The following is a 72,089-nucleotide window of genomic DNA, read 5'->3' on the forward strand; positions in this document are numbered from 1 at the left end:
TTTCATTCTCTTTGAGTTTTACTTGAATGAAAGTGTGATTTGCATAATAAAATGTATTTATGTCAGATGGTACTAGAACTTTCAGAGAGTCAAAGATAAAAAACTTCACACCTACCTCGTACCGTATACACAATTTAAGTTAAATTGGATAATTTTGTCAAGAGCTGTACCAGACCTCCCCCACGTTTTATCTTAAACTGTACTTGAATTCTGTTATTTAGATCCTCATCAGGAGGAGAATGGATTCAGGACAGGGTAGTGAGACTGCAACTTAGCAGGATTCAAAGAATTGGTGGTTTGATCACCAGAGCGGAAAGATTCATAAGTCAGAAAGGTTTAGTGTGCAAATTGAAGCCGGGCATGCTGAAGTCAGGGACGGCTTCTTTAAAAGGGTTCTGCATAAGCTCAGGAGTTAGCCAGAGGGGAAATGGAAGGGCGAGAGTGCAGAAACAGGGTGGTGCCCAGTGGTTCCTTGGTTCTGAAGTTCAGTGTGTGATCCGTCAATCAGTTATTGCAAACTTAGTGTGCATAAGCACTGTGGTAAATATTCACAAATATCACTTCTTCTAAACATAGAAGGCGCAGATTTTCTGGGTTATCACTCCAGCATCTGACTGCCTCGCTGATCTCACTTGAGAAGTTTGGGGACTTATGGCAACTCCCCAAACTTCCTTATCACATTTTTCTTAAAAGATATTAAAAGACTTGATGTTATTATATAGCAAGATGCTGAAAATTCATAGATTTCTATTTGATGTCATCAGTATGGAGAATTATAATGGCTATTATATATTATGTATATAATTGTATGTGTGCATATATAACATACATTTCATATATACACATACACTAGGACTTTATATAAAACCTAAAAACTGATCGTCTTCCAGGCTTCCCTCTGTTAATCATTTTAACAACCTTCCCCATGACCTCCCCCTACGTTATTAACAGCTTTTATTTTTATTTTTTTAAAGCAAATGATGCTTCTCAGACCATTCTAATGTGATTAATGGCAAAAGAAATGCTGAAGCAGAGAGCATTGTGCCAAAGAAACAGAAGCCATCCTTTCCCCCAGCCAGGCCTCCCAGGCTCAGACAGCACACAACCCATTGGAAGAGTTCCATTCCATCCAGATCTGTCCCCAGGTCATACGTCAAGGTCACCATGCCAGGCTCAAAGCTGTCCTCCAGCCACAACCCCAAGTTCCTGTCATCAGAGTTCCTTTGGCAGAGATGTTCTCAGGGTGCATTGCAGGGAGCCCAGATGAAGGCCTGGCAAGTTGAGGGCTCACCTACGTGGAGGTTCTGGCCTCACACCGGAGCCATCGCAACAGACCATCTGTCTCTGGTTGTCAATCCCGGAGGTCTTCAGGGATCAGAGAAATGGGCTGGTTTAATTCTGAACCGTGTGCCATGTGCTGCCTGACACTGTCCATGTGACTCGCAGGAGTCCCAGGGTGTTTGTCACAAGCAGCAGCCCCCAGTGAACAGTTTCAGCGACTGTTTTCTACCCTGCTTTCTGTTTATTCTAGATTTTCACAAGGTCACCTACAACAGCAAAAAGGTATTTTGAACTAGGAATAAAATAGTAAAAAACCCTCTTTGTGATTTTTTTCAGCATTGCATATGTTCATTTATTATATTATTTATTATTCAATTAGGGCTCCTGACAACTTTTTTTCTACCTTATTTTCAAGGTTATAGAAGAAAATGTAATGAGATGGTTGGGAATTGAGTCATTTCATGGAAATTTTAAATCCATGATCTCTTTATCTGGAGGCATTTTTTAATGTGTTTTGTTTTTGTTGTGGTGGAAAATATTCTAGGCCACAGTTCTGTAAAGGACAAGCACGCTTGTCACTCAGTACCTCACAATTACTTTAGGGCTTCAGACGAAGCCGTGACACACTCGTGTGTACAGATGGGTAACATTTCCAGCTCGCGCCAACACCCGCCACGCCGGTCACAAAGGAGCATCAGCAAACCTCCCTTTCCATCATCTTCTTGGGCAGACATGAAGGCTGTCAGCCGAAGCCATGACGTCAGGAAAAGCCTGGGGCGGGGCACACGTCACAGTCCTCGTTATCACCACCTCTGCCTATGAGGACTGCTGGTGAGCAATCTCATCAAGTCCCCTGGTGACCTCTTCCAATCAGTGTCACTCTTAGAAACCAATTATTCTCTAAGTTAAGATTTTTCCTTATCTTATTATTCCTAAAAATAACGGCTGCATGATACTCTGGTATTGCCAAATAGAGACCATAACACCTTCTTAGGGTATAGGGGAAATGGGCCATAATTTGATGGGTTATCCCTCAAACTCCCTTCACTTGCCTATTTCTGCATAAGTGGGCACGTTTTTTAGAAGAGTGTGGCGCTTTTCCTAATACATCGGACCGTGCACTCTTTTATGTTGGTTTCACACCATTACATAGTGAATAATCTCAACGCATGCCCTGATGCCACCATATTTTTCGAATACGGGTCATATGCAGAAGCTAAACCCCACTACCATCTGTTACCTCTGTGTGTCGATTTGTTTTCCGGAGCTGTTTCATCTCGAGCCCATGGTTCCCTCCAAAGCGAAGGCTGCAATTATCTCGTTTGATTGCGATTCGCTCGCTGTTGATTGAGCGCCCACCAGGCAAGACTGACTGTGCTGTGTCGTGGAGAGAAGACTGAGAACAGAGTGGAACTCAGTCACTGCCTTTGAGGAAATTGGAGTTCATAGGGGAGATGGAATGTGCAAAAGAGCACAGTGTGGGCAGAGTTCAACTGGAGGTCATGGGAAGGACTGGGAAACCTAAGGTTGTTAGGAGCATGCGCGCGGAGTACTCCAGTACTGGTACGCTCTTCACAGATGCTAAACACACTAATGGCTCATCTCCTCATATACCTTGTTAGTCTACAAATGTTGAGAAACTCACTCCTGTCTGAAAGGGACTGAACTCAAGTTGGGTCTTCAGGCTTGGCAGTAGACATCCTTACGGGCTTGGCCGTCTCACCGGCCCCAGTTTCATCATAATGAAGGTTCCTTTTTCCTTTTATAAAAAGATATTTTGGTTGGTATATATTAATTACACATAATAGTGGATTTCATTATTACATTTCATATATGCATATAAATGTATTTTGATCATATTCCATGCCAGGATCCCCTTTTGTCCCCTTCTCACTCTCATTGATCCCATTCCTCTCCCTCAACTTTCCTATCTTCTGTCTGAACCAATGGGTTTAATTGGAGTTACTTAGAGGAACATGGGTCAGGGATTATTTACAGGAGCATGGGCACCTTACCAGTGGATATGCCACTGAAGGAGATGTCTCTCCTACCACCAACCAGTAGCTGCCTATAGATGCTCAGGGAGGGTGGGTATCTAATAATGTCTTCTCCACTAGCTACCACTAACTGTTGATAAATCCTCAAGGAGGGAGGGTTGCTTAGTCTCTGCTGTAGTTACTTCTTGATGAATCCAGCTCCCTTAGTGTGTAGAGAACTCAAGGCTGAAGAGTTTGAACTCAGATCAGAACACCCAAATACTACCAAGAGTGTTTTTACACCACTCCCTTTTAAATTTTCTGTTAAAATACTATGGAAGTATAAGTTACATGTTTACATACATATAACTTTTATATAATAAGCCGCTTTATTTTATGTATGTGTATAATATACATGTTGCATATACATATATAAAACTTTCATATAAAGTTATATAATAAAAATTTTTATATAGTCACATATACATATATATGTATGTATGAATGTATGCATATGAGTCAGTCCAGCTGTGTGAAAAGCCCATGATTCAACAGGATGCTAACATCCAGAATGAACTGCTTAAAACTGAATAAAGAAAACTGGAGAAGGAATTGGTCTCCTCGGTGTTAAGTGACTATGACATGTCAGACCTTGTGGTTTTGACCTATTTGAGGGCTAATGCTTTCCTCTTATAAGATGAGGCTTGTTCCATACTCTTTGTGCCCTATCAGAGTTTGAAAAGTTTAAATTTGAAATCTTTATTTGGCAACAGAAAGGAGATGAGCTGACCACTCAGATACATCCCGTCGACTCTGGCCTCAACATCTGTAGTAGATTTCATGGAGCATGTGCATATCCATGGGTAGACAGCAGGAAAGACAGGCTATGATAAAAGAAATGTGCTTGATTTGTAGATGTGTATCTACTCTCACCCTGTGTGTGTGTTGTGTTTGTGTTTACAATATTGTATTGTGTTTACAATATCTGTATATTATACATGGAATACTCTCTCAGGGGTTAAGATATTGAGAAAAAAATTAATTTTATTTCTCTTCACAAAGATTCTTTATAAAAATTAGGAAGCTCAACCTGGTGGCCAGTATGATATTTAATTATGAGCTGAAGATTCTAAAAGCTAAAAGTTATGCCATTTTCTCCCATTTCAGTATCTAGAAAATATTCTATTAGTCATTATTCTGTTGCTGTGACAAAGACCTTACCAAATGTCTTAAGGAAGGTAGGGTTAATTTTAGCTTCCTGTTTGATGATAGAGTAGTCCTCTTCACTGCCACTGGCACCCCATTTCTGATTGTCCCAAACCATGACTATTCTATTGTGAATCTAAAGTTTCATATCTAATTTATCTTTATCAAAACTGAGGAAAACTATAATTATAACTATCTAGTCTTCAACTCCATCAAAGACTCCAGAAGGATATAATTTAACCTAAGTAAACAGGAAGTGCCTTGTAAGCAACTTCCAAAACTCTAGAAATGACAGAGATATCTTGCTGCCTGGACAGTCACCCAAAGTTCTTCTGTAACATTGGGGCATCCATCTTCAACCTAGAATGTCTGGCAGACTTCTCATTAAATCAGGAAATTTGAAACTACCCCACATATATTGGCAGTTTTTCAATTATTTTCTTCTAGGTCCTGCAGAATATCTGTCAGACTCTTCAATGAAGCAGGAACCCTGAAAGACTGTCCCATCTTGTTTTGACAAGTTCAGCAGTTACTTTTCTGTGGGTCTTGCATGTCCCATTTATACAGCACACTGTCAAGCAGTCCAGGCAAGAGTAGTTTCTTGCCCAAATGGCGAGTCTTGCCACATTGAAAACAAACTCCATAAGGAGCTTCTTTGATGCCCATCATCCTCTTGAAGTAATTGGTACTGCCAGGAGCAGACATCTGTCACTGTTAAGAAAAGTCTAAGTTCCTAAAACATTTTAAATGCCATATTCTGTAGGTCTTTGAAATGTTAAAGATTACCTATCTATTTGACATATATCTCTGCATATCTAGAAAACCCAACTAATATGACTATAAGTTATAGATGACTATTAATTTATATTTCTTAACTATAAATGACATTTTTTAAATGAGCTGCATAAACATAATACCTTAAACAAGAGTAGAAATATATAGTATAACAAAATTATATCTGTATTGGTAAACCAAAATATATGCCAATATAAAGTATTTTGAGATTAACAGTTGTTTTTTTGGTTTGATTTATATTCAATAATCTACCTCTTTTCATTTCTACATCATATCCCCTTTTCTTCTTTTAGAAAGAAATTGACTATGACCATTAACTATTTATAACCAGCCCCCTTTAAATAAGAACAAATATTTATAAACAATATTTTTGGAATATGGATGTAGTTTTCAATACTACTTCCTGCTGATTGGGGGCACTAGTAATCTTATGAGGATCCTGAGAAAATTTAGAATTATGGTTAAATCTTAGCTGTAGTAATCTATGAGGCTGCGTTGTCTCAGTCAGTTGCTGTGGAGCTGTTTAGGATATTAGATCACCTGGGCCATTGTTCCATGAAGACCTGTCAGGGAGTCTTACTAGATCAAATCATATTAGCCTGGAAAGAATCCATGGCTTCTCATCTTTTGTGGAAACAAAAGTAGAACCTCTTTTCCAAAGCAACATAGCCTTAGACTCAAATTTTGAAGTTAAGATGCCTTTATGTTGCTTTAGCTTAGCAACCTTTACAACCAAATGTCTCTCTGCAATTAGATCATTAACATTCAAAAATTCAAAGAAAACACAATAGTATACATAACCCAGACTCTCTTATATATTTTCCATTTTTATGTGACTTATTATTTTTTTATATTTTTGCTATCTCTTTAAAGACTTGGTTATATTTTTTTAAAATGATTTCTTTCTTTCTATAACTTTCTATACCCATTTCCTTTCTTTGTAAAGTCTACGTACATTTATTAAACACAGTGCAACCTATTTAGAGGTTTTTTTTTTGTCTGAATCTGTCTTTATTGCATATCTGTGCAAACAAGTGTGGTTAGGACCAGAGTTGCTGCTTTAGCTGTTGGTTCTGTCCTGCTCAGCTGTTTAACATGGCAGAGGTAGCAATGAGCTTCATGCTTACCCCGCCTCCAATGCTGACATTATGCAGTCAGCCCATAAACCTTTTCTGTCTGTATGAGCAAAAGCTAAATCTGCCACACTGATTAGCCTCTCTGTACCAAGGTCTGTGTGAGACTGCAGAAACCCACCAGGCAACTTAGCTCATGGCAGCTGGTGGCTGGCTCCATCTTGCAGACAGCTGTTGAAAGATGCATCTCTCCACTATGGCTGGGAGGAGAGACAAGGAAGTCCAGAGCAGCTACGTTTTTCTGCACTTAGAACTCTTTTAAAGCTTTTTTAGGTCTTTTGTGGATCCATGCCCCACGTTGGGTGCCATTTGTAATTGGAGGTTTCTCATCCGATCTAGTACCACAGCCACATTTAAAATAACCACTCAAAGGCTTACTATTAATTACATACTGTTTGGCCTATATGCTCAGGCTTATTATTAACTACCTCTTACAGCTTAAATTAACCCATTTCTTATTAGTTTAAATTTTACCATGAGACTTGGACTTGTTACTTCACACTTTTTTCTGGCAGTTGCTTACGTCTCCCTTGACTCCTCCTCCTTTATTCCTGTATTCAGTTTGGCTTTTTCTGCCTGCGTATATTCTGCCCTACCTTAGGCCAAAACTGCTTTTTTAATTAACCAATGGTAATAAAACATATTCATAGCACACAGAGGGATATCCCACACCAGCCATTCTTTAAATTACCTCATTCATGTGATCACAAATGCCATGAGTAGTGCATGGATTGTATTTATTTATTTTACAAACTCATAACCAACTCCCATATCAAAGTCAGCATAATAAGATAGTTAATAGACTCTTAGCAAAGGGGATTAGACCCATTGCCTACTCTATGGTAATTAGATAGGAGGCATCTCTGACTCAGACTTAAGTGGCTTCTACAGTGCCTGGTAAATGTGGGTGAATGGTCTGTGTCCCATCACACACCAGCCATGGAGCAGAATCACACCCTACAACAATCCATTCCGGAGACCTGTTGATGTGGTAAGATGTTTACAAATGCTCCTATTAGTTGTTTCACCATTTTGTTCTGAGTGAGGGACCAACATTTGCCCAGATTATTGCTAGAACAGCCTGAGAATTTCATCCTTGTTAGATTCAAACACACCAGCAACATGAGCAGAGATACCAGAACCCCTGGTTCCTGTTCAACCGTCCAGGGCAGTAGCCATCTATGGCACTCATCTCCACACCAGCTTCATTCTGGGGTTGGATTTCATCATCCTCTATTTACCCTGAACCTAGGGTAGATCCTAGTACTTTGTAGCATAATCCTTGCTCTTCAATTTCCATTTCCTGTTCCACATGCAGACTTAAAGCTGGCTGTCCTCTCAGCCATGGGCCTTTGGGCATCATTCCTGTTCATAGAATACAATTTGCTCTGTACATTCTCTCTGCGACAGAAGAAAACAAAATGAGGAAATGTAAGGAAGAAAATGATACCAGCTATCAGTCTTGATTTGGTTCATTAACTCTTCCAGTTAAAGAATTAAAAGGCAGGGGGAAAAAACTGAAACAAAACAGGTAGCAACAGAGAAACCTCAATTACCCCAGACAAAATCAGTAGTTGAAGAAATGTATTTATTGAGGGTGAGGAAACACACCCATGAAGCAGACAGAGAGAGAGAAAAATCCTCTGTTAAGCAGAGAGGAGACTTGGGAAGCTAAAAGATCTGGTCTCTTCTTGAGGGCTTGGGTTTTAAAGCCTCTGAAGAAGTTTCCTCCTGTAATGTAGGATGATTGGGCAGCAACTCTTGTGTGGCATGTCCTGAGCAGGCCTTGAACTTTTCAAGCCAGTCTATCATCAGGGGGCCTGCTGGTGGGAAACAAAAGCCTACAAAGTCTTTGAAGTGGCCAGATTTTGATCTCAAGTTAGGAGGGTGAGGAAGGTGCCAGCCATCTTGGAATTTCACCGTCTTTATTACCTGGTCATGGCCTCTCTCCCTACATGCCTACCAGGGATTCTGTCTAACTCCTAGTCTCTCAATGGGATGGAGAGCTCTTTTAAGAAAGGCTTCCTGGTTGAAATCTTATTTTGGGCTCAAGTTCTGGAAGACACCAAGACCCAATACACAGCATCATTCCCATCTAGGTTGCCTCTTCAGTCCATCTGAGCTCCCCTGAGTTCTCATCACTCGGTCTTCTAGCAGGTTTGCCTACCTTTCATGGCTGGAAGCCTAGGGCTCTTGTAGTCAGGGATCTCCACTTTCCTCCTGGCCTGGTCAAATTTATGTCGTGCTAAAGAGAAGAGGCAGGAAAGGAACAGAGTATAGCAAATGTTGAGTGAGGAGAGAGGAAGCTGGGTGTACAGTGACCGTGGAGCACAGGCCAGTATTTCGACCAGAAGTGACAGGTTTTTTTCTCTGTACCCTTAAGGTCTGGCTATTTATTCCATATGGCCTCTAGCATTGTTTCTCAAGTTGAATTAGCTTAGACTCGATAGATTTCCTGCCGTAGGTTCTCAGTCCTCCCGCACGCAACTTCTGAGAGCTTGGTTTGGCATAGGGTGTGGAACTCTCTCTTGGCTTGTCTGATGGTGACCCCGGGCTAAGGACTGATCAATGAGATTTCCCTGCTGATTCCTGAAGAGCCTGACATAGAAGCTGCTGGATGAAGATTTGTGATTCCCAGTATTACCACAGAAATAAGTAGTTTTTCTAGAAATAATGAAGTAGGCCACACACTAATTAACCGGGAAGAAGTATGCGTCATTCCTCTGAATCTTCAAAATCAGATGTTTATTACCCAAAATTCTGAGCTTTGGCTGTAGAGATCTCAACTGCGTGAGGATGTGGAGACACTACCTAATTTTGAACTTGTCAAATATGTTCTTTCCTTATAGGGATCTCCCCACTCCATCCCAAATGACTTGTGAAAATCTTGCGTTGTACTGTCTGCTCATCTGCCTTCATGTATAGCCATAATTTTTATTTCCTTATTTTTAACTCTGCAGAGCCTCTACATGTCATATAGCCCCTGCCTTTACCTGTCTCAGTTTCATTGAACAGCAACTTCCCCACAATGCTTCCAGCTGATCTACTCTAGAAAGCCAGTTTTCCCAGGTCCACCTGCAGCCCGTCCTTTGTGGCTTAATCTTCTCTCCCTTCAGCCTCGATCAGATTGCCTTCCATAAATGTGGTTTTCCTATTGCGTACCATTTGCCAGACCTGCATCCCAGTTTCTCAGGGGAAGCCAGACCTACACCCTGGCTTCTAGGAGGAAGTCAGATTTGCATCCCAGATTCTCAGAGGAAGTCAGATCTGCAGCCCAGCTTCTAAGGGGAAGTCAGACCTGAGCCCCAGCTTCTCAGGGAAAGTTGGATTGCTTGTTTAAACAGTGGTCAGAAGGGCTGACAGTTCTCATGATGATAGCTACCCTCACAGTCTCGCATCTAAGCCACCATTGCACAGAGCCTGGCTTAGGCAGAATACCTGGGTTTGGATTGGTGTACTGGCTGTCATCATGATGAGAAAGCATAGCTTTATGGGTAGGGCCCGATGTGTGATAGACAGCTGAACCGTATTCTCCAAAAAGCTTAGAAACCATCATCTTCAAAAGAGAAGGTTCCAGGAGCATTCAGAAGATCTTCCTTGCTACTTAGTAAAATCGGAGGGACAGCGGCACGGGTTGGGGGTTGACTTAAACTCTGCAGTTACACAGCACAAGCACAGGATCCCAAACTCCTTAGGTGGATGAGCACAGGCCTGGCTCTGAGACAGCTTCACCAGGACAGTCAGCACTATAAACAGATCCGCATGAAGACGCGGGCCACGTCAGAGACGCCAGGATTTCTCTGCTCTTCTCTGTTGCAATTGCTCCTTCCCATTTGTTCCTCATTCCCCGCATCTGAGCCCAGGGTGGGTCTGCTGTGAAACTCTGCCTCGGATCCACCACAAACAAGTTTCGTCGCATCTGTTGAGCTCAGCTAGTAAGCACAATTTATAAAACACTGAATGACTAACCCCTGTAACCATTTTAATGACCCTAAAATAAAGTGCTTAGAGCAACATCTGTCCCAGCAGCTGGGTTCTCTGCATGAGTGGGCAGAGCGACACATTGGGACAGATTCTCTTCTCCCTTTTGACAGAAACAATCGCAGCAGATCATTTTTATCGTAATCAATTTAGGTACAGTTTCTTGGAAACCATCTGCGTGGTGTTCATAGATTGTGCTTAAGAATTTAAATGTGTATATTTTTGGTCGCTTGATGGAGCATCTGCTAATGGCCACATAAGTTCCACTGTTTATGTGGAAAGTTATTTCCTTGTAAAGGGATTAGCAGAATGGCTACTTGATTTCACCCTCGTAACTACCCAATAAACCGCTGCCGTTTGACTGGCATCTGTCACGGATTGTCAGCTGAAGAAGTAATCGCTAAAAAATATAAAAAAAAGTTACAAAGGAACAACCAAAGTTGAAGAGGGAAAGTAAAGGAAGTTGAAGTGAAAGATTTTATAGTCTTCCCACCTCTTGCTCATAACTGTCGATTAATCTGTTTGCAGTTGGGCCACCAAAGTGAAAGAACCGGGTTGGTTTTGGTAACAATGCTTTCTGTTTTTTGCTTCTGAACCAATTTTGTTGGTGGCTTTGCAGCCGTTAGCTATGTGGCTCTATAAAGAAATCAAATGGCAAAAGCAGCCGGCATTTACCTTAGCTTGGAGGATAATTTGGGGATCATATTAAAGGGTAATGACTCTTAAAATACTAGGTAATGAAAATGAAGTGGCTGGGGCGGCGGGAAGGGATTTGCCCGAAACATGCTGTCAGCTGTGTTTTAGGATGGGATGCATTTCTTAGCACCGCCGAGCCTTGACAACGCATTCCCAAATTCCTACTGCTCTTGAGAATCAATTCTGCATGTGTTCTCTTGTGTGTCTACCTGTGCATGTACACATGCATACATCTAGAGGCCAGAGGGTCATGTCCAGTGTCTTACTCTGTCACTCTCTACTGTATTTTTGAGACCTCTAGAGAGCACACTGATTTAGCTGCCTGGGCTCCCAGGAAGACTCAGGGATCTTCTTGCCTCCACCTCCCCAGCACTGGGATAATGGATATGTGCTTCCAGACCTGGCTTTCATGTGGTTCTGGGGAATCAAGCCATGGTTCTCAAGCTTGCAAGACAAAAACTTACAGACTGTTTTTACCTGTAAAACAGGTAAAACAAATATAGCAAATATAGCAAATTTAGCATCATCTATGTAGTCTAAGATTACAGTAGGATTGTCATGGTTTGGGGATTAATCTCATTTTCCTCTAATATGAGGCATATTTGACTCATTGTCTTCTCAAAGAATTCAAGAACCCAAAAAAACTAACTAAGTGTCAGCTAACTAATTAAGTAAACGATCAAGGTCAGAATTTCAATTTTTTTGAGCTTATACAACTGTAAGCATTACTTAATACAGCTGTTTGTAGAAACCCATCATAGGTGAAGAGTGGAATAGGTTTTGTATTCAATGCCATGAACATGTATTAAGCAACTTTATGTGTGTGCAAAGGGATAGGGTCACAAGGTATATGGGAAGAGATAATTCCTAGGAACTGACGTCATTCCTAGGAGGAATGAACATTCTAGAATGACTGTTCTCAGAGCACTACTACACTTCAACTGGTGGACATAAACTTGGTCCAAACATTGAGCAGTTAGTATATCAATCAACCTTGTCATGGCCATCTATTTCCCTTCCACCACTGGGCCTAATAGTCCCAATTTTACCACAGGAATTAAGTAGCAAATCACCTTTAATGGGACACAGGTGACCCCAGTTCATTCCTGTTTAATGGGTGGGCTATGACTTTACACTAGGTTATCCAAATGCACCACGGAATTAAAAGTGCTGATAGATGTGTTCTGATGTTTATATCTATCCCTGAAGGGTTCACAGAGTGCACCCCAAAAAGACAGGTGAATAAGATAGAGTTCACACTAAGCACAGTGGAGGTGATTGGCAGAGTCTTCCAACGAGATGCTTGCAGCTCAAGTTCCTCTCAGTAGACCTCTTGGAAAAACCACAGGAGGTCAGGGACCTGAAAGCCTGTGATGTGTTTGGTCCCCTGGTCTAGAGAAGTTCTTGCACCCCAGTATCGGATAACTAATCTTCTAACTTAATGAGATGCAAGACTTTAGTCTGTAATGTTGGTGCTCTGGAGATGATCAGGTACACGGGTTCACTAACGTCCTTTCCTGCCGTCTGTAAGAATCACACCAAATGGACTTACTACAGATAGAACACAAAACAGAAGTCAGAGCCGAGGAGAGAAGCACAACACTCTCCTCTCTCTCTCTCTCTCTCTCTCTCTCTCTCTCTCTCTTTCTCTCACCCCCTTCCCCCTCTCTCCCCTCTCTCTCCTCCCTGTCTCACTCTCCTCTTTCTCCTCCTTCTCTCCCCCTCTCCCCTCCTCTCTCCCCCTCTCTCTCTCCTCCCTCTTCTCCCCTCTCTCTCCTTCCTGTCTCACTCTCTCTCTCCTCTTTCTTCCCCTTCTCTCCCCTCTCTCCCCTCTCTTCCCCTCTCTCTCCTCTCTCCTCCCTTTCTCCTCCCTCTCTCCCCCTCTCTCTTCTCTCTCTCTCCTCTCTCTCTCTCACATACACGCGCGCTCACACACACACACACACACACACACACAGACACCATTTATGCATATCGCTCACATAGGCCTTGAGTCTTACACCTCACAACTCAAAGCAAAAGATAAACCTGGGGGTAGAAAGACTTCCTCCATTTTGAGTCAAAGTTCCTCCAGAATTTGGTTGTGTTTAGAGCCTCTGGTTAATCTGCTCTCAGATTATCTATTGGAGATTGGCTCTCTCTCTCTCTCTCTCTCTCTCTCTCTCTCTCTCTCTCTCTCTTAATGTAGACGGTATCTTAGTTAAGGTTTCTATTACTGTGAAGAGACAACATGACCATGACAACTTTTATAAAGGAAAAACATTTCATTGAGGTGGCTTGTAGTTTCAGAGGGTTAGTTCATTATTGTCCATGGGGGGACATGATAGAAAAAAGGCAGACATGGTGCTAGAGAAGTAGCTGAGAGTCCTACATCTTGATCCCAAGACAATAGGAGTGAACGGAGACACTGGGCAATGCTTGAACATGTATGAGACTCAAAGCCCGCCCCCACAGTGACACACTTCCTCCAAAAAAGGCCACACCTCCTAATAGTGACACTCCCTTTCAAAGCCATTTTCTTTCAAAGTACCACAGATGGATATGAGTCTCTCTCTCTCTCTCTCTCTTTCTCTCTGTGTGTGTTGGCAAGATCATAGTTTACTACAGTGTTCAATGGGGGCAGATACATAAGTGAAAGGAGGTTCTGAGAGGTTTTGTGTGTGTGTTGCTTTTTTGGTGGTGCTGAAGGTAGAACCCAGAGTCTCAAACATCCTAGGCAAAATTTCCCCAGCCCTGAGCTAAATCTCTAGCCCTAAGAGGAGATTCTAAGATGCTTTTGCAAATGACCTGCATTAGCCCAGATTTGCAGACTCCTCATCTTCCAGGGTGCGGCAGGCGAGTAATACAAATGTTATACCGCATGCCCAGAGATGCTGGTAAGCCAGGGTAGAACATCAGAGCCCAGAAGGAAAGCAGGTACCTGCCGTGGTGATTTACGGTGGGCAGGGTGTGTTCCAGTTTTAAGGTTTGGGAGAGCCCCAAGTCAGAGAGGAGATCTGGGGAAGCTGTCCCGCTAGGGGAGGCATTCTACCTGAGATTGACTGGGACTTGCAGGTGAGGAGAAACACAGATGCCAAAGCAGACTATAGCAGGAGCCTCTTGCCTGATGACCGCAGTTCCAGGTGCTGGCTATATTACCTGTTCTTCTTCGCCCATGGCTGGAAGCAACAGAGATCCGAGAGGGGACTGAATAAGAGGCCCCTCTGTGGTGTGAGCAACCAGGCACACTAAAGGGTTAGTTTTGTTTAGACTAAGTGCTATGGAACAGTGGTTCTCCAAGCGTGCATCTAGGACAAAGTACTCAGCACAGGCTGGAAACGGTTTGAACATATTGAGTGTTGAATCACCCCAAGTGGGGCAAAAATGCCAGGCATGGAACCCAGGGCTGTCTGTCTTCACACTAAGTCTCTGGGTGGTGAAACTTGCAGCATCTATCATGAAACCATGCCCAGGTTGGCAGAACCCCCCTGCCCTCCCTTACTGCTTCTTCTCACCAAGCCAAGGGGAGCTTAGCCAGTGTTCCTCAGGCTTTCAGAGACCCTGGTGGTGTCCTAATGAGAATTTCAGCATCCAAAGATAGCAACTTGGGGAGCCTGAGTTACGATACCAGCAATTACTACATCATTGTTCTGCTGAGCTCTGGGGAGCACCAGACTGCAAGTACTACATTGTCAAGAAAAGGCAGAAGTCAGCAGCCGGATGGACGGATGTCCGGGTCAGTGGAGCACACAGCATCGTTTAGAATCTGTGGGCTGCGAAAGTACCTTAAAGATTGATTCCAGGCTCCTCAGGCAAAGTTTACTTCCTAGTAGGGTGTAGTTGGCTGAGGTCAGCAGCTCTTTCTAGAGAAGACAGTTTTGTAGCTACATGTATGATGGTGTGTATGTGATATTTGTTTACTTATTTAACAGTGACAAAGTAGAATTTAATGACCTAGGTGTCTTTCCTTTCTAATGCTCTGTCGTCTCCTTAGGGCAGGTACCTATGGAGATAGAATACCTCCCTCTTCCATGCTTGCCAGACATGCAGCTTGCTGGCAGGATTAAACCATCTCCAGTTAGAGCCATCAAACCTCAGGGTTCACCTGGCCTTCATAGGAAACAAGACTAGTGTTCTTGGTGTCCACACTTCCACACTGTAGTTGGAAGGTCAGGGAAGCTATCCAAGGTCACCATCACAAGCCACTGCAATGACAGTCATGGGTCTGCGATCGCCTGCTCCTCTGTCCTGCGCACACTGCCTCCCTGAAACTGTCTGTGCCCAACAGGAGGAAGGGATCCAGTGGACTCAGAGGGCCTCTGTGTGTGTGTGTCCGGTACACTCCAGGTGAGAATGAGGAGTGCTCTGTCACCCAAAGGACTCAGCTCTCTGCCTGTCACAGCTTACAGTTGGCAGGTCTGACTTTTTATGTGAAATTCTTCGATAGAAGCGTTGCCTGGGATGCTAAATGACGGTGTGAGGCACACGAACGTGTTTAGGGGTCTGGTGGGGGCTGGGGACCACCAGTTTGAACACTCCAGCATTTCAAGTCAAGTTGGGCCCCACACTGTCTCTTCTCATTTTTTTCCCTCCGTTCACTTGGTTTGAAGTCATCCCTTTTCCAGCCCTCCTGCCTACAGCAACATCTGCTCCCCTCTCTCTCTCTCTCTGACCTACTTTGGCTAGCACCATTCCTTTCGCCTGTAATGTATAACGTCATCCTTGTGTTCAGCCCAACTTACATCTCCTCTGAGGTCCAAGTCAAGTCACACTGCCCCCATGAAGCCTTCCTTGGCAGCCTGTGCCACTGAGGGCCTGGCACTCCTGATGAATAAGGACTCCAGGGCAGATGGCAGGAGTACTCAGCTCAGGCTGCAGAAGAGTTGACTGGAAAACTTTAAAGAGAACGGAAGCCCACATATTTCACCTCTAGCAGTTCAGATTTAATTGGTCTCGGGTGGAACGTATGGTTTTTCGGTCTTGGTTTTTATTTTTATTTCATTCTCTCTAAGCGACTCTAACTTCCCAGAGTAGAAGGATATTTAGATGGCTAATTTACTCGTGGGTATATTTTCATTAATCAGATTGCAATTATCGACAAAGCAACAGAGGACAGTAAGGGGGCTTGATGTTTATATTTTACCCACCAAAGAGTCTTCCAAAGAACAGACATTCCACAACGCGTCTGCCAGTCAGAGGTCTGGTATTCTGAGAGTGGTCAGTGAACCCAATTTCTGTGTGAACTGCTTGTTGGTTGGTGCACTGTAACTTCCTGTCAAGAGTTGTTGTTTCCACAGTTGCTAGGTATTTCTTAGAAATGAAGCAGCCCCACGGCAGAGCAGGGAGTCACACTCCCCAAACTTCATGTCCTCTCTCAGTTTCCAGGTCGGATGATCCTGGTCACAGCATTCTTAAGTGAACATGTGTAGACAGAAGAAAGGTGCCAGGGCTCAGCCAGGGCCATAGAGAACCCTTGCTCTGCACACGTAGTCTTAAGAAATTTGTTCCCTCTTACAGTCAATAGTTTAGGTCACAGGAATCAATTCTAAAAACAGACAGGAAATACCTACTCCAATCCAGACACATATAGATTTTATTGTTGTGTTGCCTATAATAACGAAAACGTAATAACCAAAACATCCAACTCTGCAAGCTGAAATAGTACGGACAGTCATTTTCAAAGGGGTTTGCAAATGCTCACTGGAACAGAGAGAACAAGCAGAGCCAAGTCACTGCATAACGCCGAACTCATTCGTTAATTCCTTCACATATGTATCTCTCCAGTCCACTATGTAAAAGCCCCAAGGCTCTGCATCCATACTCGTCTACGTAGTACGCCAGACTGCTGCTTTCAAAACACCTTAAAATCTTTCAGTCATATATATATATATATATATATATATATATATATATATATATATATATATATATATATGTAGATTTAATTAAAAGTCAGTTAGATTTTTGCATATATTTTCCATTTACATTACAAATTCCACAGTGTTTTTTTTTCTTAACTTTCTTCCCTTATACTTATTTTCTGGGTATATGCTAAAAAATGATGATACTTCTTGGATTATGAAGTATTACATATTGCTCCTATTTAGTATGTTTTGTTGGAAAATTGGACAGCTCACGCATAGAAGAGGGTTAAAAGTCAATCTTAAACTCGGCTTCCTATCGTGAGCAACTAGCTCTATGATGAAGATATTTGCTGAATCAGGAAAACTACCTAAGAGGTCTTGGGCTCAACTTTAGGCACTTGAAATTTGAGATAACTAAAATACCTAAGCTAAAATACCAAGGAGGCAGTTGGCCTTGTGAGTATGAGGGTGGATTTACCCATTGCAGTTATGTCTGGAATGGTACCAACAACCTGGGAGCTTTGTGGACCTATAAGGCATATAGCAGGAACAATATGGTCAAGGGCCAGAGCTGAATTGTTCTGGCTTTTAATACCTGGGAGAATTGAGGAAAGAGATCATGCTTCGTTTAGATGTCGATTCATCAGTTAAAGTATAGAGCCTTTATTTTGTCAAACATTCTGTGCTGGGATCTTTATATTCCTATGTCTGCACTAGAACATAAGAGGTGAGCACCTTGCTTACCTTGGTGCCCACATTACTGGTCACCTGATAGATGAATATATGATAATAAATAAAAATTGTAGAAAGACACTATGTAAAATATTACTGACGGGGATGGAAAGATGACACAGGGGTTAGGGACTATTGCACAGGACTTGGGGTTGGTTCCCAGCATCCATGCTGAGTGGTTCTCAATCTCAAGTATTCCAACTCTATTGGGATTTGACACCTTTGGTCTCTGCAGGAGCCTGTACTCACATATGCGTGCATATACACACACTTAAAAGTAAAATAGATCTTAAAATACCAGAAAATATGAACCAGAAATATATACATTTTAAATTTTGACATATAAATTCTTTCCCATAGCAATACAGTTATCATTTGACACCAGAAAATTACCAATGCACTTCATAACATTTTTGACAGAGTGATAAGATAAATATGATCCAATTGGTAGAAGAAGGAAAAACATTTCAGAAAAAAAACTTATTTAAAGAAGTATTGATAGTAATCAAGGAAGTTACTTTACTCTGAAAAAAATTTAACTATTCAAAATATAAATCAAATGTTAAGCTACATGTAAAAATTTTAGAAGCATTTTTATTTGGAGCCAGATAACACTGTCTGATGCACCATTATCCCCCAATAGTCCTATCCAATGTGATTTTTAAAAAAGGAGAAACTAAAATCTATTAAGACAGAATTACAGTAATTTCCAAATAAAATTATTTCACATATAAAAAACAGAACATAATATCCAAGTTGTTACCATTTAAAAAGTGGTGTGTGAGTTTTAGATATTTGTCAATGTCTTAAATTTCTGCTTCAATTTTCAGTCAATAACTTGGTTGTATTTTGGACCCATTGAAAGTACAAAAGTCATTCATCTTTACCCATGAAGTCTCTTTCTAATTAAAATAGACTGACTCAATAGTTTCAATAGTTAACAGTTCTCATTTCAGTGCCGAGTATCCGGGGATTCATTACAGCATTTTCAGAATTTTTTTAAATAGAAATAGAAGCAGTTGGGGACTACAGCACCCAACTGGTCAGAAGTCCCAATCCAGACTTGCTGCTAGGTTTCATTGGGCAAACAAGCAGCCTAGGTAGCTAGCTAGCTGCAAAAAGCGGCAGACTGCAATGCACTGATGCATCCTATAGGGTGAAGGCCCTTCTAAGACCCTGCCAATATGTGTGATGCTGGCTGTGCAGCCAGCGTTAGTGTCACATGATGTGGTTGAGACTTGCTTGTCCCAAAGTTCAGGACAGGAACCTCTACACAAGGGGCATGAATGATCAAGTCTTATGGCATGAATGGATTCTCTATTTCTCAGTATGAAAGTCCAATGACAGCCTCATGCCACATGCTACAAAACACAAAATACCTATATCTGGTTTTCATGCCCATCAAAATATTACAGATGGCCTGTCATGAGGCTGTGTGCACACTTAAAGGTTTGAAGTGAGTTCAGTTATTCCTATTTATGGTACTTAGGTCTCTGCTGTACTTCTCAAGAAGCAAGTGTTGGTGATTTGGCTTCTGTTAAAGCAAATGGTAAATAGCTTGGAGATCTTCTGCTTCTCTAGTGCCCACTTTTAAGTGGGGAGTGGTAGATCCCACCCTCTGGCTTTGTCAGGTCATGCCCAAGCTTGGCTTGGCATGGAGCATGCATATCTGCATGGCAAAATCATGGGAACCATGTTCTTTCCCTCCCTCAGTCCCTCAGCCCTGACCTTTCAAAGCCTTTCAGCAATATGCTAATGAGTGAGATTCCTTCATCGTGTGCTGGAGTGCCTACACAGTGTATGTTTGTTCTCACAGACCCGCTATTCTAGCCCTCAAACTGTTGTGATGATGATGATGATGATGATGACGAAATACCCTGGTGTGTTCAGTCATGCCCAAATACGAGTTATAGGGCACACCCTGGGACTTTAGTAAGGGGCATCTCTACTGTACTGCCAGAGAAATGCTGTTCAGGGTGCTGCTCAGGGTAGAGAGATGTTTTCCCTCTTTGTTCACATAGTATGCATGACTTTTCCAAATTCATATGCTATAATTATGGATATACCATTGATTCTGGGAAAGTAGGGTTTGTGGACGTTTTCCTTAGAAAGTATAGCTCATCTCATCTCTGGAGTCTGAGGACACATGCTGAAATGCTGGCACTAGCCCAATGAGGAATAAGTCACTTGACTGCCTCAGTTTCCTCATTTCACATATGGTATAATTACCACACCCACCCAGTAAGGTATTCTTAAACATAAATGAATCAAAACATGCCAAGTGCATAGGCCAGGACCTAGCCTGTAGCATGGCATTCAATAGGTAGCCATGAAAAAGGGTTAATGTCATGCATGCACTTCCTCGTTGGGGTTGGCAAAGAGGAAATCCATAGCTAACAGATTTTAATAGGTTTCTGTGCTGGTGTCTTCTTTGACTTGGTATTTTCAAGTCTTTGCTCTACCCCACTGTCTCTTCAAACAAATTTCTTCAGGTCTCCCAATGCAGTGTGTATCTGTTTTTGTTCTAGAATGTCCTAGAATAGGTGGGAGAGGCACAGAGCCCTGTCTTCTCATTTCATCCATGGGAAGGGTCTGAAAGACAAGGTCCCCAGGAAACAATAAAGTTGATGCAGAGGCTTCAGCCAAGCATCTTCCCCCAGGCCCAGGGCATCACTGTTTGAGAACAGCAGGTGAAGATTTGAAACACTAAAGATGGGTCAGGCAGTTGAGTCACTGGAAAGAATCGAGGGAGATGAGGAGTGTCTTTGAATACTGCACAGAAACCAGCTACCCTGGGATGCCCCCAGGGAGCCACACGCCTGGACTGTGATGGCATACAGGCAAACGCATGCAGTCAGAATCTGGCAGTGCGGTCTTGTAGCATGTAGGGCCTGCTTGTTTGTGTTTTCTGTCCCTGTCTGGTACCCCATATCCAGCAGGCCCCAGAGAAAATCAACCACACAGATCTCTATAAGTTATAATGCTGATTGGCCCATTAGGTCAGGCTACTTATTAGCTAACGCTCACATCTTGATTAACCCATTTTTCTGATCTATTTTAGCCACGTGGCTCAGTACCTTCTTCAGTGGGGCAGATCACATCCTGCTGCTTCGGTGATCTGAGCAGGAGTGGCAGAGGAACCAACTTCCTCCTCCCCAGAATTCTCCTGCTCTCCTTGCATCATTTTCACTTCCTGTCTGGTTTTCCTGCCTACACCTCCTGCCTGGCCAATCAGCATTTATTGAAAACATGATTGACATATTACAGACAATTCTCCCGCACGGTCTAACCTGAGCCTTTCCAGGATTCAGACCATCAGCTGATCTCTCCGTCTCCAAGCCCCAGTTCTCTGGAATTGCTAACACCAGGGCTTGAGCCAATCAAGGACAAAGCCTCGAGCATCTAAACACACAGTTCCAGAACATCAGCTCCCTTGTTGCTACCCCAATCTCTGTTGTGGCTGTTCTCCAGGGGAAACCGACTCTCAGGTGACAAGTTGAGCCTAAAACTTATCCACAGATGCAGGTAGAGCTGCCCTCCCCATGCTTCTTAGTCAGAGGAACAAAAGGAGAGGAGAACAAATGAGCCCTCCACGGAGGCAATCTCAGTTCTGTGGAAAGCTAGCAATTGTCCCTGCCTGCTGCTTTTGCTTTCAGCCAGCCTGGCTAAGGGTCATTAGCTTAATGAGCTATTGTATTTTTTTTCCCTTTCTCTCTGAAGAGTCTGCTGAAACAACCTCCCAGGAGCCAAATGAGGAGGCGAAGAAATAAACAGCAGCTGATGGCTGAGGGAGCTTCGCCAGCGAGGCCGCTAGCTCGGGATGCCTGTGCTGCACACACACACCTGCATTGCATGCATGTGCGTGTTTGCGAATGCATATGTGTGTGAGAGAGTGCATCTGCGTGTGGAGACGAGGAGGGTGTGTGTTTGATGGGGAGGTCTAGGCAACAACCAACAGTCAGGCCTGAAGACGTTCGTGGGAATGCTAAGCTAGTGGGCAGCTCTAGTTGGAGTGAAGGAAGGGGAGAAGTTCCTTCCAGACCAAATAAAGGTCTATCCTAAGGTAGAGCTCACTCCATGATCTCATAATGGAGCTCCACATATCACACAGGGACAATGCTTTCGATGAATTAGTTTGAAAGTAATTCTTTTTCCTTTCTTTCTTTTTTTCTATCTATCTATCTATCTATCTATCTATCTATCTATCTACACACATATATATACATATATTTAAAAAAGAAAAACTATCCTTTTTCAATATATATGCGAATCCAAGTTCCCACTCCCTCCCCTCCCCTCCCACCACACCCTCATCAAATCCTCAGAGAGGGTAAGGCACACTGCCTTGTGGAAGGTCCAAGGCCCCCCACTATATCCAGGCCAAGCAAGGCATCCATCCAAAGAGAATAGGTTCCCAAAAGGCCAGTTCATGCAGTAGAGATAAACCCTGGTGCCACTGCCAGTGGCCCCTCAATCTGTCCCAGCCATGCAACTATCAATCAGACTTAGAAGGACCAGTTTGGTTCTTCCCAGTCCAACTGGTGTTGGTGAGCTCCCACTAGCTCAGGTAGACTGTTTCAGTGGGTGAACACATCATGGTCTTGACCTCTTTGCTCATATTCTCATTCCTCCAACACTTCAACTGGACCTCGAGACCTCAGTCCAGTGCTCCGATGGCATCTCTGTCTCTGTTTCCATCAGTTGCTAGATGAAGGTTCTATGATATTAAGACATTCATCAGTCTGACTACAGGGCAAGTTAAGTTCGGACCCCCTCTCCTCTTTTGCTTAGGGTTCTAGCTGGGGTCATCCTTGTGGATTTCCTTGAATTTCTCTAGAGCCAAGTTTCTCACTAACCCTACAATGACTTTCTCAATTAAGATCTCTCTTCCTCCATCTCAACTATCCCATTCCCTCAAGTTCTCACCACTCCCCTTCTCCTTTTCTTTTCCCTTCTCTCCCCCACCCCATGCTCCAAATTTTGTCAGGCAATCTTGTCTGCTTCCAATTCCCAGGTGGGTGTACATATGTTTTTCTTAGGGTTCACCTTATTACTTAGCTTCTCTAGGTCATAAACTATAGGCTCAATATCCTTTGTTTATAGCTAATATCTTCTTATGAGTGAGTACATACCATATTCATCTTTGAGTCTGGGTTATCTCACTCAGGATAGTGTTTTCTAATTCTGTCTATTTGCATGAAAAATTCAAGATGTCATTTTTTCCGCTGAGAAGTACTCTAATGTGTAAATGTGCCACATTTTCTTTATCCATTCTTTGATTAAGGGGCATCTAAGTTGTTTCCAGGTTCTGACTATTATAAACAATGCTGCTATGAACATAGTTGAACAAATGCCTTTGTAGTATAATTGAGCATCTTTTGGGTATATGCCCAAGAGTAGTATTGTTGGATTATGAGATAGGTTGACTTATTTCCAAAGTGGTTGTACAAGTTTGCATTCCCACCAGCAATGAATGAATGTTCCCCTTACTCCACATCCTTTCTAGCATAAGCTATCATTGGTGTTTTTGATCTTAGCCATTCTGACAGGTATAAGATGGTATCTCAGAGTTGTTTTGATTTGCATTTTCCTAATGGCTAAGGATGATTTCCTTAAGTATCTTTTGGCCATTTGAGATTTTTCTATTGAGAATTCTCTATACCCCATTTTTTAATTGGGTTATTTAGAATTTTGATGTCCAGTTTCTTGAGTACTTTATATATTTTGGAGATCAGTCCTTTGTCTGATGTTGGTGAAGATATTTTCCCACTCAGTAGGCTGCTTTTTTTGTTTTATTAACTGACTGTGTCCTTTGCTTTGTAGAAGCTTCTCAATTTCAGATGTCCCATTTATTTATTGTTGCTCTCAGTGTCAGAGCTACTGGGGTTATATTTAGGAAGTGGTCTTCTGTGCCCATGCATTGAAGACTACTTCCCACTTTCTCTTCTGTCAGGTTTAGTGTGGTTGGATGTAACATGAAGGGCCGGCTTGTTGGGGTATCTGTTACACCCAATACCTCACAGCTGACAAGCCTCCCAAAAATCACACAGAATCTACATGAGGTTATAAACTGATTGGCCCATTAACTCAGTCTTCTTATTAACTAATTCTTACATCTTCCGGTAACCCATAATTCTTGTCTGTGTTAGCCATGTGGCTCAGTACCTTTTCCAGCGGGGGCAGGTTACATCTTGCTTCTCTGTGGTCTGGGCAGGAAGAGAGGAATGGGCTTCCTCCTTCCTAGCCTTCTCCTGTTCTCATCGTCCCGCCTCTACTTCCTGTCTGGTTGACCTGCCTAGACTTCCTGCCTGGCCAATCAGCATTTTATTAAAATATATGATTGACAGAATAAATGATGGACGAGGGTCATCTGTCTATGTGTTACTTTCATTGGTTAATAAAGAAACTGCCTCGACCTTTGATAGGACAGCAGCTTAGATAGGCGGAGTAGACAGAACAGAATTCTGGAAAGAAGGCAATGAGGCAGACACTATGGCTCTCCTCTCTGAGATGGACGTGGGTTAGAATCTTCCTGGTAAGCCATGACCTTGTGGTGATATACAGATTATTAGAAATGGGTTAATTAACATGTGATAATTAGCCAATAAGGGGCTGGAGACAATGAGCCAGACAGTGTTTAAAAGAATACAGTTTCCGTGTAATTATTTTGGGTAAAACTAGCTGGGAGTTGGTTGGTGGGAAATAGCCCGCCACTCCTACTACAGTTGGATTTATATTGAAGTCTTTGAACTTGTTTTGTGCATGGGGATAGATATGGATCTATTTTCATTCTTCTACCTGTTGACATCCAGTTATGCTAGCACCATTTGTTGAAGATACTTTTTTCCCATTGTATAATCTTAGCTTTGTAAAAAATCAGGTGTTCACAGGTAGGTGTGTGGATATATATCTGGGTCTTCAATTTGATTCCATTGGTCAACCTCTCTGTTTTTATGCCAATACCAAGCTCTTTTCATTTGAAAGTACCTCTTTAGTTGGCACACAGTAGGTCCCTGATTCATGTCTGCTTGAAGAATAGTGAGCCTACTCAGTGCCAGAAAGGGCCCCAAGAGATAAGCTTGACTCTACACTTGGCCCCATCCTGATCCTTTCTCTCACAGTTTCTCCATCTTCATCTAAGAAGGCCTGGCTCATTGGTGGGGGTGGGGTGTCAACTGTGACTCTCTTCTGTTCTGTGGTTAAACTGACTCACTAAAAATGAAGGCTTATTGATTATTACTGATTACTAATACTGTAGGATCGATGTGAAAATTTGAGAAAGGGACAGAGAGAGTAAAAATGGCACACCACTTGACCCTTTCAGCCCGGCTACAAAAACCCACAGATATGGCTCCAGAGGTTTTGCATCTCACATAGTATTGTATTGTTATTGAAAATGAATACACTGTCTCAGTTCACCTTTCTGCCAATATCAGAGCCCTTGAGGCTCAGAACACCCTGAAAGAGGTCACCTCTGCCAGCTGCGCCTAGAGCTCGGTCTTCTCCGTGCCAGCTAGCTAACTAGAGTTCATGCTGCATCCCCTTCAAAGGGCTCTGAATGCCTTGAGGCTGAAATGTGCCTTCTGCTTCCTGTGTTTGGTGTGTGGGGTCCTGCATTGAGGACTAAGTTAATGGGGTGCCATTTGCAGAGTCGCAAGGTAGGGCCAGTCCTTGCCCGCTTCTCCTTGCTCCCCTTTTCCAGCCTGCCCACATGGCTCTCCAGAGCCCAGTGCTCTCCTGTGGGTGAGGCAGGGCAGCCTGGTTTCCGGGGCAACATGCTTTCGCTCTCAGAAAGCATCTCTCATTTGCAGTTCTGGGGCCTGCAACTTTCGCCATATGTCGGTTGTCTCTGGTTTCATGATCCCAGCCATATTAATGTTATAATTAGAGCCAGTATTTATACCGGCTCTGAGAGGCAGTTCCTTGTGCTTTACATCTTCCCAGCATGGCTGGCTAGGGATAGTCTTCCATTTTAGACATGGGGACAGATTGGGAGAGAGAAAGCAAGGGAAGAGAAACAGAGAAAACTGGGAGGGAAGGCCCAGGAGCAGACAGCCATCCTTAGAGAACAGGGCTCACACACCCGGCCTGCCCAACCTCCTGCCTGCTGGGCCTGGGGTCCTCTCCCACCAGGCTGAAGATTTACCTCAGTCACCATCAGAATTGGGATGTCTTCTTCAACCTCTGCATCGAGTTGGGTGGGCATCTGGGCAATAAAAGCAGAGGGGGCTGAAAGGGTTCCCCACGTGTTGTGATTTCGAGAGCCAGGAGCCCCATACTTCAGCAGCCAACACCCTGTGAGGCTCACTTCTTACCCCGTCTTCCAGGATATCCTTGTGGCGGGGGGGGGGGGGGGGGGCGTGGCTAGGGACTGACCCACTTGCTCTCCTCTTCTGGGAGAGGTGAGCCACTGGCTGAGCCATAGGCACAGTGCTTTATTGATGGGGTGTAGGCCTGTGTTCTTTTTCCTGGACAGTACCACAGGCCACACAGCCTTGGGCAGAGACTGTAGTCTTCTTTGTGAAGGGACAATAAAGTAGGAGGACTTTTCAGGTTCAGCTTTTATCCAACCCAGGAACTGTCCCACAGGCTTGATTTTGTTTTAGTCTTGATTTCCTATGCTCTCCGACCCTCCAGCCCCCACCCCTCTCTCTCCCTCACTACACACTCTCATGGTGAGCATAATCTCTCCAAATCCAGTGTTTCTTCTTTCTATCCAGGGCAAGTCTTCACCCAGTTTCCCTACATTGTTCCCGTGAGTATCAGCCACACCCTGTCTCTGCTCTTATTTCTCATATCCGTGTGCTAACAACCTACGTTTAAAAGTAACAGAAGTGGACCTTCCTTTTGCTGTGCTTCTGATTCACTAAGGAGGGGTGACCCTGACTGCCCGTGGTTTCATCTCAGTGACTCCCTGACTCTTCCTGACCCTCCCTTCTCACATTCCAACCAACCCCCCAAGATTTCCTCTTTCCTCTTTTCTCCCAGCAGAGACTGGGATCCTATGGGCCAGCAGCTGCTCTGGGAGCCCCGCTCAACAGCTGCTTTCTCTGACTTAATCTTGCAGCTGCCTTTCCTATGGGAGGGGGAGGGGTTCTGGAGTTAACCAACCCACTGAGATCATGTTCCTGTTTGCCCACTCAAATGTCTCCTCCTCCTTAGCCTCAGTTTTCTCGAATGTCAAGTCATGGAATCCTAAGTTTCCTCTAACACAAATGTTCCATCCCAGACTGCAAAAATAAAAACTAGAAACTGGTTGACAGAGTGCCAGATCCTATGGACCCAACCTACAGAGGGTCCAAGTCTAAAGGAGGGATGAGTCCCCAGAACATACACATCCCACTGTGTGGTACTCATGCCAGTGGACTGGCATTCCCAGTCCTCTTTGATTACTCCCTGACACGCTCTGCTTGTCATTCTGTGTTCATCAGGAAATATGATCTGCATGAAATAATGATGTTTGTTGTGACACTTTTGTAGATGCGTGCAACACACCACGTGCAACACACTCTAATCACAACCGCACCTCTTCGCTCGTTCTCGCTTTGCTCTTATCCTGAGTGACTTTTATCCTCAAAATCACAGAATGGATGCTCTAACTCTTGCTGTCAGAAGGTGGAAAATAATGAACAACTGGATGAATGTACAGTGAGTGACTGAATGATTTATTATTTATTTCACACAGCTGTGTGTCGTATTTTTTTTTTAAAAAAAAAATGGGATCTTTCCTCAGGTGTCCAGTTTTACAATGTGGGGCGTGATGGTTCCACTTGCCAGCTCAAACCTAGACTTGCAGCTTGGGTTTCTGGTTTTCATACCTTCCTCTGCACCAAAGGACCCAAAGGGAGATAAATGCTGAGGTTCCGCTCTGTGCTGCAGGCCCCTTGGTTTCCCTCTGTCGCTGTAGACAGACATCACAGTGGCATTCTAGTGGCACAGCCCGTGAAGGCAGTGCCTGCTACTTAAGTTTTCAGTGTAGAGCAATAGGCTTCAGATCTCTGTGCAGACACTGGCCCCCTCCCTGCTGTTGCCTCTACGTGGACGAAGGGTCTTCAAAGACAATGGCTGTTTTTTAGATTCCCTTGCAATTGCCCCAGCCATAAGAATTGTATCAGGGACACGGTGCAAAAATCTTAAAATCCCTACAGAAGTCAAACAGACATGAACAAGGAAGGAAAGTTAAGCAAGCTGGCTAGGGAATGGTTTCTAAGACCACATTAGTCTTGCTTCCCCAGTTTGTCCTAAAATGTTAAGTATTTGCCCTTACTAACATTCTTTGCATCTGTTGCCATGGTGGATTCCCTCAGTAGCCTTCCCCAGTCCCATCAGGCTGGCTCCTTGGATGTCTAATGCTCAGGGTATGGGATGGTACCCAGGTGTTGCTTAGGCATAGCTCCATTTGGGACTCTGCTGTGCCCCAGGAGAGGCCCTGAGCTCATCCCATCAGTGCCTTTGCAGTCCACTCTAGGAAGTCACTCCTATCTGGATCTCTTGGGTCTATCTCCTTTTCCCACCATCCTCCTGCCATTGTACACTGGAACAGCAGTATGAGGGTTGCCGTGGATTGAAAGAGGATAGGAAGAAGACTTCTGCCTGCAATATTTCCTCCCGCCATTGCTAATTGCCATGCCATAGAGCCAAGGAGAGAAAGGATATGGTCTTCCTAACTTGAAAGAATTCCAGTTCAGTCTGGGCAGCAACAACATCAGCTCTTGCATTGTAGCTCTGTGACCTTCTGTCTCCTGGGCTCTGTGTATCAATCCAAAGGAAGGGTACCTCCTTGTTCCTGTTCTATGCCACAAACAAAGGGGCTCCCTTCCAAGCCATGCCCTCTTTATGAGTCTAAAATGGTGAAAACAAAAAAGTATCTCTTCAGGAGCAGCAGTGAATTCAACATATTTAAACTTGAACCAAGGCAGCCATGTTTCTGTGCCATCTTTCTGTGTCTGGGAGCTGTGATCGCTGGCAGAATCAGAGGAACTAAGGTAAAGCCTGACTGGTGTCTCTCCCAAAGCTCATCTATTCCTACACAACTGCAGAAAGACAGAAGACTGCAGGTTCTCCCGCACAGAAGGGCTGCCACTGCTAACTGCTTGGCCCTTGTATATGTTTTGGAGTGCGGGCCACACTCCAAGGAGACTATGTCAGGACACTGTGTATTTAACAGAATTAATCTTCACTATGTCGAGGAAGTTGGTACCATCATTCCCGACTGAAAGAGGTACACGCTCATATCCAAACTCTTCCACTAATCCCAGCAACACATCTGGCCACTGCACAATTAGATGAGAGTTCCAAGGAGACCCAACATGGTGCCATATTCCCTTCCACCCAGCAAGGACACTAACCATTTCCACGGCATGAATTCAGACAGCACCTAAACACTTCATTGTAAAAGCATTCAAATGCATTAGTTTTTTTCTCTCAGCTATAGGTTTTGAATAAATAATACACAATAAGGCTCACTGCTATATTGGAAAGATACCTACCTTTTCACTAAAGTCTAGACTCCTAGCCCCATGAATCTCATTTAGCTCACAAAGAAAGTTGGTGTTCAAACAATTCGTGTTCTGTTTCGGCATGTCGGGCACTGTGGGGTTGCTTTGTCTTGCCTAAGAGCCCAGTATTATTTGGTGTATTTAACTCTAAAGTTTGTAGCGAATAACCCAAGTTAAAGAATGCATCAAAAATGGTGTACTTTTCCAAAGATGCTATATTCTTCATTAATTCAGCTAGCAAATACCACCCCATCTGAGAGCAGGTATCTCTAGCAGATGGAGGCGAGGTAGTAAACTAAGCGTATCAGTAGCTCAGGCAAGCTGGAGGACGCTAACTGCCTGAGTTATTTTTGGGTGGTTCAGCAGATTTCTTCTTTCCATAATAAGTGAATTTTTCTCCACAGAATTTTAAATTTAACTGATTTTTTCCCCTTAACAAAATAAAGTTATTCCAAAGAGGAATGTTCATTAACTCTGTACCATGAGTACAGAGTTACTTTTATGATCAAATGCCATAAAGAGAGAAGGGCCAAATGTCACTTTTTAAATTACATCTATCACTCTGTGATCATAGACCCATAGAATGATCTCAGCATAAAACATTCACCTGTTTGATACAGAACTGAAAAGGGGTCAGGCCCTTCTTCCTGTGTCAATATGAAACATGGTCCTTTCTGCAAACTAAGTAAGAGAAGGTATATTCTTGAGAGGAATACCAGTGGCCATAACCTAAGAATGAAATATTCTACCATGGAAGTAGTTGCATGCGATTTTTATATTCCCAGAACAAAAGAAAGTCATAAATCATGGTGTTTACCAAATACATTGATGTGAAATGGCAGGCAGGTACGTTAGATCAAAACAGGAAAGTCTCTGGTATAGATCTCAAATGTTTCCTGATGACCTTCTTAGCTGTGGACTCGGTAGAGCCTAATAGTCTGCTAAGGTAACATATTTCAAAGGTTTACTTGATAGTCAAAAGTAAGTTAGGTCAGGTTCAAAGGCTGTCCATAAACTGCATAAAGGGAGCTAAAGATAAGACTGACTCTTGATCTTCAGCCTCCCAGTGTTCTACAGAGAGGAAGCCCTGATAATCATTGTCCACATGATCTTCCCCATGGGTGTGGCTGAATCAGGGAACTTCACTGGACACTCCAAAGTAACAAGTGATGGCAGCAATGACAGGGTGAAATAGCAATACTATTTTGTCACCTCATCAATATGACAGTCATAGGAAGCTGTTCTTCCTATGGTTTATTAAGACTCTGAACTGGAATAGTGCTGTCTCAGTTACTTCCCTGTTGCTGTGATAAAATGTCATGACCAAGGTGACTTATAGAAGAAGGGGTTTGCTTTGGTTTGGGGTTCCAGAGGAAAGAGTCCATCATGGTGAGCAGGAGCCAGAGGCTGAGAGCTCACATCGTTGAATGCAAGCAAGAAGCAGAGAGTGTGAACTGGAAGGGGGGGATCAGGATTTAAACTCTCAAAGCCTTTCCCGGGGACATACTTTCTCCCACAAGGTCGTATCTTCTAACCCTCCCCAAACAGCTCAGTCCAACGGGGCCGCCCCAAACAGGGGCCAAGGGTTCCCATGCCTGAGACTATGAGGACACTTCTTTGGGATTTGTGCAGGTTAAGATGGTGGGGTTGGGAAAAAAAAACAGGGGAATGAGAATGGTTGATTTCACTGGTTTCAAATGCACCTCTACATTTATTTCTCACCAGCACTGTGGCCTTGGGCAAGGCCAGCCCTTTCTCTTCTATAAAATGAAGACCCAAATGTCTCCTCATATTTGTATGACTCCCAAACGAGAAGACAAACACTAATCCCCCCCCACACACACACACACGCAGCCATAGTAAACAAAGTTTTCTTTCTGGAAAGGACTGTCACCTCTCTTATATTTTGCATCAATCAAGACTGAGACACACCCTCCCGTGGGCAGACAGGAGAGCCACACAGGACTGCTGGGCTGAGAGTTCAACCAGTGCCTCACCTGTTCCACGCAGAGATGACTAACAACCACACTGAGAAGAGAATGTGTCAGGAATGGGACAAATTCACTTCCCCAGGGTCCCTCCCTGCTTTCACTGTTGACAGTGAACCAAGGGTATTGCCACATATGTCCTTAGTGAAGGAGTAAAGAGGAAGGCTGGGCCTGGTGGCATGGGCCTATGATGTCAGCTCCTGGGAGGACTGAGGGCACAAGTTCAAAACTGCATGAACCGCAGAGTTCAAGGTCAGCCAGGGGAACTTAGAGCTATCTCAGAATAAAAGGGGATGAGCATAGCTCAGGGTACAGTATTTGCCCTGCATGCAAAGGACCCTGGCTTCAATCATTTGCAAGGAGGAGGATAAGGAGAAGGGAAGAAGATGACAATGATGACCAAGAGGAGGAGGAGAAGGTGAACAAAGAAGAGGAGGAAAGAAATAAAAAGAAAGAGGGGAAGGAGGGAGGGAGGTAGGGAGGGAGGGAGGGAGAAAAGAAAGGAGGGAGAGAGGGATGGAGGGAGGGAAGATTCCAGGGCTGGCTTTGAATGCTAAGGGAGTGAAGAAACATGAATTCAGTGGCTGTTTGTAAAGCACCGCCCTGTCTAGCTACAAAGCTCTGTTGTTCTCTTGCATGGTGAACAATATAATCGATGATAGATAAGAATCTTAAATAATTAATTGCTCTTTGCTGAACTCTTGGCTACTGACTGGCTTCCGTTGTATGTCCACTGGTGAGTGCCCCAGGCTCCAATGAATAATTCGAAGTCCATGGATCGCAAAATCAAAACTCAACAAAAAAACATGAATGGGGGAAAGAAATTTGCAGGCAAGGTAAGAAGCTGCTGGGAGGTGGGAGGGACAGAGGTAAGAGCTGGGGGTAGGCTAGTCAAAATGCATTATATACCTGTGTAAAACTCTCAACGCACACATTTAATTAATAAAAAAGAATTTTAAATATTTCAAATGTTTGATCTTGAACGACATGAAAAGGAATTTGGTGATTTGTCGTGATTCTTAGCAGCATATGCTGAGCTGATCCGACTTGATAGCTGGGTGAGCCCTTTAATTTCTGACCAAGGAAGCAAACATATTTGGACCATGTCCCTGTGCTGCTGCTTGCAGAGGTGACCTGGAAACCTTATTCTTCTGCATCTGCACACTGGCAATCCCACAGCACTGTTGAGAAACCAAGTCTGATACCCAAGTCTTACATTCAGCTAGGATTTCAACTCCCCAACTAAGACAGAAAAAGAATCGTGCATTTTCCTTTTTAACTTCCTCAATGCAGAATCTACATAGACTTTTCCACACAAGCAGAGCCAAGAATGCCCCCCCTCCCACCATATGAAATGGACACTCAGTAGTGACCCTTTGCGAGCACGGAATCCAAATTGTCTTTGAAAATAAGTAAAACAGTCATCAAATCAGCCATTAAGCTGAGAGCTAAAAATCTGGGCAGCTCATCTTATGGCAAGTGCTCTCCAGTACAGCGCCAACCCAGAGATTCTGAGCACTGCCTGAGTGACCACACGGCTCATCGGCTTCCCCGCCACACCCCTACTATTGGCAGAGTGCCACTATCGTGTGAATGATGGCTGGTGGGAAGGCCGTAGCCGTGGCATGAAAACCATGTTCATGACGGCTGTGCTTCCATATAAGGCGGAGATTTAAAAAAGAAAGAAAGAAAATTCATCTTGGATTCCCTGACACTCCGGTCGAAGCCAGACGGGCCCCCACTGCTAGGTAATACATTATGTATCGTGGAAATGCGGCTTCATCAGTGTGCTGGCCCCAGCACACCCTCTCCTGGAAGCCAGTTCCAGCACGGGGCTCGATTATGGCTGCTCGGGAAGAGAGACAGCGCGAGGAGGAAAGTGGACATGGTAGCATCGCTGTGAGGGCCATTTCTCCTCCCTGGTTAGATGAGAATGCACTTTATGCCCTCCCAGATTCTGTGGGTCATGCAAGCCTGGGGCGGTGAATCTCTACAGAGTACAAGACACGAGATGAGGAGACAGACGAAGCTCTGTGCAAGTCAACAGGATCATGGAGTTCATTGCCTCTCCATTGGGATGCATTTATAGGGGCTGGGAACAGCATCTGGGCACTTCGTCCCTTAGAGGTAAGATACAGAGCTGACATCTAGACCTGGATACTAGCAGATACTTATCAGACATCTAGTGACATTTGCCAGAAAGGGATTAAATGGAAAATATATTCACACACAAAGGAAAAAAGAAAAGAGAAAGCAGGTTTAACCTTAGAAGAGTAGAGCGCTTTGGGGCTGGTGAGCCCTGCCCGGTGTCGCCAGTTCCAAATAACTAACTCAACAAGAGTGATGTCCAAGTGCTGCTGACTCCAGTTGACCACTCCTAGAGGAGCCTATATTGTGACCTCTATGTCTTTGGCAAGGTAACATGGCCTAATTCTTGTAGCCATGAGCTAAGATGACTTCTACAAAGAGTTTGATATTCAGTTACCAGAAAGAGTATTGATAATGCTCTACAAACTGCAAAGCCAGAGGCATGAGCTACTCTTAATGTGTTCGGAGCAGATTTCTCGGGACACTTTGTAGCCATCTTGCCTGTTTTCAAATGTTAACATTACTGGGAGCATTTTGCCAAATACGGAAGAGGAACTGTGTGATCCCTACCTCGCAGGTTTGTAATTAACGAAGAAAACAAAAAACTGAAGCAAATTCAATGGCAGTGAACCTGTAAGTAGCTTTGAAGGTGACCAGTTCCTACCACATCATCTATGGTGGTTTGAATGAGATTACCCTTGGGCCTATGGGCACTTGGTCCCCAGCTGTGGCTTGGTGTGGGATGGTCATGGAACCTTCAGGAGGTGAAACCTTGTTGGAGAAAGATCATTACTGGGGACAGACTTTGAGGGTTGAGAGACCTGCCCCACTTCCTGTTCTCTTGCTCTGCTTCCTGCGTGCAGATGAAGTGTGACCACCCAGCTTCCTGTTCCTCCTATTATGTCTGCTCCACCATGATGCACGAGGAATTCCATCCCTCTGGAACATAAGCCAAAATAAACCCCTTCTTCCTTAAGTTGTTTTTGTTGGGGTATTCCATCACTACAACAGAAATGTAATCAATGCTTTACTAATTTTCATGCCCCCCACACCCTGTTAATGAGTAATGGAAAATCTCAGAGAGAGAGGCAAAGGAAATTCTCATTACCCAAACCCCAAAAGGCTGTCCTGCTTCATGAAGCTAGCTTCATGAGTTAAATATTAATTTTCTAGTATTTCTCTTAGCCCTAGAGATGCAGACTAGATAGACACAAACAAACAAAACAAGGCTTTCCTGAGAGATAGTAGATAATGGAACTTTCTAGAAAGGTAAGACAACACTTTATGTCTTAGTGTTGAATATAATCACTAAGTACAGTATATAAATTTATGTAATTTTTTTTGTTTTATTTAAGTCTAGCTATTGCAAATCTAAGTATAAATGATCACATTTTAAAAAATTTTATTTATTTGAGTGTATGGGTGCTTTGCCTGCATGTATGTCTGTGCACCACCTGTGTGTGCAATGCCCAAGGAAACCAAAAAAGGATGATAGATCCCTTGGGACTAGACTCACAGATGTTTGCGAGTCATCGTGTGGATGCTGAAAATTGAACCTGGTTCCTTGGAAGAGCAGCCAGCACTCTGAACTGCTGAGGCATCTCTCTAGCCACAGCTGTTTTTTTTTTTTTTATTCTAATGTCAGTAATAGTTCTGTAGGCAGAAAGCAGATGTTCACAACGGAAAGTAAACATGGTAGAAACATGAGAGTGTGGGAAGGGCCTCTGGTAGAGTTAACTTGGAATGGAGGCTAATAGAACAGAGGTTGAAATGCTAAAGCCATGGAAGGGATGGCTGGTTTGATGTATTGGGTAGAGAAGGATCTTCTGGTGAGCTAGATATGAGTGACAATAGAAGCTGCCCATGAGAGGAGTGTAGGGAGTGGAAAGGAAGAAAGAAGTTTGGTGAACTGGGAAGAGCAGGGTTGTTGAGCAGAGAATGCGAGTGGGAAAGGATCTATGCAGCGTTCTGGGGCATTGAAAGTGTGGTAATGTGGCACGCCCATCTCAGCCATCTACTTGACAATGGTTGACGCTGGCGCTTTGCAATTAATGCCGCCTTTTCACTCTTCCTTTTCACACAGTATTTTTTCTTCTCAGCCCTCTTCCTCTTGTGTGAAAACCCCTCATCTAAAATATGGCGGGAGGCTTTTCCTCAAGTGCCTTCTTTTTATGAGATACTGCAAAGCAAAGATAAATCTGCTTATTCCTTTCATATCTGCCATCATTATATTTAATTTAGGTTACTTTGATTGTTCTCTACTAGGGTTTTGCCAACAAAATGTCAGCATCTTGGGACTAAAGTGTATGCTTGGGTTCTCCAATGTGGTCATGCGCTATACCAGATACAGTTTATTGATTAGCTGTTATCTATTAAATTAGAATGCATTTGATAGTGTCCATCATTTAGTTTTAAGTGTGATTGCTCACATTTATCAGAAGTTTGGAAACCCCAAATCTTTGAACTCTTCTGATAAACTGTGAAGAAGTTAGTAATTATAACTCATGGCTGAATCTTCAGTCCTTGACACAAATAAAATACTTGAGTAAGAGTGATGTGATTATGTCTTTAAAATATACTCTGGGGACAGAAGAGGTAGTTTAGTGGTTAACAGCACTCCTGGCTCTTCCAGAATATCTGAGTTCAGATTCCTGCACCCACATCAGGTGGCTCACAATTACAGCCATCTGATATTTGACAAAGAGGAAAAAAACATACCCTGGAGAAAAGACAGCATCTTCAACAAATGTGCTGGGAAACCTGGATGTCCACATGCAGGAGCAAGATTAGACTCACATCTATCACCTTGAATAAAAATTAGATCCAAGTGAATTAAAGACTTCTCTTTGAAACTTCCAGACGAAAACATGGGCATTACTCTATAAGATGGGCAGGGACAGACTTTCTGAGCAGAATTCCACTGGTCAAGGAATTAAGGTCAACAGTTGATAACTGGATTCTCATAAGACCAAAAACACTTCTGAACAGCCAAGGAAATGATCAAACTGATGAAGAAGAAACTCAGAGTAAGGAAGAACTTTTGCAAGCTCTCTATCTGACAACGGATTAATATTCAGAATATACAATGAACAAAGGAAACCAAGGATAAAAGACACTGATGTGATTAGAAGATGGGATAAGGATCTGAACAGCAAGTTCTCAACAGAAAGAATAAAAACTAGGTAAGAAATCACTAAAAAGTGTTCATCATCCTCAGCCATTAGGGAAATGCAAATTTAAACAACATTGAGACTCCATCTCATCCCTGTAAGAATGGCTGAGCTCAACCGAACAACTGAAAGCAAATGATGGCAAGGTTATGGAGGCGCAGGGACCCTCGCTTGCTGTTGATGGGAATGCAGGTTTGTGCAGCTGTTCGGGAAACCAAGATGGAGAATCAAACTAGCTAACTAAAATAAAGTAAACCTATTGCATGATACAACTGTACTTAATGACTTGTCATCATACTTCATGGATACTTGCCTAGCAATAGTCATAGTTTCCCTAGTCAAGATAGCCAGGAAATGGGAACTACCTAAATTACCCTTTTACTTACTGATGAATGGGTAAGGAAAATGTGGTCCATATACACCATGGAATACTATCCAGCTGAAAAGAAAAATGAAAGCATGCATTTGCAGATAAATGGATGGAACTAGAAAAGGTTAAGAAAGGTAACCTAGCCCCAGAAAGACAAATGTTACATGTTCTCTCTCATTTCCAGTTCCTAGCTCCAAGTCTTCAGATGTAACTACAAGAACCCACAAAGTATAAAGGGATATATAGGTGTTGGTGTTGGTGGGTATAGGAAGGAGACTAGCAAGATCCAGGTGATATGAACAGAAAAGAAGTAACGGGAGGGGTGTAGGTAGAGACTACTTGTTCATTTCCCGATCACTCAGACCCAAATAAGAAACTATATTAATTACAACATTGTTTGGCCAATGACTCTAGCATATTCCTAGCTAGATCTTACATCTTAAATTAACCCATTTCTATCAATCTGTGTATTGCCACAAGGCCATGGCCTACAAGTAAGGTTCCTAAGGTTCTGGCATGTCCTTCTCCTTTGGCAGCTACATGGCATCTCCTTGACTCTGCATACTTTCTCTCTCTATCTCTGTTTGGATTCCCAACCTGATTTATTCTGCCCTGTCATAGGCCCAAAACAGATTCTTTACTAATCAGTGGTGCTAAAACATATTCACAGCATACAGAGGGGAATCCCACATCAGAAGGGCTCCTACTGGAGAGGAAGGGGGGGGGTCAATACAAAAGGAGAAGCAGAGATGAGGGACAAATAATACCAAGGTTGTTTGACAAAGCCTTAAGGATCATATCATTCTACATTTACTTTAAATTATATAATATATATATAAGTATATTTGTAAATATAAATATATGTATATATAATATAGATTTTTAAATATTAAAGGAAATTAAGCTACTTTGACTGACAACGCGCTCAGCAAGAACCTAAAAAAGGTAAAATCCCCAGCGCCAGGCATGAGAAACCTCCTCCCAAAAGGTAGGTCAGGGTAGTCTAGTGATTCCCAAAACAATATACATGTAGCCTGTGGTCACCTTCTGGGAGCTGAGGGTGGGTCTCTATTGCTGAAGACACTATACACTGAGGACACAAGACTGGGGTGAATAGAGCTAGATCTGACCTGAGAGATTCTTTCTCTCTTAGAGATTCTGAAGCCCAGCTCCTATGGTTCTAGAAAAAAAGTCATGCAATTGCCAAAAGAAGGGATTGAATAGCCCTAGCTAGTGAGCTACAACAGGAAGGAACCGTGACAATTTCCAGCATGGCAAGATAGGCATAAAGGTGCAAGGAGGGGCACTCACATGCCAACGGCAGCCACAGCGAGTTGTCTACTATGACTTACAGTCCACCCAGCAGAAGAGAAATTATGCTTGAAACTGAAAACCTAGCCAGCCTCATGGGACCCGTGGGGTCATGGACCTTAGAAAAGAATCTACTACTACCACATTGCTAGACCAACATAATTCTTTACTACATTGTAAATCATACTCTTCTACCTGCAGACATTTGCAGCTCCCACCATCAAAGAATCCTCTCTTTACAGCAAATGAAGACATTCACAGAAAACCCCAACTGGACACAATGCAGAGATCCACAGACCCAGGGGAGCCCAACCCCCAGAAATATATCTACATACCAGCTTCTCCATCCCTGGCTCAGAGGACACCATAGAAGAGGGGTTGAAAGATTATAAGAGCCAGAATACCAGAAAGTCTGCAGTGAAACAGTCTCTTCTAGAAGCAGGAACAATGTCAACATTCATAGACATATTTATGTGGAAGGGGAAAACTGTGAGGTCCCACCCCTAGACAATGATCACTGGGAGGAAGAGACAACCTCGCCCAGGGAGAAGCCCCTTACTGGTTGTCCATTGCAGAGTGGCCAGCCTTGACACCATATGCACATAAACAACCAAATGGGCTCAGCAGGTTGCATTTATATATATTTTCACATTCACACACTTATGTAAATACATGCATATATGTCACAATATCAGAAAAAGAGGCTATCAACTTAAAAGTGTCTCGGGGCATGGGAGGAGCTCAAAGGAGGGTAGCTGGGGGAGACTGGATGGAGGAAAGGGGTAAATGAGGTAACTATTTCAATTAACATATTAAAAATAAAATTTATAAATCACTGTATAGACACACCTCTCCAGAATTACCAAAAAGTATAAAAACACTTCAAGCAATTTAAAAGGATTGTAAAAATGCTCTCTGAAGAACGGTTTAGCCCTCAGCCCATCAAGTTAAAATAGATGTGCTTACTACCACTCAGAATGGAAGCGAAGTTCCACTAAGCCTCCCTGCGGCACCTCTCTTCTCACCCAGACACTATGCTTTTTCCAGTAAGAAAGCTCCAAAGATTTGGAGTTCTAGGGCTATTTCACCAGCTTGTCAGGATTCCATTCTAGACCAGAACATTTCATAAAAATCTAGTGTGTAAACTTAAACATCTTTCTAAATAAGAGCGCCGCTCAGCTCTGCGTCTTTTTTAGGCCTTTGCCACAACTTGAAGTTTCTAACATGTCATTCTGGGGCTAGGAAAGGGAAATATATTGCAGAATGAGGCGGCAGAAAGAATATTAAATTTCCAATAAGACAAAATACACAGCCCTCAAGAAGCTGAGATAGGAGGACTGTGGGTCTGAGGTCAGTCTGGGTTACACAGAGAGATGGTGTAAGGGAGGGAGGGAGGGAGGGAGGAACAGAGGATGGAGGAACTAAGAAGGGAAGGAAAGAGAGAAATTAATTAAGAAAGAAAGGAAGAAATTCTGTAAATAACCATGTCCCCATGGCATTGCTTATGAGAGTTTACTGTGGCCTCACAGCCGTAGTTCCACGAATCCCTTTCTATTTAAATTTCATCAAAAGGGATAATGTGAAGAATCTGAAGAACATGGTGTAGCGACTTGATGATGTAACTCCTGTACCCTCACAGGTCCCAAGCGCCCCTCCAAATTATTCTGTATCTACATAAAGCCCCTCATTAGCCATAGTTAATTGGTCTGATTCCAATTCCCGATCCTCATCTTGGGTAGTTTCCCTGGTCTGTGACACTGACCCACCCAGGTTGGTTCATTGGCCACGCATCCCATCTCTGTTATCTCTTCAGCTCTGACGCTGTTCCCTCTCCCCAACTCTCAGTTTCTCCCATCAGGAGATGGAAGAAAATACCCTGCCGCATCTCAAACAGCTCCCAGTCAATGTTTGGAAAACTACTGCTGCTAATGATCACAGGCGCGACCATGTTGACATGTGCTCTGCTCTTGGGATCCTGCTCAGGTTAACAGGTCTTATCAACAATAACAGATCCTGTGGTTGAAATGGGGCAAGGCTGGGGATGATCCATGCTGAGCTAGTTCCTGCATCACGTATCTCCTTTCCTTCTGTGCTGACACGCCCATCAGCGCTGCAGCTGATGACCTGGCAGGTAGCCCTGAGCGATGTTATTTAATAAACAAACTTGTGATTTTGCTGAGCACTCAGGTCTCTGGCATCTGCCCTAACTCCCAGTCAAGGTTTTAATGAATGGAGTGCTTATGATAGACCCTTTAGGTAGACACCTCTTAAGTCCTTCCTATCTATACAGCAGACTGAAGTTGAGATCCATCTTACAGGTCACCGAGAGCTGATCAGGATGGTTCTTACACAGGGACACTGGCCCTCCTCAGCTGAAGTGATCTGCTAGGAGTGCCAGGCAGCCTGTGGAGATTGGCGAAACCTCTCTCAGTCTCTTCCTCCTCTCTCACTAGAGAGTCCATCTCCCAGCAGTTCCGCTGGCTCCAGGTAGAGCAGCCAGGCGTCCCCATTTGGTTTAATAGATAGTTAAAAATCAACTCTAAATATAGTGGAGTGTAACTGTGTAATGATATGTTTATGTTCAGCGAGGGGGAAAAAAAGGAAGTGAAAAGAGCAACAGTTAACAGTGTCACCTCCTGTTGTGCCCAAACTGTGAGATGCAGAAACTTGATACAGGATGAATAAAATTAAATAGCTGGTCCTTTGCAAAGGATTTGTTTCTCCAACCCTCAGCTGTTCAGTTCTCCAGCTCAGGAACCCAGCCACTGTGTTCCTAGATAGAAAAGAAAAGTGGCCATCCCCCGGAACGGCCGTGCCTCTGCAACAGGACCCCATCCTAGATGCCATGGGAGGCGCCATTCAAATAGGGCAATGCTGGGAGACTTGCGGAAACTAGTCTCAGCAAATGAAGGCCCAGGCACAGCCCCTTGGCAGTTGGTTATTTGCTGCTGAGCATGGATCCTTTTAGAACCAGATGCCATAAGATTCCTGGAGTTGGCACGCTGAGAGTCCAAGATGCTTGTGAAACCTTCCGTTCCAGAACATTTTGCTCAGAATGTTTCTGTTGGAGAGGACTGTGGTTGGAAGATGGGGCCCTATCTTTTTTTGGTTCATGAGGCCAGAGATTTAAAACATGTTGCGCTTAGAACACCATGGATAGACAACAGAATCCCTTCAACAGAACCCATCAGTTTCTATAAAGACAGTTAAGAATTTAAAATTCTCCCCTGGATGGTGATTCTGTCTCTTTGATGAGTGTTATCTCCTGTCACCGTCTAAACCTTCTTATCCAAGCTCATATTCTTTTAATTTTCTACCTAGAGACTTATTTCTGGCTTCCTACCTAGAATTATCTCTAGATACTTCACTAATGCTTTTTTTCTACTTTAATAGATTTGTTTTTAAAAAATACCAATCCAAATTCCCATTCCCTTCCCTCCCCTCCTCCCATTCCCTCCACACACCCTCCCACCCTACCCCCATCTAATCCTAAGAGAGAGCAAGGCACACTGCTTTGTGCAAGGTCCAAGGCCCTCCCTACTGTATCTAGGCTGAGCAAGGTATACATCCAAAGAGACTAGGATCCCAAAAGGCCAGTACAAGAAGTAGAGATAAATCCTGGTGCCACTGCCAGTGACCTCTCAGTCTGCCCCAGCCATGCAACTGTCAACCACAGTCAGAGGGACTAGTTTGGTCCTATGCTTGTTCCTTCCCAGTCCAGCTGGAGTTGGTGAGCTCCCCTTAGCTCAGGTAAACTGTTACAGTGGGTGAACCCTTCATGGTCTTGACCTCTTTGCTCATATTCTCATTCCTTCCATTCTCCACCTGGACCTTGGGAGCTCAGTCCAGTGCTCCGTGAACCCAAAGAAAAACATATATAGACCTACTTCGTTAATTCTTAATATGCTGTCTTTCTTCTCACTGCCTGTTGGAGAGTTCAGGACCCCATGCCTGGATCTAGTCCTAGTTTTAGCATTGTTTCTTGTTTGTGGATCTCCAGAACTGCCTCAGCCTTCACCATCCGCTCTGTGTGACATCTACAAATTCGGTCAGCAGAGCACAAGTTTTCCCTCTCTGAATTCCATACCCATGGGACTACATCCTACAAAACAATACCCTGGGATATTTAACCAGCCTCCCATCTCCGTAAGTACCGATCTAAGTTTTGGCTATCTTTTTATGAACGGGTTTCTTTCTCTTCGCTCTCTAACTTTGTGGGCAGCAGCTCATCTTTCTAATTTTGCAGACAACACTTTGCATAAAATCAACCTTAAGACCTCCCTTGAACACACTTGTTCCCTTCAGACAATGTCCAGAGCTCTGTGACCTTAATTAATTCCCTCTACTGACACTGTTCTTGTCAAAGCCTCTCTCAACGTCCTGGACTAGCAATGAAGCCTATAACCTCTGCGGGAGAACAGTCAGCATCTCCAGATGAATGGATGGATTTCGGTGTCTCTGTGTGTGCTTCAGAGAGATGTCCTGTCCTGTTCAACTGCTACAACAAGATTTATTATTACAAATAATATGTCTTTCTTAAGGTTCTGGAGACTGGAATATACACAATGAAAAGCAGACAGAGCTAATGCCAAGATAATTCTGTTCCTTCTAAATGGTACCTTTGAGCTGTGTCCCCACCTGGCAAGGAAGCAGAAGGAACCAGGTCACCTCAAGTCCTTTTATAAGAGCACAAATTTCTCATAGCTTCCCAAAGACTTCACCTCTTCATTACATCGCACTGGGAGATATGTTTAAACAAATTAATTTGGAAGTGACCTCACAAGATGTAAAATTTGTCATCCCTTGCAACAAAAGTGGACCAGGTATGCAATGCTCTTAGAAGGACTTCGACATAAATTCTGGATCTATAATTAATCACTCACTTTGTTGAAAAGTCCCATCATTGCCCTGAGTTAGACAAGGCCATCCTGTTATCTAATCAGAAAACATCAGAGAAAACCTGCTAAAGACATCAGAAGTGCCCACTTTACCTATACAGCTAATAGAGTGGCCCTGACAAGCTAGAACTGTGTAGCCAACTTGAAAAGCAGTGGCCAGTATCTGATGTTATGCGCCATTGAATTTCAGGGTAGTTATGTATCAATACACACACACACACACACACACACATTGGCTGCTCTTCCTACCTCTGCCCTTGCTTCCCCAACTTCCCCAATACCTAGGATAACTTTACTAAACACAGAAATCACAATATCCCTCTTCTCTTGAGACACTTACTATGCAATCCCTGTTTCTGTGTAGAAAAAGCCAAGCTTCTCAGAGTGGCCCATAAGAGTAGTCCCAAACACACCCTGCCACGGGCACCTCTTCTCTGCCTGTTATCTGTGCACCAGCAGCATTGCCTTCACACCTTCCTCAGATACCGCAAGCACCCTGTCCTCATGCTGGATTGACACCCATTTCCCACTCTCAGTACCTTTCTGTAAATTCTGATGAGGGAGGAACTTTTGTCTGTTGCTCTCACACAATCACCTGGCACAGAGCAGAGAGGCCACAAGCGTTTGTTGAATGAATGAGTGAACTACGCATGAGTCCAGAGCTGCCTCATTCATACTCAGTAGCATCCTCCTCCTCCCCATCTTCCTTCTCCATCTCTCAGAGGCCACTCTTTTCTCTTTAACTCTCATTTTTCTTAATTACAGTGACACTCTTGGTTCTTCAGTAATTGAAGTTCTATCCATAAGTATGTTCTGATACCTAATGCATTGCATTGTAATTATATACAACTTTAGGCTCAACTTCTACCAAATTCTCAAAAAGGAAAAGGAAAGCCCTCATTTCTCTAAATCTTGAACATCTCTGAAGCAAGATCTTATCCAGTTTTCCTCTACTGGTTGCTTCTGTTGTGCTAGATGTGTTTCATTCATTAGAAATAAAGAACTTACTGTGTTTCTCTATGTCTCAGGGTCCCAGACAAGCAGAATGGCCTAGTCTCACTAGGTCCTACTGCAAAGAGTAGAAAGGCAGGTAGGAGTAGTCAGTGGTAACCAGGAAGTCACAAAGAATCATCCTTCTGGTTTCAACAAGAATTTGGGAAAAGTTAGACTTGGTGACACATGCCTTAAATCCCAGAGGCAATAAAATGGAAGTTGGTCAAAGCTTGCCTGTTCAATTTAGTAATACCGGGCCACAAAAGAAATGGCAAAGACAGGATGTAGGGATAGGAACAGATTTTAGTGGTACAGAAAAATTGCCTAGATTGTATGAGGGTCTGGGTTCTTTCCTTATCCACCAAGAGACAGACAGACAGACAGAATTTGGTTGACATACAGCCACTCCATGTGATAAATAAAGTTTAAAGAACAAATATATTGAAGAGAGCCCAATAGACTGAATTATGAGGCAAATTGCAGATGAAATCTAAGTAGGATAAATATGAAATCCCACTCAGTGCAATCAATAGCACGGAGGTAAGATCAAAGGAAAATAAGCTATTAACTCCATGTAGGAAAGGAAAAGGTCTCTGGTTTGGGGCTTTGGGGATCAGAAGTATCTCCAGGAGGAAATAAGTCATACGGAAAAGGCAGTGCACAAGCTTGGAAACAAGGTCCAGAACAAAAGTCGAAATCACTCTGTGCCAGTGAAGCCACATCTGGAGCATTCTGTGTAATTATGGGTGTTACATGGGAAGTTGTTGACAATTGGAGCACAGGAGGGAGGGACAGAGAGCTGTGTTGTAAAGTGCAGATGCGATGGCTAGTCTACTGCTAGGATATGCTACAGGGGCTTGGAAGAGAAAGAGGGATAAAGGCAACTGTTCACACTCCTGAAGGATGAGACAATAGAGTCTGCATCTCTATCAGAGAACTACTGATGTGGGATTCCCCTCTGTATGTTGTGAATATCATTGGCCAATAAAGGAACTGCTTTGGGGCTATAGAAGAGCTATAGGGGAACTGAGTTAGGTGGGGAAAACTAAATGGAATGCTGGGAGAAAAAAAAGGTGGCGTCAGGGAGAAGCCATGGAGCCCACCAGAGACAGACGCTGGGAACTTTAGCCAGTAAGCCACAGACAGCCTCGTGGTGTTACACAGATTAATAGAAATGGGCTGAATTAATATGTAAGAGTTAGCCAATAAGAAGCTAGAGCTAATGATCCAAGCAGTGATTTAATGAATACAGTTTCTGTGTGATTATTTTGGGGCTAAGCAGACAGGAACTAACTAGCGGCCTCCTTACAACAAACTACCTAGAACCCTACAAAAGTGGAAACAGGTATCATGCCTTCTGTTGTTACCCAGAGATACCACCAACCTGCCTCCCTTGTGGCCTGTTCATCTCTGTAGACATGAGCCCTTCCACAGTCCAGGTGGATTCAGAGAACAGAGGGACTAGCACCTTTGTGTTGATCTGCAGTGGGGATTTCTGGAAAGTGGTAGGTACTGAGGGAGGTGAAACCTTGGGTCTTTTTCAACACTGAGATTCCAAGATGGGATAATTTAGTATAAGCCAAGTTGTAGGCTGATTTTAGTTCATAGTTATAATTAGAGGATAGAATTGGGAACATTCAAATTGCTGATGAAGTGGGTTGTGTTATGAGTCCCAGCATTGTGATTCTCATCAAAACTGATGGAGGTGAAAGTCAAGATTCTCACATGTAAAACAGGAGAGAATATCTTTGTAGTGCTCTGAATGGGAATAGAGGTGTGGCTTTGTTGGGATAAGTGTGTCTTGGAGCTTTCAAAAGGCCACACCAGGCCCAGTCTTGTCCTCTCCCTGCCTGCTATTGGTGGATCAGATGTGAGTTTTCAACTACTACTCTAGTGCCATGCCTGCCTTCCTGCCACCATGGTCCCTGCCATGATAACCATGGGCTAACTTTCTGAAACTTTAAGCAAGCCTCCAATGAAATGCTCTCTTTTGTAAGTTGTCTTGGTCATGGTGTTTCATCACAACGTTAGAACAGTAGTAACAAGACAATCTTACTTACATTTTTGGAGTTACTCTATGTTCTAGATGAGAACACATATACAAGGGCCTTAAGAGAGTAGACAGAATACAAAGATTATGTCATTCATCTGCCTGTCTGTCTGTCTGTCTGTCTGTCTATCTATCTATCTATCATCCATCTATATCATCTTTTTATTTATCACCTATCAATCTACCATCTATCATCTATCACATATCTATCATCTATCTATCTCTATAGGTAAAGTCACTGTACTTCTAATTTTATTAGAGTTTTAGACAGGTCTTCTGAGGGCAAAGATGGATATGATTTTTCACAAGGGAGTTTGAAGACCTCCAAAGCTTTTTAATATTGACACAGTCTTCTGGGTGATAGGAAACTTGAAAGAATTTATCACTGGATGAAGGATTCTGCCCCCAAAGATGCAGATCAATAGATCAATGTCAACCCTGGTAAGTCTGTTAATGACAAAGATTTGTCCTCTAACCCTGCTCTCGGTCATGAAAAGATCAGATCAGATGGATGATAAGTTGACAATAGAGAGAAATATAATCCTATACTTGATTCTAAGAAAGTATTAAAAACCTCAAGAGTCTGTCCTGAATTCGGTCAATATTAAAATGCAGTACCCAGGAAATATGATGTCTTTATCAGCTATACTAAAGCATCCAAGGCCCCTTGGGCCCTAAGTAGAGATAGTTGTAATTAGGGAAGAAACCATCGCTCTACCTCTCTACCCTAAGTTGCATAGGAATTTCCTCAAAACTGAGGCATTCCATCCTGGTGGGAAGAGAGAAGCTTAGGAGATCTGTAGAGTAAAGAACTCCAAGTCTCAGAAGGTTTGTGAAACTGGAGACCCAAGAGGCACCTCCACAAAATTACCGAAGCAGTAAACAGCCTGGGAAAGAGACATTCTGACCTATGGAGCTGCCCACAAGTCATGCAGAGGGGACTCCAGGGTTACAGCTTACCCAGTGGCCCCCACATGGGTTGAGCCTCTCAACGGTACAGATGCCTTTGAGCCATCCCTGCTATCCTAACCTCTTACCCACACCTGGAAGTGATCCCAGAAAACTCACTGGTTTGCCAAGTTGGACTCTGGTGAAATTGGAACTTTGGTTTGTTGCTGGGTGAGCAGATGTTTGCTCACGTTTCCCCAGGAAGATCTCACACGCAGCTCTCTGACCCACAGTCCCCACCCTCCCATTCCTCCACTGCCACTGCCTGAAAGGGGTCTGGGGGTCATTTATGTAGTCATATGACTAACTTCACACCCTAAAGCTCACATGTTAAACTGGTCCCAATTCCCTATCCAAAGAAAGAACAAGCTGTGTCACATACATCAACCTTGGTCACATGAATGAAATTTATGCCCTGACAATGCTGAAGCAGGCATGGGCATCCTATATATGGTGATTCTGTTGAATTTGTCTATATGGGTGTCATGGTCTAAGTTGATGAGAATGACTGACCAGGGCTCTTCCTCAAGAGGGCACCAGATCTCATTACAGATGGTTGTGAGCCACCATGCGGGTGCTGGAAATTGAACTCGCGACCTTTGGAAGAGCAGGCAGTGCTCTTAACTGCTGAGCCATAAATTGACTGAGTCTACTTCCTTGAAGTCTAATACCTCCTCCTTCTTCCAAGAAACCTTAAAAGCACATCTCTGCCTTCTTTCTTCTGGCCCCAAATTGTCTACTTCAGACCCTGCTGTAAGGCCTGTGTTGTTAAAGACCTTTCACCTAAGGAGTCTCCACCCTCTCTCCAAGCCTTTGACATTTTTTTTCCTCCAGACTGAACAGAATAATAATAGTAACTAGGTAGTAGTACAAAGGTCACAGAGCTAGAGCCTAGGCTGGGCAGGCAGTTCCTCCACTCTCCTTTAAATGGCTTTGAAATTGAGCAGTAGGAGGAAACACTGAGTGCAGCACAGTGCAATCTACAAACACTCGCTGACCATAGGGCTAGGGAGGCCAGTGACGCCAAAGGACACCCCAGGGTTGTAAAAGTTGCAAGAGTACTTCAGCGCCACATCCATGTTAGTGTTCATCCCTGCCCAGCTCCAGGATGTGCTCTGCAGTGTCCGTGTCTTTAGGAGAGCTTTAGGGGTCTTGGTTTCCTATAAGCCAGGATTTAGATAGGAACAACACAGGCACACACACACAGACATACATGCACAGGCACATACAAACACACACATTCACATATACAATTTACAAATACCCATGCACACATATACCTGCACACATATACACACATATTACAAATATATATTCATATACATATATACACATGCACGGGTACTTGCATATATACTTGCATACAGGCACATACCTATACACCTGCACACACTAATACATACACATAGATACATGTATACACATATATATTTACATACTTACGTGAACAAACACACTCATACACACACACACATATATATATACACACATACTCAATCACAGACAAGTGTACACACTAGCACACATACACACACACATGCTCATATACACACATATGCTCACACACACACTCACCAATATACCATCCTTTAAAGTCTGTAGCAGTTTTTTACTCAAAGCTCCACCTTACTCTGAACTCAGAAACAAGTGTTTCTTTAAGTAGAAAATAATCCTTAGAAATGGAGCCCTACCCCTTGAAGGGGCTGTCCAAAGTGTTATCCACAGCAGTTTAAACCCATTCTGGAAGAGCCTTTGGTCTACATTTGCATAACTAAAGGTCCTTTGGGTGGTTTTCCGAGAGAGCAGAGAAAATCTACATCCAAGACAAATGGAGGCCCTTCATCGGCTTGGATGCTTAGAATGGTTTGTAGAGTTTATAAAATTTAATTCCAGTTTCTATTGGTCACTTCATCTAGGGTTCGTGAAAACGGTGAAATCACCTGGCTATCATCTGTCCACAGTGTGGAGGGGCAGTGGATCCCCACAGACAAGTCTCTCAGTGGGTCAGCACTACCTCAGTCTGCCCCCTGCATGCTCTTAGATGGACAGCTTGCTCTGAAGAGAACGTGTGGACAGGTGGGATGAGAGATGGACAGACTTGAAGATCATCCCCCTCCAAAGTGTGTCGGAGGCCAGGAAGGAGAAGAAGAAGAAAATGAAAGCGGCAAGAACTGTCAGCTGCTAGAGGAGTGGGTGCAGAGACTTTCCCCTGCCATTGTTGGAACGTGTGTCCACGACCGTGGGCACAGCATGTTCAACTGTGTTCTCATCCTACCCTCCACGAGCTGTGATCTTTCACCGAGTTTGCTCGGCACTGCACCCTCCGCCCCATAGGAATGTGTTAGAGTTCAAGAATTAAGTCCTCATCCTTTTTTGTTCCAGAAAAGACCTGCTCTGTAAAAAGCGACTGTAGTTACTTGCCACAGATCATAACCTGTCTCCACCTTTCCTTCTTGGCCGTCCTTGTGTTTGGCTGTTTACAGAAATGCTGACAATGCCACAGATCTAGAGGTGATGGGAAGAGGATGCGAAAGGTGGGAAGAAAGGGAAGAGCACCTTTTCAACGCCTGCTTCCTAGGTACGATTCCGGATACGTGAGTTTTGGCTAAGGCAGCATCCTTTAGCACAAGTAACAAGATTGCCATCCAGTAATATCCTTTCTGATATAGATAGTGGGTGCTGCCAATGCCAAAGCCAAGTCCCTCAGAGGTTAAGGTGGTAACAGAAAGACAGCTATCTAGAAAATGCCAGAGCTGGGGGTTAGCCACTGTTGCTTGAGCCTAACTCTTTGAAATTTCTTCACTGCAGCCTAGAGCATTGAAGATGGCAGCAGGGACCCCAAAGGAGCTGTCTCTCAGCAACAACAGATCTATGCAAAGCCCTGTCCTAGGGCTCTCCCCTGATACATTATTTTTCGTTTTTTTTTTCCATGAAGCACTAGGCTAATTTGCCCCCATTTTGCTTATTTAGTGTGTATGCCTGCATGCATGCACATGCAATGGGAGTCCATTCTATCCCACCATGTGGATTCTGGGACTAAAGTTGGGGCTATCCAGTTTGGTGGCAAATACCTTCATCTGCTGATCCATCTTCCAGCCCTTGTCCCTTAATATACAGTTCTCCAGGGTAGCTTCTAGGGGCGGAGATTTCCCATCAGCCTTGCCTCCTGATTTGTACCCCAAGGCAGGAGGAAAGCTATGAGAACTGGAGGAGTCACTTCCTCCTGAGGTAGCAAGGAGCCTGAGAGCATCCAGTGTGCTAGTGGGGGGGGGGGAGGGGCTGCACACACAGAGATTAAGCAAGATTCTCCCCATTTCTTCTGTTGAGTGACTGTAAGAACCAGGTTCAAACAGAGATTTCACCCAGGACCTCAGCTATCCCCAAAGAATGTATACCTAGTGATGATTGAAGCAAGAGAGTCACCGTCCTCACTGCCCTTGGGCCACGGTGGACAGCGGTGTCTCCCTTTGCTAACTGTTTAAGGTACACTCGAGTCCCACATTTGGCCCCAGGCATCCCAGAGCAAGTAGTATTGGAGATGAAAAGGAGTCTTGAGCTGGCACCTCCAACCCGACACCCCTTCCACACATCCATCACGATCTTACGCCATTTGTTCCCCAGTGGCTTCTGGGTTGCCACCACGCCATCCCTAGGAGTCACCAAATCCTGTCTTTACAATAGGTATGATGGGTACCTATGATGTTGCGGGCTGGGGGTGGAGAAAGGCACATTTAACCACCCCCATCTAGAGATGGAGCAAACAAAGAGATAATTAGAAACGGTTTCTCTTATTGTCACGCTCTCGCACGACATGTGCATCCAGCTCCCGCTCCCGAGCTTGCTCTCTCTCTCTCTCTCCTCTCTCTCACCCCTCCCTCTTTCCTTCTTTTCTTTCTTTCTTTCTTTTTTTTTCCTCCACAGAAAAGTAATTCTGTTGTGGAAAAGGGACCAGGTGCACGGGGTGACCTCACACACACCAAATCGGGAGCTGACATCCATCACACTTTGAAATTTTGGATTTCATCATTTCCTGATCTTTCTAAAGGGATCACAGCACCTGGCCCTCACAGCTGTAGTTCATTTAGAAAGCAATTTAAAAACCGAGAAAAAAGCAAATGACATCTTGCTGCCTCAGCCTTGTCATTAAGTATAGCAGAATGGCCTTCATTTATGAAGCACATGGCTAAGAATTAATATCTTTCAGGGCTTTCTCCAGTAGGGATTACAAAAGGTTTGAAAGACCACTAAATAATTAGTGGTATGACTGAGGCAAGATATATATATACACACACACACACACACACACACACACACACACACACACACCACAAAGCTTTATAGTTCAAAATTAGAAAGCATCCCAAGTTTAGTGTGCCCTAGTGCTGGGGCTCAGTGCTGCCCTCCCAAGGACCCGCACACTATCTTCTTCCCTTGTTTTGTCTATAGAAGTGTTTTCAACCCCCCTCATGCACATACTTTTGTTATCCCAAGTACTATCCATGAGTCAGAAATAGAGAACAATGTGTGCCCCCCAACATGTTTCATTGTGATGGCTGTGTGAAGGCTGCCTTATACATCTTAAAATGACCCTGTGGATTTTCAAACCCCTTTATAGGCTGCTACCTTAGTAAGACCAGGACAGTGGGGGAATAAACTACCCTGGAGGAAACACTATCTGGGCAGGATGAATTATGCTAGAGTTTTCCTAGAAGTTTCTTCCCTCATTAGCCATGGGAAAATTCAGAAAGAAGAAGAAGAAAACGACTTGCCCTGTTTGCACCTCCATCATTCTGTAATAGGTGTGGACTTAAGGATAGGCCTTCTAGCATCTTCTATAGCAGGGTTTCTGAGAGCTTTTTGGGAACCAACTCAAAAAGTCTCTGCAGGCAAAGGCTTTCAGTCCCGACCGGGGTTCACAGAAAGGGAGGACCCAGCTGCTTTCATAGTGCTCTCCACATAATTATTCCCTCTTTACAGTTGGAGGCGGTGAGGCTCAGCAGATGGCAGCAGTGTGCCCAACTAGGGGGAACGCGGTGCCTACCCAGACAACTCAGACGCCACTGAAACTCCGGGAAGCCCTTTTGACTTAGTTACCAGAAACGCTCCATTTGTTTAACCCACCCACCTCAATCTACAGGTCCGAATGGAGCTCTTACTCTCAAACTGCATCTCCTACTCATTCACCCCCTTTAGGTGCTTCACAGATCCAGGTCAAATTGTCCTGTCAATGGGGTATTTCTTCAAATTCTCAACTTACGGCTGTCTTAATTGCTTTGAACAAACCTGCTGGGAGACATGGGGAATACATATTCAAATGCCATTCTTGAAGTCAATCTCATACATGTCCTTTAGTTCTCCCAACAGACATACAAACTAGTTCTAAAAATTATTTTATCATGCGCGCACATGTGTGTTTTCTATAATAGAACCAACCCTGGATTCTATAATAAAGCAGGCTAAGCAAGCCATGATGAGCAGGCCAATAAGCAGTACCCCTCCATGGCTTCTGCATCAGCTCCTGCCTCTAGGTCCCTATCCTACTTGACTTCCTGTTTTGACTTCATTCAATGATGAACAGTGATGTGGAAATACACGCCAAGTAAATCCTTTCTTCCTCAACTTGCTTTCTGGTCATCGTGTTTCATTGCAGTAACGGAAGCCCTAAGTAAGAGTCTAGCCTGTGCTAATGCTGTCCACCTGTTCTACTGTCTGTCACATGCTCTTGCTCCTGTCACATGCTCTTTGGGCCTGGGTACCCTAATGAGAAGATGCAAGGATCTGAGCCACTGATAATTCACTGGCACCTATAGGCCATGAAGTATGGCTTGGTTTCTGTCGTTGGTTCAACAAAACCCAGAGAGAGCTGTCAAACACACTGGGCTAGTCTTGAAGCCTCTGGCTGCTTCTGCACCAATTTTACCTAAAGTCTTTATTTCGAGCTGATCTGGGACTCTGTTCAAAAAGAAAATGACAGACTGTCATCAATAAAAATGGGAGTAAAAATAAAACAAGGTAGAGCCATTTGGGGTCACAAATCCTTACTCCACACAGAAGTCATCAGGAGGCCATTTACCACAGAGGCAGGCTTCCCTTAGCTGCAGTGACATGAGAAGTAGCCTTAAACTCATGAGGGAAAGGGACACGTGAAGACGCCCTGGTCGATGACCACGGCAGTGAGATTGCTCTACTTATTCACTTTACTCAGAGACAGTATCAGTCTGGACTTGAAGGGCTAAACACCCAGAGTGCTCTTGTTGTTTCTATCGATGCCTTTATTAGGCTTAATATTTCAGTTGAGAGGCCGGAGCAATGGTTCATAGTTAAGAGTATATACTGTTCTCACAGAGGACCTGAGTTCAGTTCTAAGCACTCCTGGTGGGTGGCTGACAAACGCCTGTAACTTCAGCTCATAGGCTCTGACTCCCTCTTCTGGCCTCCAAGGAAACTGCAATCATTTGCACATACCCCACACAGACAACATGTACGCTTTAAAAACTAAAAATAAATGTAAAAGAAATAAGTTGTAGAGAGATGCCAGATATGCATTCCTGCTACCGTATACACATCAACTCAGTCAAAAATCTCCCAGTAATATGAAGTATAATCTTAATTTCTACAGATTCCATGTTAGCTCACCTGGGAGGGACAAGTGTCCTGGAATTTTAAGCATTTAGAGCATGATTAACGAATACAGTCTCAGGTAAGGTATGATAGCTGCTCTATTTCCTCACATATGGGTTTCATTCTCCTTATCTATGTTTTAGAGTCTTTGGCTGGGACGAGGGACTGGAAACACCTTTCCCACAAAGGATTTTCTCTCACTGTGTTCCAAAGTTCCAATGATTCTGGGTCCAGAACATCCTGTAAACTCAAAGTTCAGCTTATGCAGCCTAAATCACTCCGGTCGCCATCTTGGTATCTTTTCCCTTCCACTCATGATGTCCCTGTAATATAAACACTCTGGATAATCCACACCTTTCAAGGCTTTAGAAAACGGTGCATTTACTCACATCCCCACCTTCATCATTACAAAAGCTTTGCTGGATCTTCCAGCAGGTCAGGATGGGACCGTCCTGAGAAGGGCTCCCAAACCACACAACTAATAGGGTGGAGGCTGGATCTAAGGCTGTTTAACTTCACTTTTACTTTATGCATTTCTAAAGCTTGAAATTTCATGTTACTCTTTTTGGTATTTTGAGACAAGGTCATGCTGTATAGACCTGACGGCCTACAAATCATTATGTAGCCCAGGCTAGCTCAAAACTCACACTGATGCACCTGCCTCAGTCTCCCCTGTTCTGAAATTGCTACCATGCTTGGTTGACATGGTTTTCAAATTTTCCTTGACACCATTTCATAGTCAAAGCAAATAATGGAACAATACCTTTGACTTGGCAAAAGGAGGGTGTCTATGGAATCCCAGGTGGTTTTTTTATGGTGACAAAATTTCCTTAAACATCAGGAGTAATATCTTCAGGACTTTGGATATTCAATTGTCTAGAGCTAAATGGATGGACCAACAACTTAACGCTTGCAATTTAGTGAGAGGATGGGAGTTAAGGTTTTCAGAGCCTACACAAATTAGGGGAAGACAAGGGGTCCAGCTCTAACTCCAGACTCGCAAAGTAACTGATCTAGGGCATCTCCAGAGCAAGCTGGCTAGGTAGCCCAGCTATATGGGTGAACGCTGGGTCTGAATGAGAGACTCTTGGAACGAGGTGGAAGCGTGATGGAGGACGTGCTGGAGGATGATTCAGGATATCCACCTTTGTTCTGCACATGCATGGGAACCCATGTGTATGCATGCTTACAAACTTATGTGAACCTAAACGCTTTGAAATATACATATGTACACATGTACACTATGCACACACGTGAAAATAGTGGTTAAAAAAAGAGAGGTTTGAAACCTAATGGGCACAGTAGTTAATTCAGCAGCTCAGTGTAGCCCAAGCTCTACGCCCATCAAGGGTCTGCAGTACCCGTCTCTCACTAGGCCTGACCAGTTCCCGATAGAGAGCCTGGGACACCCTGCTTCATAAGAGCATTGTTGTACAGCTCAGGTTTAGGGGCCATGCCAGATAGTTGAGACTAACTATTGTGGTGAATTTCCTGGTTTTGTGTGCCTTAGACTAGGGTCATGATGAACTAATTTGTGCTCTGGAGGGGCTGAAGCCTGAGTTCGATGACCAAGAGATGATGCTCATCGAACAACTCAGAGACTGACCCCACTAAGAACCTGGGTTCAGCTGCGCAGCACAGCTGAACAGCGCAGACTGGCTCCTTGTGCTGTCTCAGGTTTCTGTTGACACGCTTAGTGTTTTCCAAGCCACAGCAATGGATCTAAAGACACCGGATTTGGACTCTTTGCTGGATTCCACCCCCCCCCCCGTACCTTTCCCTTTGCTGAATTCAGTATAAACCCCTGACTGTTGTTACAAGAGTAGCAGACTTCTGAGTTCTGTGGATTTTTTTCTAGCAAATCCTTGCACCCTAGGGTGAACTTGGGGCCCTTTAGCAGAGTATCTGTCTGTGTACCCTCAGGATGCACACATGTTAAGGAACAGGATTTACATATGGTATAAACAACTCCACATCTAGCCACAGTACCCAGTAAGGGTTTATGATTATAATGTGTGGGGGAGGGTATCAATGTAAAAGAAGAGCTAAGAGAAAATACAGACTAATCCAGGAGATAGATGGGTGCTTAAGTGGCAAGAGGGGCTGCCTCTGCTGCAGAACTTCAAGGAAATTAAGGGAAAGAAATGTAGGAGCCAATTCATTTTTACCATTACTGAATTTGAAATAATACAATCTTGCCAAGGGCATGGCCTCAAAAGTAGATTAATGTTTGCATGCTTGGAAAATAAATTGGGCTACTGACATATTCTTGATACACACACACACACACACACACACACACACACACATATCCTTAATAACCATGAAAAGTTGCCAACACCATAGAACTAAGCACATGCCTCCTAGGAGCAATCCTAAAACCATTGCACCATGAAGCCTCCTCAGCCAGGCAGCGACATTCTGCTATTCTGCACTTGGCTTTGAGAAGGAAACGACGCCATGAAAGCACACATTTCAACATGAAGCAATGTGCTTGGTAGGACAGTGATGCCCTGATTTGAGTTGTCGAAGTTTGCTTTTCAGAATCCGGTATTTCTGAGTGAGTTTTTATAATCTGTGCTGTACACGTGTGCTCACGTGTGTACCACTGACTATAGAGGTCAGGGAACAGCTTCAGATGCCATTACCTATGTGACATGCACCTGCATTTGAGGCAGGATCTCTCACTGGCCTGGAGCTCATCAGGTAGGCAGGGTTGACTGAAAAGAATGTCCCAGGGATCATCTTGTCAAGCTACTATGCCCATTGGTTTAGAATCTGCTTCTTGAGTTAGATTCCAAACCCTTTGCGATATATTTTACTCCAATCTCCCAAATTAACACGGAGCATCATATGAGAAATGGAGAGGCAGTCGGCCACACTAGTAATCCTTAAGATGCCATTTGTAATTGTTTCCCATTATATTTTCTTCCCCGAAGTACATAAGTATGCTCATCTAAGAAGTAGCATAGAATGTCAATATTGACCTTTTACCATTACCCCAAAGCTGTGTTTGTCCACCAGTCAACATTGTCCATGTTCACAAACATTTTGGGTGGAAAAAAAAATAGCACAAAGAAATGAGAGTCTGACAAAAAGTGAAGAATTTAAGCTTTTCATTATTTGTGGGTCTGCATGGTTTTGGGGAGCTCTTTCCTGAAAGAGGAAAGATATTTTAGAAATTCAATGGCATGATAGTTCCAGTAATGCACAGATCCTGAGCCAAGGGGGCATGCTGGGAAGGAGGAACATTATGAGTAGATTTGGGAGCACGTAAAGGGACGACTCCATCGTGAACTGGGTGGGAGCTGTAGCTGCGTCTCTACCAGTAGAGGCACCTGCCCGAGGCAGGGGAGGGCTAGTCTAGATGCACAGGTGAGAGGGGCAGAGGGCCATGGTAGGTGCCATGCTATGGCCACTGAAGGCAGCCTCGTCAAGTTCCAGAGAGAAGATGGCGAACTGTCACGTGCGTCAAAACAACCCACTGGAAACAGCCCAGTTAAGTACCTCATAGCATTTGAAAAGTAGAAGGAAAACAAAAAGGATGGAATTGCCTTTGCTTTGTTTTACATGGGGCATGTGCTGTTTCCCCTTTCTTTTCAAGGTGTTCTATTTCTATGATGTACGTGTACCCTGAGCATATTGGGAAGAGACCCACATCACCATGGCAATCTCTAGAGTTCCTTTTTCCTCTTGGAGAAAGGAAATCACAAACGTCAAAACCTTTAGAGCAATCTTGATACAAAGGTGTCCCCGGTTGAAACTGGGTGTTCATCATCTGAGACTGATGTCGAATTTGCCCTGGCATGAGTTGAACTATAGCATGGGGGCAGAGAGACAATGTCAGGTGTGTGAGCGGCTGTTTTGCAGTGTCTGTGCGCCTTTGCTTACAGTTTTGTGTGAACCTTAGCCACTAATGATGTAGTCAAAGGGGAGAATGGAAGTCTGTTCAGATACTGGTGGGGACTAAGCACGCTTACACTGCGCCGCAGAATTCTGTGTCAGTCTGGCAACTTTTTGCCTCCCTTTGCCCCTTCTCTGAGCCCCTGTAATGGTCTTCATGCCTTTCTGTTTGGCATGAAAGCCCTAAATGCGTTCATCTTCTCCTTCCTATGCTCTCTGATAGTTTCTGGTGGAAGGAACTGTTATGAAAATTGCATTCCTGTCTGCAATATTCATTTGCAGACTAAAAATAGGGAGCGGCATCCAGTGATGCTAGCAGTCCATAGAAAGGTACAACCATTCTCTTGAATATACCTTAGCAAGTTATTGATTTTCATATTTGCCAGGGCATGTTAAAAACCAGTAGATATTCATATTCATATTAAAATGATGGAGAATTTAATTCTGGTTACATTTTTTAATGGAAATTTCCTAAGTGCCAAAAAATAGCATTTACATTATTTGTTGTGTTCCACAATTTCATCATGATAATAAAATATTGTTTGGATATAAAAAAGATCTGACTAAACTAGCCTGGGTGGTGTCCAAACCATCTGTTTAGGTCCCAAAAACACTCGTAGGGAATAAATATGTCTATAATGAGCTTGTGACTTTTAGATTTGAAACCTTAAGTGCAGAACGCATTAACAGTCCTCAGATGACAGCTTTCAGAGATCTCTACCAAGGAAGAAAACAAGCAGCGACCACAGCCAGTCACATGCACTTGCCAAGGAAACTACAACATTGAATGTGGGTCACAGATGGAATTTCATCATTTCAAGGCTCCAGTGTCCCCAGCGAGAACTGACAGCCATACCTGATTGTGTTCCCAAAGAACTGAGCCATCAGGTGCCTCTTTATGGGAGGCAGCCAGTCCTTGAGCAGGGCCCCTTTCCTCTCATAGATGGGCAGGAAAGACTTTCTTGGTACTAATTTTCCTGCCATAAGCCAGGCACTAAGCCAGTCAAGGTTGCAATAGGCAACCATACCAGATTTCTGCTTCCCTGGATGGGGATTTTGGTTGAAGATGGGCACCATCTTTGTAATCAAATACTGATGTCAGCTACCATCATGCGGATGGTGAAAGGGATCGTTATAAAATGTAACAAAGGTTGGGTAGATGCTCAGAGAATTCCCACACCACCATTTATTCAAAGGCAAGGGCAGATATGATTGATCTCTGTGCTGTTAAAACGTGCAGAAGAGATCTGGCGAGATGGACCAGTGGATAAGGCGTTTGCTGAGTAAGCTTGCAGACTGGAGTTCAGATGTCTAGAGTGCACAGAAAAGTCACATGGGTATGGTAGCCTACCTGTAATCTCAGAGCTCAAGAGGTAGAGAGAGGGATCCCCAGAGCAAACTATCTTTTGCTGCTAGACAAATCTGCAAGCTCTGGGTCCAGGGAGAGACCAGCCTAGATGAGCATCCTGGAGAGTGTTGGAGTAAGATATTGGATACCAACCTCTGGCATCCAGAAGAAAACATGCAAACATACACCTACACACATCTGAACACACATACCACTCTGTGTGTATGCATGCACATGCGTGCGTGCACACACAATAAATTAATTAACCAATGTAGGAAAACCTTTGAATGTTTTCAACAACTTCTTTGGTGCCTGTGTATGTATAAAGATCCCAATTTCAGAACTTGCTAGCTCTATCCAGATGAGCTATGTTCTATGTTTCCAAGGATCAATGCTCAGAAAAAAAGAAAGGGAAAAAGAAAGGAAGTTTACAGGATCCAAATTAAACTTTTTCTTTGCTTGCAGATTTCAAGTTCATTGTTCTTATTGTGGTGAGCTACAGTGGGCCATCTTCATTGTTCTGACCTACCGGTCAGATGCAGGGATGCTCCTGTGGTAGTTTCCATGTGATGTCTTGGGCACTTGAAGACTTGATAGTGTTCTGCTGGGGTTACTGTTTGGTGAAGTTAAGGAGGCGTGGCCTTGCTGAAGAAAGCAAATCAGTCCCTGGGGGCTGGCTTTGAGATTTCACAGTTTCCTGCCATTCCCAGTGTGCAGTCTCTGCTTTGTGACTGAGGTTTAGTTTTCAGCTTCCAGTGTCAGTGGCCATGCCTGTCACCATGCTGTCCCTGCCGTATGGATGCTAGCCCTCTGGACTCATAAGCCACAATAGTCTTTCTTTCCTAAGTTGCCTTGGTCGTGGTCTTTTACCGTGGCAGCTGACAAGTGAGAAACTTACTCTATGTTGATATGTTTGTACACAGATGGTCACAGATGGTCAGAGATGTCACATTGGTAGCAGAGAAGTTTGTGAGCCAATTGACATGCACTTGGAAGTACAGCTTGGACAGTGATTTAATACTCATTTACCTAAAGCCACCACATGATGGTGGTTAGCCTGAGAAGACTTGAGCACACGAGCCACCTTTGGATCCTACCTTCTGGGAGCATGAAGTCAAGAGGCAGAAGATAGGCAACCACTTGTCTCTCTTCCAGAGGGATGAGAGGTAATAGAACAGCAAGAAATGGAGAATGGAACAAATTAAAAAGAACCCACAAGGTCCCCGTGACCGTGTTATCTTGTCAGGTCTTAAATTATTGGAGATGAGGGAACCGCATGGCTGTTCTGGCAGTAATTGCGGGCAACTTCTATAGAAAAAAAAAGGGGGAGACCCACATCTCAAGTCAGACATGTGTGCAGATGAAAAATACAATGACATCAAGAACAGAAAATCTCAAATACTCTCTGTGTGTATTCAGAGAAGTGTCCGTGGCTCAAGGGAATGCTTTCCAGGAAGAATCTTGTGGATGGGTCTCACTTGATTCCTTCCAGTCCACGATCTACCATAGAAATAGCAAAATAGTCAAATAAACTTGAAATAAGGAAGACAAGCTCAGAGTTCTCACACAATTCAGATGGAAAAGCACAGCGCTGCAGTGGTAAATGGTGTGTAGTTAATATGTTGCAAACAAAAGACCCCAGGCAGGAGAAAATTCACTAGAAAACCAACACCTAGAGGTATTGTTAGAGAATCAAGGGATTTTTCTTCAATGGCCTTTTACTTTACTTGCTTTTTGTTTAAAGAATTTTACGGCTGGGCTCACCTTTATGTGTTTGCTCCGCCTGTCTGCATCGTTTATGATATGCCAAACACAACGCTGACCAAAGTCACCAGAATACCAGTCTCTGTCTTTAAATCCAGTCACTACCATTATTAGTTTCTATCCTTTGCATATCATTTAAAAATACCTTCAATCCCATGCAGCTAACTGTTGCTGAATATGTCGGGCCCTGAGTATACCCAGCATTACTAGTTCCATGGCTGGGATGGGAAATCTGGAGATCAGAGAGTTAAACGCCACTGTGGTTCTCACAGTTGGTGAGAAAGATCTTTTGGCCCTCAATTCTGGGTAATTTCCATCAACCCCGTGTTTTGATTATTTCAATCTTATCCTACAGAGCAGCGCGCGCAGGGTCACAAGACATCAAGAAAAAAACTGCGAGTTTTCCGGGGCGTTATCCTACCTCTCAGATTCTCAGTCTTGAAGCTCTCTTGAAACTGTTTGGATTTAATCAGGCTCAGACTGATGGTCGTTGAGACAGAGAATTTCCCATCTTCTACTTCCTGGGGGCTTTCTTACTCCATCACAGTGAGAACCTTAGGTGATCCTGTAACTCTTGCCATTTCAGCAATCAGTAGATGCAATCAGTAACCAAGTTTTCAGGCAGTTGGACCTTTTCTTCAGAACAATTGTAACCGTGAGAACAGGCTGAAGGAGTGGAGAGTGTCAGCATCCAGCAGTAACCAAGGGCTCAGCATGCCTGCTCTTCTGTCTGTCTGTCCAACCTGGTGGGGCCATCTGACTTTCCCCATGTTTATTCGCAAGTTAGCATGGTGTGTCTAAAATTAAGTTCTTGTGTGTGTGTGTGTGTGTGTGTGTGTGTGTGTATGCACGTGCACGCGCACTCTCATGCAGGTGCATGTCTGCATGTGTCTTTTCAAAACTAAAGCTGTAGACACGCTGCCCTCTGTTTTCTTTATGTGTGCCAAGATGGAGAAACGGCAGGACAGGGAGAGGAATGAAGTACGAACGAAATTGTTGTTATTTATTATTTGTTTCCCTGTTTTGTTGTGAGAATTTTTCTCCCCATCTTAAACATCCTACTGAAAACAGATTAAAAACAACAACAGAGTAAGAATTTGTGGTGGAAAGTTATATATTTGGCATTTATGCAATCCTTAATGAGGCCAGCAGCGTTTGCTGTACCTTCCCTCAAGTCTTGAGATTCGGAGCAGCACAGCCAAGGGTCTGCACAAGTGAGCTCTGATATCCTGTCCTGTGGTTGCTACAGCCGCTGGCCCTGTCACCCTCTGACCTTTCCTGATGCCGGGCTGCATGAAGATGTGCACCAGACTATGGCACTTTAGGTGGCACTGAGGCAGTTAGTAGTTAGGAGATTCACGGAGCCTCTTACAGACGGTGTTTGTCTGAGAGAAACCATGGATTTATTGGTGCTGACTGAATCAATATTCATGTCCCAAGCGGTTTCATGCTAAGAACCTGCCTGGTCAGGTACTTCAAGAGAGTTTTCAGTGTCGAGGGCTCATGGGGGTCTTCCAGGGATAATGGGTGGCTCCCGGGGCTCGCAGGCATTTCCTAGGGCTCACGGGGTCTCCCAGGGCGCACAAAGTCTCCTCCCAGGACTCAGGGGTGGCTCACGGAGTCTCCTGTGGCTCATGGGTGGCTCCCAGGGTTCATGGGGTCTCCCAAGCACATCAGGTTAGAGCTTACTAACCAGGACTCTGGCCACTGAAAACAGACTGGAGAGTCACACGTCACACAGCGGCCAGCCCTTTCCTGATAGAGTCTCGTAATCCCTGCCATGACTCCAAAGCACATGGTGGAAACATTAGGGCTATGAAGGTAGACAACACATATGGAGAAATGTATCCAAATTTCTATTTATTAAAAAGTGACTATAAATATTAGGTGTATATTGCCTAGGGAGGGAGAAAGAGATGAAATTAACTGTGCTGATTAATTTTGATTGACAATTTGAGAAACAAGCCTCAGGGCACGCACTTGAGAGATTGTCTTTATCTGGTTATTTGAGGAGGCAAGGCCCACCCTACACGTGGGTGTCACCTTCTAAGGCAGCTCAGGCAAAAGGAGGTCTGAGGGCAGAGCTCCTCTCTGCCTGCTCACCTTCATGCCCCTCCGGCGAGGTCACCTCCAACACTGCTGCCACCAGCATTTTCTCTCTCTCTGGTATGGGCACACAACTCATTGCAGCTTCTCATGTGGACTTCAAAGCAATGGCTTTCCAGAATCTCGCCAGCCTTCAGCTCTGGGTTGGGACTCCCCTGACCAGGTTGCAGAAGCTAGTCTACCATCTCCCTTTAACACACATCTATTCTCTCAATTCTACGTCTCTACAGAATCCTGGCTAATACACCAGCTCACATCCGTTCGCTCCATGGCTGAATACAGTTCCAAGAAACACTTTCCCCAGTTCTTCCACAGCCTCTAAAATGTTTGGTGAATCCAAAATGAGACCCAAGATTTCTCTCTCTCTTGCTGGAGAAACGGTCCCCATTTCCTGACTCTATCACACTGTGTACTGGTTGCCCCGTTGCCCCGTGTTTGCCTCACAGATGGACTGGGCTCAGAGAAGCAATCAACTCTGAGCTCTCACAACCTGGGGACAGGCTCAGATACTCTCCAGTCCAGTCACCTCCAGGGCACTGCGCGAGCCCTGGGAAGGCGGTGGATGCGCACACGCACGGGGGATGCTCCCGGAGGATGTTGGCAGCAGTTCAGTTGCCAACCAGCTGCAAAAAGCTTTAAAGGACAGTGTTGCATAAAAAACGAAAAATGTTGATTGAGGACATATTGCCCTTGATTGAATGCTGAAGGGAACCTGCTGGCAGAAAAATAGAAATGAGAAAGAGAGAGGGGAAGGAGAAGGGGGCAGGGGGAGCTACATCTGCCCATTTTGCCAGCTGTGGAGAACTCGCTCCCCGTCCATCCACAGCAAACGGCACTGGGAGGGTGAATTTGGGTTGTCTATTGGAAATGCAGCCCTATGAGCATCCCTAGGGAAGATCTTGCCACCTTTGCTTTATGGTTTCCCAGAACTAAGCTCCATACACATGTCTACGCCAACATGCCTTTGTAACTGGTTCCTGCTACAGTTGGTCCTAGGCAGTGCGGTTGCAGACTCCAGAGGGCATACCAGGAGGAGGATAGAGGTGCACCAACAACCTCTGAACCCAAGCTTTGGGGCTTTGCAATCCACTGACTTCTAAAGATGTAAGAGGGTTATATTCTGGGTTGACAACAGTTATTTCATTCTTTATCCCTGTGGGAGATCTGGCAGGGGCCCAGAGAACCATGGTGCTTCCTCTTTTTCCCATAGTCAGAGAACCAGTAGCCTTTAAAGAGGCTGTTCTTAGCATCTCTGCAGAGAGAGAAGACTCAGCCTGAGACAAGTGACCCCCTTCCACGGAGAGCATTACCCTCTCCCCAGAGAACCTCCATACACCAATCAAGACTTCTTTCCCATCAAGTCATGGAACATGGCTACAAGACATGGGACATCTGGTCATGCTCCACACCACATGACTGTTCACCTCTGATTACAAAATATGCCACAGTGCAAAAGCAACCTGAGACCTTAAACATCTCTTGGAGCACAGTGAAATGTGAAAATTGCTCAACTAGGGGCGGGGGGCGGGGAAGAGGGAAAGGGTGAGTGAATGAGCCTCCTGCTTTGAAGACATAAAGACCAGGTTTTTAAAGGTCAGTCTACAGCCCTCTGCTCCAGCTCCACTCTGTTGACAAAGGCTAAGAGGGTCAGAGCCCTGCTCTTCCTGCTGTAAGCTGGGTGCTGACGATTTCTATCATATAACGTGGGAATGCGGGGAGGAGCTGGTAGTAAAGCGATACATGTAGACCCATGTCTTTCCAATGTGCAGTTCCATTAGAAGTACAGAGGACAATGAGAACAGGAGAGTGCAGCTTTGTGTTAATGAAGCAGACTCATTCCATCCAGGTGAGCCTTGTAACCCTCATCGCCTGTTGCAGAAGCACCACGTCCCACCGTGCATTTGATAAGCAGCTCTTAGACTGATAACGTCATAATAAGATAACTCTCTGAGGGGTGTGGGTGGGGTATTGACATCAAAGGCCTAGAGAGTTATCAGTTCCACTCTTAGGAGAATACCATAAAGGAAGCACGTAGTTGCCAGTAAATTTAGCTAAAGTTGCATTTATCAGACCTCTTTATATAAGAGCAAGTTTAGTATCAGAGGTCTAATTTTAAGAATCAGATTGGCTTCCTAATGAAATACTATGAGAGCATAGAAAATGACATCAGAGAGGTTCAACTGTCCACAAAGGGAGAGAGTTTTAGAACATCTAGTGGTAAAAAGTAAATAGAGATTTAAACTGTATGTTTATAATCCTGGGTCCCAAGCAGCTAAGCAAGTGTATACACAGACGTCAGGGATGATGGAAAGAGTTCAATCATTTGACTGTGGTTTTGAACAAAGCAAGAGACTTTCTCTTTGCATGTCTTTCCATGTCAACTTCACCCCTCTCTTGAACTCTTACTGACCATTTAATTGGCAGCAAAGAAAGGCACTCAAGAATGACAAAAGCCTGCATAAGTTAGATGTAACATTAGAAGAAGAAATAACAGAACCACCACCTAACAAGGCAAGAATCGAGCCAGCAGAGTGGGAGGCCAGAGCACAAGCTTGTTCCCACACATCCTAGGACCAGGGACTCAGGGGTTTGCATTAGATTGGGTTAGACAGCAAGTAGGCAAAGGAAGAGGCAGCATCAAGTTTCCCAAGAACCCATTTCCTATCAGCAGGCAGCCCAAGGTTCTCTCTGAACCCTTGTTCCTGTCTTCCTGAGCTGAACAGTTCAGGACCATTTCCAAGGATTTGTCAGCGGCCATGATGTGCTGACCGAAGCAGTGGGAGGTATGTCAGACTGTCATCAGCTGAGGTCCTGCCACAATACCACCTTAGGACACGTTTGAATCCTTCTGCACAGGGTGCCCCTCCCTCTCCAAACAGCTGAGGAAATACCTCTGTTGGTTCACATCTAGGTCCCATGTCAAATAGAAATGATGGGCAATCCCTCCCTGGCCTGTGCCCCCAAAGACCCGCAGTTCCTCTAGGTGCAGCATTCTCCGTGTGAGCAGAGGTTATGATTTGTCACTGCCTTAGATAGCCACTGTGGCAGTAGACATATTTTGGGTGCTTACATACATTTCGATGAATTAGAGAATGACTTGGCTCATCAAAGGTGAAGAAGTGGAATATAGATTTTTTTCATTACGTGCATTTATGTATATATGTGTATGTACGTACACCACATGCATGCAATGCCTATGGAGGTCAGAAGCAGGCACTGGATGCCCCAGAACTGGAGTTGAAGATGGCTATGAGCTGTCATATTGATCCCGGCAAGTAAACGTGTGCCCTTACACAAGGGTGGCCAGGGTTCTTAACCTCTGAGCAATCTCCCTTGCCCCCAAGGTATACCTCTTTGTTGTAGGAGTCATCTTAACATTGAAGTTGATTTTAGGTTTTGCACAGAGTGGTAAGGAGGAAACAGAGAGAGGAGAAATCCAGGAGGCATCCAACCCTATCCCCGATGGCCACGAATTCCCTTTGGCTTCAGTTGTGGCACATGAACGGCCGCCTGGCATGTTAGATCCACTGAGCCTGGCACGGGTACAGGGCAAGGGTGCATCTGGATGAAGGCTGGCTTTTCTCCTGGCTTCTCACTGAGGACCTGGGTCCTCTGCATTCAATATGCAGAGACTGAAAGGACCCATCTCTGCTACTGTCAAAGTGAAGGCCGCTCTTTTTGTCCCCTCAACATCACAGATGTTCGACATCAGGCCCGCATGGTAAATGGACACAGGTAGGAGAGTCGGGTGGTCGATACAGGCCCTTAACCTGACAAGATAAAATGCTGAGTTTTGCCTTCATCCAGGGGAGGGAATAGGCTGCTGTGGGATGATAGGTTTCAGTAACACAGCCATAATAGCTTCAGTGAGACAGTCTCCCATGGTGTCGGACATTTGAACATTTCATCTCCAGGGGTGAGGGTGATGTTTGTGGAGGCTTAAAGGGGACAGGCTTGCCACAGAAAGTCTGTCTCTGGGGGTGGACTTGGAGAGGAAGCCTTGTTCCATTTCCAGTTCACTCTTTCCCTGTCTCAAGGTTATGGTTGAAGATGCTAGCTCTCAACTTCCTATTCGTGTCTCTCTGCCTGCTACCTGCTGTCACCCTTCCCCACTGTGATGGACTCCCATCCGGGGACCGTAAGCCCAAACACACTCTTCCTTCTTAAGAGCCACTTCCAGCCATGCTGTTTATAACAGCACAGGAAAGTGGTTGATACAGCAGCCATCCCCAGCTTGAGGATGTCGTTCAGAACCTTGGCTTCCATCTTGCCCATCTCTCCATTTCACCCTTCCAAACCATCACCCTTCCAAACCATCTTTTCCTTTCCAAGAAGCCTGCAAGTGACAGTCCCCAAGAAGCCACCTTCCTACTTATTGGCTTGTTGAGTGACTTCCTTTTGGCATGGCTGCCAATATCGCTGTATGTGTACAATGCTTTCTATGTACAGCGTTTGTAACCAGAATTGTTTACTCTATAAACAGTGAGAGTCCTCTGAAAGCAGCGCTGTTTCTTTGCCACTTAGTGAAACCGAGTAAGACTCAGTGATACTGGCTCATGTCTTGCATGATTGAATGACTGAATGAGGGTTCTAGAAATGGAGTTTGCCCTTTTCAATCTCTCTACAAAGCGACCCGATTCCCCCAAGCGGCCAGGGCACATTCTGAGGCTTAGTCATTGAGTTGACTCTTCTCGCTCACCAGCATAGACTGTGACTACTAAGTCATGTTGCCTGGGCTTCCAGGGTATAGATTGGAGCCCAGGGACCTGTAGCGGTGCAACAAAGGGCAAGCCAGGCCCAAGGCCTCACTGCAAAGAGAGACGGCCAGGGATGCAGCTGCGGGTGGTCAGGAGACATTCTGAATGAAGACTTGGAGATGGTTCTCCAACAGAGTAGGAATGAGTGGGAAGTCCAAGTGCAGCTGGCGGCACAGGAGAGAAACAGGAATACAAAGGGATGCCTGGCTCTCCGCAGTGGCTGGTTTCAGGCCCAAGATAAGCAGGTTCACGTCAAGCAACAGATCCCTAAAATGTGAGAGACCTACTAGCATGAAAACATAGAAGACAACCCCACATACTCAACGGTGTAGCCTATAGCGTATCATTATACTTCATCTCATTTTCCGCCTGTACCATCAGGGTTATGAGGGTGATCCCATGACTTGCGGCACGTGGGTGGATGTCGTTGGCTCTAAGTACCTAGGCATGTTCTTGGTGCATCGAGAGGGGATCAAGTAACTGATGCTACCAAGTCGTGTGTCTGTGGCCCTCAGAGATGACGTCAAGGCGTCTCATAAGCCTACATCCTGGTTTTCAAAGCAAACGCTCTCAGCTCTGTCTGCTGCAGCCACCTTCTTCTTGGATTGGCCACGGGGAGTTGTTTATACCATGGAAGTTGACGTGTACCGTCAGTCAGCTCCTCTCGCTGTCTCTCTGGGGAGCTCGATGCGAAGTCTTTACAACTAGATAAACTATTTTCATTTTATTACATTTCATGCTAATCTATGTCTTTCTTCTGACACCAGTGACATTTCAAAAGTTTGTTACCAGGCCTTTATATATCAGGCTGCATTAGCAAGATAATTGGCATTCACAAGAGGACCCCTTTAAAAAAAACAAAAAACTAACATTCTAAATTTGAAGCATGTGTCCATTTTTCTGGATGGATTTAAATTCCAAGGTCTCTGTGTTCTTCAGTTCCATATGGTGCCATGAGGTCTCAGCATATCGCATCGGATGGCTCTGATTTAGTAATAGACACACACACAGAAAGACACATCTTCCAGGTCCGCGCCCCCTCCCCATCTGCTGGACCTTGGGAAAGAGTCCATGGTCCTGATCAATGGGGAGGTGTCTGTAAGGTTCAATCTCTTACCTGTTTGAGAGAGTTAGGCTCAGAAGTTTCTCCGTGGTCAGGAGCACATTTATGGTCTGAAAATGACATCTGTCTATAAGATGATGCTATAAAGGGGTTGTCCATGCTGACCCCTTAGAGAAGAAAACTTGGTGTGCCCTGGGACGTATAGGAAGTGACACAGGAGCCAAGCATATGCCATTTTCCCATTTCTATCATGAACCAACATCTGATTTTAGACCCAGAATCCGAACACTAGCATCACCCTTCCCAATGTGCTAATGCCGTTATGTGCAGCATCTGGCCAAGCTGCAGGGAGAGCTGTGACTCTCCAGGACCAGGAGGGCTTATACTGGGTCAACAGTAGAGAAAAGGCAAACTGCAGTAGGAAGATGCACTGGGATGTGGGGTGATTTCTGACCTGTTCACTTTCTGTCAGGGCATCCTGAGTCTGTGCCTCTTCAATTCTGAATTGCGCGACATTCAAAATGATCATTCTGTTTCTCCCCCCAGCCCCCTCCCCTGTTCCCCAATCTAAACAACAAAAGAAGGAATTTAACCTCATATCCTCGCTCTGAAATTAGTTCTATTGTCAAAAGATGACAGCTGTATCCCGATTCCCAGAATTTCATGTTGGAATCAAACAGCATTTCTGAATCCATTGTGTGAGTTCAAACAGATCCGTAACGGCCCCTCAGCAAACCGTTTTCAAAAGACTTGTGTAAGTAAGATAAAAAAGACGCTGTTTCTACAGAGTCGCTTTTATGGGCTAGGTCAGAGTACTCTTTCCATGTTGTTCATTCCCAGTCGAATTTCCTAATAGTCTGTCTCCTCCGCTAACAGATGCCCGGCCTCATGTCGGAACCAGATCGCGCCACTGCTGAGATGCTATCCAGCGCCTTTCTTATTGAGCCGTTTCCCTAGCAGATGGTGCGATGCTGCAGGCACACTCCTTCCTGTTAATTACCAGCCTTCTCTGCAGATGGAAATGTCAGTCAGCCTCACAGGTCCTGGTTCCTGCCATTGCCTCAGTCCATAGCCCTCTACCTAGGAAACATGCTGCCAACACACACCATGTGTTTTCTGACTGCTGACTAGGCAGGCAACAAAAAACAACTTACTTCATGAATATTCATGGCGGAATGTTGAAAGTTCTGTTCATCTGTGACGCTTATAGATCTGCTTAAAGGGGATTGCACCTTCCTAAGAACACTTGCCCCTTGTTTTCCTGCACCACGGATACGCGAGTTACCAAAGTGAGTTGCCATGGCAACGGAGAGAGGACCATGAAAGTCGTCCATTTGGAGCCTTCTGTAGGCACATCAATTTCTGACTGACGCCCTTCTCGTACCTTTAAGTGTCATTTAATTATTCTTGCTCTTCCACAGCACACCAGTAGTTATCAAGCTAAACTGATTAACTAATAACTTGGTATTCATTAAAGCCTGATTATCTCATTAGCGCACGCATAACCGGTACGCCGTTGTGTTTAAACCTACTAACTCAAGATAAGCAAATGTCATCGGGGCCATTCTTTGTTACGTCAAATCGTCTTGCTCTCTGCGGAAAACTCTTTAGCCATCAAAAATGGGCATCTTGTTTAGAGGAGTGTGTCAGGGCTTGGGTCTAAGAGCAGGGAAGGGGATAGGAGCTCCCTCCAGCAAGCACTGGACTAAGGGTAATTCAGGGAACGTTTTCGTAATCCTCCAGGCTGCTGTGTTTGAAAGTAAGGCCACATGTGGCAACGGGGCAAGTTGTCACAGCTCAAGACTCTGCTTAGCTGAGCTCTGGTGCTCTGTGATTTCATCCAAAGACAGTGACCATGGAACAAGTTGCCCCTAACACAGGCATGAAGGTTTCCAACATATGATGCTTTTCTGGAAGACACATGGACAAACATCCTGGGATAGCAGGGGTGGTCCCTCACAGGGAGAGTTGAGCAATAGCTTTCTGGCACACTGGAGGATTTATTTGTTTATGAAATACGAATTCATTTTTTCTTCTGTTTGGGAACGAAGCTCCACGTTACAGGTTTGTCAATAGGAGGAGAGTTGGGAGTTTGTCACAGAGACGTGAGAAAGCCCAGGCTGGATACCATAGTAGGTGAAGTTGAAAAATGCTGTGTGGGGCTCCCAGGGGCAGCTGCGAAGCCTATGTCTCTCCTCCTAGCTCAGGATTACGAAGCAGCTGTGCTTTCATGTCCTCAGGGCGGGGGAGGAGGAAAGCCTGCCTCAGCGTCTTACAGACAGAGCAGAAATTAGGTCACTATGAGGAACCCTTCATTCTAAAAAGTGAGACCACCAACAAAAAGTGTATCTCCCTATAGGTCCGAGGAAGAGAAGGTGGGGAGATTCGGCCAGCGGTGCGGCCTGAGCTGTCCACTCCCATACTTGACATTCATGGTTGCAACTTGTGAGCACTGTGCATACTTGTGTGCAGGTAGATGCTTCAGAGCAAGCTCAGCAAAGAGGAGTAAGGCTGACCTTCACACACACACACGCACACGCACACGCACACGCACACACGGACCAGTTCATCGTGAAGTCCACTCACATAAGGGATGAATGGTGCATGATTTACAAAGAACAAAACAGGCCATATGCTTCATGATCGATTCCATACAGTTGGTTCTTATGGAATGCTCTCATTGGTTTTATACTAACTTTTCTATCTGTAGCCACTTCTTGGAAATGAAATTGCACTCCTTTCTGTTAACTCGTTCTCATTAAACTTATCCCATGAAGTCTGTTATTTATCATTGAGTCACCCCTGCTTTTATATAAAATTATACCCAATAAATCAAAACCCCTCAGTCTCGCTATACATCCATCGGAATCGCATCCCTGTGCATGTCATGTCATTCGCTGCTCGCTGATGTAAGTGGCTTCTTGACCCACTTGAGTAAAAGTATTAAATATGGGACCACTATTTTTATTATGCCTTATTGTTTAGAATGTGGGGGTACGCATGTAACATATGGTTAGGCTTACTCCACATCATTGTCTCCATCCACTCTTAAGTCCAGTAAATCAACAGTGAGGTAAGATGAGCCGTGTTTGACGGCGGATGCCAACTCCTACAGGATAAATATTCGAACCGTGGGAAGGAGATGAACAAAACCACATTTGACTTTTTAATAACGGCCGTGTTTAGCACCCAACTTCCAAGTTCCTGAAGATGGAGCGGTAAGCTTTTGCAGGCTGGTGGAAGGTGAGTCAAGCCCTCTGTGGACCCCTGGTTGCTTCCCGTTGGCCACGTCTCCTCTCTTCGACAGCATGGCTATCACATCCCAGCTGGGTGCCTATAAATACACCCATCAGCATGATCTTATCGGGGCTGACTTACAAGGCGCTTGATGAAATGCTGGACAATTGAGTTGGACGGACCCACACTGAATGACGCTAAGAGAAAAGTGAGATGCTGGCCCAAGGACAGCTTAATGGCATTTGGGCTGGTTTCTTGCTTTGTGCCAAGGAATATTTACTAGGATAACGTGGCCTACAAGAAAAGCGAGAGCTTCGGTTGCTGTTGTAATTG

The sequence above is a fragment of the Myodes glareolus genome, chromosome 6 (genome assembly GCF_982192425.1).
Source record: "Myodes glareolus chromosome 6, mMyoGla1.1, whole genome shotgun sequence".
Taxonomy (NCBI): domain Eukaryota; kingdom Metazoa; phylum Chordata; class Mammalia; order Rodentia; family Cricetidae; genus Myodes; species Myodes glareolus.